This window comes from Megalops cyprinoides, chromosome 5 (assembly GCF_013368585.1).
Source record: "Megalops cyprinoides isolate fMegCyp1 chromosome 5, fMegCyp1.pri, whole genome shotgun sequence".
Classification (NCBI taxonomy): Eukaryota; Metazoa; Chordata; class Actinopteri; order Elopiformes; family Megalopidae; genus Megalops; species Megalops cyprinoides.
In genome coordinates this window covers 25,843,500-25,913,177 of record NC_050587.1, presented here as the reverse complement: position 1 = coordinate 25,913,177, position 69,678 = coordinate 25,843,500, and the positions used below count along the sequence as shown (strand labels likewise).

The 69,678-nt window shown below is 44.1% G+C and overlaps 7 protein-coding genes across 10 annotated transcripts; 5 read left to right on the top strand and 2 right to left on the bottom strand.

Moving 5' to 3' along the window:
* Positions 1-2,427: 2,427 nt before the first annotated feature.
* On the top strand, positions 2,428-3,387 carry LOC118777700 (homeobox protein goosecoid-2). The gene is made up of 2 exons (XM_036528812.1): positions 2,428-2,683; positions 3,122-3,387. The coding sequence occupies exons 1-2, from the start codon at positions 2,428-2,430 to the stop codon at positions 3,385-3,387; spliced, it is 522 nt and encodes a 173-aa protein (XP_036384705.1).
* An 864-nt stretch (positions 3,388-4,251) lies between these two features.
* ess2 (ess-2 splicing factor homolog) lies at positions 4,252-9,316 on the top strand. Its single transcript, XM_036529460.1, has 10 exons — positions 4,252-4,616; positions 5,054-5,222; positions 5,509-5,601; positions 6,153-6,325; positions 6,456-6,573; positions 6,874-7,007; positions 7,191-7,293; positions 7,581-7,690; positions 8,288-8,403; positions 8,531-9,316. Exons 1-10 carry the CDS (start codon positions 4,476-4,478, stop codon positions 8,808-8,810), a joined length of 1,437 nt encoding a protein of 478 aa, XP_036385353.1. The 5' UTR covers positions 4,252-4,475; the 3' UTR covers positions 8,811-9,316.
* A 2,135-nt stretch (positions 9,317-11,451) lies between these two features.
* Positions 11,452-12,384, bottom strand: tssk6 (testis-specific serine kinase 6). The gene has a single exon (XM_036528811.1). It carries the CDS (start codon positions 12,382-12,384, stop codon positions 11,452-11,454), a length of 933 nt encoding a protein of 310 aa, XP_036384704.1.
* A 914-nt stretch (positions 12,385-13,298) lies between these two features.
* LOC118777953 (integral membrane protein DGCR2/IDD-like) lies at positions 13,299-23,049 on the top strand. Its single transcript, XM_036529223.1, has 11 exons — positions 13,299-13,589; positions 16,203-16,235; positions 17,045-17,167; positions 17,566-17,652; positions 18,091-18,301; positions 18,548-18,624; positions 19,000-19,182; positions 19,988-20,191; positions 21,010-21,162; positions 21,417-21,632; positions 22,024-23,049. The coding sequence occupies exons 1-11, from the start codon at positions 13,505-13,507 to the stop codon at positions 22,260-22,262; spliced, it is 1,611 nt and encodes a 536-aa protein (XP_036385116.1). The 5' UTR covers positions 13,299-13,504; the 3' UTR covers positions 22,263-23,049.
* Positions 23,050-28,025: 4,976 nt separating this feature from the next.
* car15 (carbonic anhydrase 15) lies at positions 28,026-31,632 on the top strand. Its single transcript, XM_036529824.1, has 8 exons — positions 28,026-28,374; positions 28,707-28,736; positions 29,019-29,195; positions 29,605-29,750; positions 30,288-30,383; positions 30,498-30,564; positions 30,721-30,881; positions 31,231-31,632. The coding sequence occupies exons 1-8, from the start codon at positions 28,320-28,322 to the stop codon at positions 31,435-31,437; spliced, it is 939 nt and encodes a 312-aa protein (XP_036385717.1). The 5' UTR covers positions 28,026-28,319; the 3' UTR covers positions 31,438-31,632.
* A 4,025-nt stretch (positions 31,633-35,657) lies between these two features.
* On the bottom strand, positions 35,658-60,467 carry LOC118777445 (histone-lysine N-methyltransferase SETD1B-A-like). Of its 4 annotated transcripts, none has more exons than XM_036528342.1 (19): positions 58,248-60,467; positions 57,617-57,738; positions 55,249-55,403; positions 54,758-54,856; positions 54,025-54,295; positions 52,245-52,351; positions 48,533-49,687; positions 45,239-45,949; positions 44,832-45,011; positions 44,254-44,347; positions 43,658-43,767; positions 43,437-43,533; positions 42,950-43,330; positions 41,252-42,496; positions 40,842-41,008; positions 40,251-40,376; positions 39,383-39,502; positions 38,663-38,800; positions 35,658-38,307 (listed from the first exon to the last, which is right to left on the bottom strand). In XM_036528342.1, exons 3-19 carry the CDS (start codon positions 55,387-55,389, stop codon positions 38,134-38,136), a joined length of 5,316 nt encoding a protein of 1,771 aa, XP_036384235.1. In that variant the 5' UTR covers positions 55,390-55,403; positions 57,617-57,738; positions 58,248-60,467; the 3' UTR covers positions 35,658-38,133. The 4 variants fall into 4 exon arrangements, with proteins under 4 accessions (XP_036384235.1, XP_036384237.1, XP_036384236.1 ...); XM_036528344.1 differs by lacking the exon at positions 58,248-60,467 and adding an exon at positions 57,874-58,068; XM_036528343.1 differs by lacking the exon at positions 58,248-60,467 and having other exon boundaries at positions 57,617-57,853.
* Positions 60,468-63,093: 2,626 nt separating this feature from the next.
* Positions 63,094-69,375, top strand: rhof (ras homolog family member F). The gene is made up of 5 exons (XM_036529097.1): positions 63,094-63,349; positions 64,438-64,525; positions 67,249-67,358; positions 68,555-68,689; positions 69,208-69,375. Exons 1-5 carry the CDS (start codon positions 63,215-63,217, stop codon positions 69,373-69,375), a joined length of 636 nt encoding a protein of 211 aa, XP_036384990.1. The 5' UTR covers positions 63,094-63,214.
* Positions 69,376-69,678: the final 303 nt, after the last annotated feature.

Genomic DNA, 69,678 nt, shown 5'->3' with positions numbered 1-69,678 from the left:
TCACTGTGTACTGTACATACACTACCCACCGCTCCTCCAAACACTGTACTGTACATTCACATGAATACAATTTTTTTATTAATTTGCTTTCCCTCATGCTGACTCTTAATACCTACATAACAATTGGATGTTAAGGCATTTCTATTATCATGAATTACAGAGGAAAAAATGTTAATCAAAAAAGATAAATAACATGTTATATTTGTTCAAATTTGCTGTATGTATTGTAGATACAGGCATACAAGGCTGCTTGGAACCACCCAACCACCCATTCTGTCTCAGAATTCTGTTGTAAAGAAAGCGCTCAAAGTCCTTACTTTATCAAAGTCAGACGTGGTGACTTTATAGAGGATAGACAGATATGTGCCTTTCTTTACACCTCAAATATGCTTTTGAAAAAGAGAACCCTAAGAGGATTACTTCATACTAATCCCCTGTAATGGATTTAGCACCATTTGAACCCACATAGACAAGATAAGGCATGTGCCTTTGAAACTCACAAAGACTGGAGATACCATCTTCACAGCCTTAAAAACTATACGTCAACAATCTGTTGGCTATTAAATCTCAGTGAATGGGACAAGAAGATGTTTATTGTTATCTGTTTTTGAACCCCCTTATCTGTAGAGCTTAAGATAGATTTTGAAAATCCATTAATTCCTTGATAAAAAAGCGGTGTATTGCCTTATATGAAATAAAAGGATTTCACGAAGAATAAATACAATCTGTAACAGCTTTACCTTGGAGTAGCCATGCACAGAAGTCTGACAGAATGACTGCACTTCATTGATAAGGACCTCAAGGCTCACACTTCACAATAAAAACCAACCCCCCACCACCTGCAGGATTGTGTCAGACTCAACACACAGAAACCATCATGATCTTAAATGCCATCCAGGACCTTTTTTCTGAAAATGATTAAAAACTTACCTTACAATTAATACCTTGCACAACAAATTGGAGGCTGATATTTTCTATAAAAAAGCAAAAAGTATTTGAAAATGAAATACAGACACCAAGAACTGTTTGATACATTAGGCATACACCAAGTTGATGGTATTCTGATATAAATGACTGTAGTGTGGTGTGGTGAGTAGTAATCTGGTGGAACGGACTTAGAAATGGGCTTGCAACCAGGACGCTGCAGCTTTGATTCCTACGTAGGTTGTAGTACTGTTAATTTCTTTAACCTGAATTGTGTTGGTAAAATATCCATCTGTATAGATTAGCAAAGTTCGATAAGGATGCCAAGAAAATGAAAGATTTTCTGGAAAAGGTAATAGCTGTAACAACACAGCAGAATGATATGTTTTTTCATTAAGTCATTTGTTTTAGAAAACAGCACCTCTGTGTGCTTTTTAATCCTCAAAAGTTTTCCAAATATGGATGCAGATGTGTAACTTTACTGTGCACTTCACAGATACAGACGTGATGATGAGCAATATTCCAATCCCCTCTCCTTTAGGTTGGCTCTTTGTATTGTCTGTGCTGCTTCTCCAACCAGTCCACATTGGCATGTGTGTTGCAGTGTGTGTGCATGTGTGCTGTGTGTATCCTGCCTCACATTATTCCCTCAGTTACAGATACCACCATTGTGAGTCACCTGTGAGTAACATAATATATGGATATTTGTTACATCTGGGGGATTCTAAAGACAAATGTGTTTAAGTGCATCATTACTTTTAAAATGGGCTTTCACTTCATAGTAAGACATAAAGGTAATAATTTGGCAATCCATGTGAGCTACAGCTGCAAAATAAAAACAATATGCCTAAAACAGAAGACAGCAGGAAGAAAAGGTTCCCCTTGTTCTCCTACTGATTGTTTTCCAAATTGAGCCCCTAAAATGCCTGAGGACCTAATCCCTCCTGAACAAGCAACTGCCACACGCTGATAAACAGGCTACATAAACCGAGGGAGCTCCTGAAACACGACAGGGTTCATCCGTCCTCAAGTCCAACCTTCTAATACCACACAATCTTTCGTTTTTCTAAACCCACCACAATAAGGATCTTAGTAGTTCTCTACCCTCATTTAAGAGAGTGAGATCTGATTTACTTTTTGGAAAGCAATGAGGCAAGATTAGTCCAATCTCACATCCTTTCTAACCCCTTTACAAAACCTTCCAGATTAGCTGGAATTTAGTTTCAAATGCTTTATATTTTTCATTCTATAGGAGGATTATGTTTTTTTTTTTCTAGCATCACATATAAAGTAAGATGGGCTCCCGCTTTGTGTTAAACTGTGACGTGAAGCAGGCGAAGGATGGGCCCATCCCTTGTGCAGCAGCATGTGTGTGTGTGTTGCATCCCAACACTGCACCACATTTTGAAGTGACTTTACTCCCTGACAGCACTCCTCCAGACCAGAAGTGAGAGACAGTGGCTACTCTTGAAATCAGGAAGCCTTTTTTAAAGAGCTGAAGTCATGGAAGAAGCCCCTCAGACAGAGAGGAAGAAGTTCTCTTTCACCATCAAGGACATCTTGGAAGGCAGGGAGGAAAGAGGGGATGCTGGTGGGATGTCTCTGTCCGTGGTTCACAGGGAGCCATTAAAAGAGGAGATGACCTTTGACGTGATTCCAGCTGTGAACCCCGCAGATGCTCTGGACCAGGCCTGTCCCTGCTGCTGCTACTGCACACGTTGTGGGAACGCACTCAAGCCTGATCTCCGACCCCTGGCCGGTGAGCCCCCAACCTCCATTTTATGGTCACACATGACTTTATAAGTGTCTCTTGCATTCTACACATACTCCACAGTTCCAGAATTTGGGCTAAAATCAATTTTGTGAATATATTGCACTGATTTACATTTCGACTCAGTACATTTTTTATTGTTAAAGAGTATTCTAGTTATCTGAAATTAATTAACATTGTCCACAAATTACAGACTCTGCTATTGGACCCTGTTGATATTAACGCAGAAAATGTGTTCAGCTTTGTTGGCCATATTTCGTTTTATACCTGCTCGGTCTAACAGAGACAGCTAATATAGCAAAACCTGTATTTGCATTGTTCTAATTCAGGATTTCAAGGGATCCATCAAATAAATAACATTTTATAACCACTTAACATATCAAGAAAATATCTCTCCCTGAAAATGTATCTCCCTCTGATCCTTAGCTTGCCAGTATTTGTGGTGCAGAGGGATGTTCCCAGACTCACCCGGGGCAGAGGACTCTCACTGCAGCCAAGGGGAGGAATTCCTCTTCAATCAGATCCAGAGGCGCACACGGCGTCACCGCACCATCTTCACTGAGGAGCAGCTGCATGCGCTAGAGGAGCTCTTTCTCCAGAACCAATATCCCGATGTTACGGCGCGGGAGCAGCTGGCGCTCCGCACCCATCTACGCGAGGAGAGAGTGGAGGTAAACAGCGTCATTACATGACTTTACATCATATAGCAGCTTCACAGACTTGCTGGTAGGTAGATCATCCCTTGATGCGTAGAATGACAATTTTGGCAACTGATGTGACCGCTTTCGTCGTAGATATAGCCTAATAAAAGTATACAAAGAATGCTTTTTGAAACGCATTATTTCGCACTGTAGTCATAAGTACATATAATAAGTCTTTATTACGGGGGTACATATTCTTCGTGTGTCTTTTTACAATCAAGGAAGGTGAGTTGAAAATACTGTAAAATAGTCTTACAAACTTAATAGTATGACCGTGTGGATCTACTACCATTATTACTGTAGACGAAACAATTTCCTCGATGTTTATTATTCAAAAATTCTGGACATCCAGGTAAAATGTCTCGAAAGACATCATGCCTTTCAGCACAAGCATTAATGGTTTATTTTCCATCCTTTCTAGGTGTGGTTTAAGAACCGCAGAGCCAAGTGGCGACGGCAGAAGAGAATGACATTTGGTGCAAGTGATGTAGGCCTCTGGAAAGTTATAGAGAGTACCGACTAAACAAAAATATCAAAGCTAATGACAAATCCATGATGACGAAGTTAATACCAAAAAGATCATATTTTAAGTTTTTTTGTAGTTGTTAGTACTGTTTATAGTAACAGTATTTAACAGTATTTAGTATTTCTCATATCGTATAACATTATTCTGGCTAATCTTTTTTGAACTTCGACAAAGGTTTCTTTTTGTCTAAGACAATTTTAGAAATCATCTGCTATGATAGCAAGATTGCCGCATGTAACTTCAAATCCCGTCACCCTCTCCGCTTTTCCGCTTCCGTTCTTTACGTCAGAATTCGAATCATTTACGACACTCCGTCGCTTGTACGATCAAAACAGCCGTAGCCAGTTTGCTATCTTGCTGGATTAACTGTGGAGATTATATGGTACTGACCAAATTTCGAACACTTTAATGTAGAGCGAGTTTACTAAGTGGAGCTGAATTGGTATAACCATTTAGTGTAAGCAGATAATTTTTGAGCAGAATAAAGGCATCTTCTATATTTCTATAGCTAGCTAACAAGGCCTACCCTTGTACAGCGTAGCGAGCACCAACAATGCAGCGCATCACGGACACCTCGGTGTCGGGGCCGCTTGTCACAGCCAAGACCGATACTGCGCTCGCCCTAACGAAGCCGCCCGAAGATGTAACAACCAATGTAAAGAGAAAGGTCCTCGACGAAGACACTTACATTGAGGTAAGTTACATGTCTGTCTCCACAGTTTCCTTGGCAAGCTCAAATAACATTCTTACCAACTATCACTAGTTAGCTACGTTTCAGAAGCCTGCTAGCTAACATTGATTTTTTTGTCAAAGTTGCTTAAACTACTCTTGTTATGGAAGCCCTGATCACATTTGCTAGCTACGTTTCAAATGTCGCCTAAATGGCTGGTCAAAACGTTACAGGAACGTGAAAATCAAGTTACGCAATAGCTAGGTTTGCTAGGTGGTAAGTGAATGATGCCTCGCTAATAACGATTTCGTGCTATAGTGAAAAAAGTGCTATAGTTTGAAATTTATTTCAGTTGAATCTACAGGTAAAATTCCAGTTGACAGTACGCTTTGGTGACGTAATTGTGCGTGTGCGTTGTTTGTGCATGTGTGTATGACCTGTGCGTGTTGGTGTCTGAACAGAGTTTAGAGAAGATCATCCAGAGAGACTTCTTCCCGGATGTGACCAAACTACGGGCGCAGAAAGACTACCTGGAGGCGGAGGAGAACGGAGAGCTGGAAAGAATGAGGGAGATCGCTATAAAATACGGATCATCTCTGACCAAATCCACACCACGCTCTTCTGTGCCTTGTAAGGACTGTTTTTATTGTTATCATATTTATATTGTTAACGTTATGATCGAGACGATTCCTGTATTCCATCAAACAAATCTTTTTTTTTTTTTTTAATGTTTTCTAAATGTTGTCAGTTTCTAAACTGCTAATTTCCTCACTAACAAAATTTGTCTGAATAAATGGCATACAAACATTTGTTGTTTTCCACTGTCAGGCTAGCATCTCGGTTCTGTAAAGCCTGTTGTCTTTTCATCTGTATCTGTGGATTCACACTGATCATGTCCTATGTTTTTCTGCTTTAGATGTGACACCAGCTACATTTGAAACGCCCGAGGGACACCCGGGGTCTCCTACATCCTCTCATAGCAAACTGAGGCCAAGACCTGCTGAGGAAGGTCAGTGTCACTGGAGCGCAGAAACACTTAATTGTAGAAACAGTCACATGAGTGACACAGTGCACTCCATTGTGGTGTACTGAGTGATTTGTAGTGCAAAAAATACACTAGCATGTGGCCAGTCATCAGAGGATTGCATTCGTCTTGATTCAGCACTCCTGCACGAGCAATGTTGTCTTGGTCAGACTAGGGAGATTCCAGCTGGGGGTTCCACAAAAGAGCCTCTTAAGGGAAAAAACTTAAGGGAAAAAGCATAAAAAATGGAAATGCACATTCCTAAAATGATTAGTTGTGAAGCAGCAGGTTTTACATTCAAGATTGGTAAAATAGTACTGAACATTGTCTTTGGTTTGTGAATCTGTGTGTGATATCAAAGAAAAGACCTGTGTTTTTTTCTGTAAGTTTAAAAATTTAAAACTGTGATCAGGTGTTACGGTCTTTGTGAAAGATGTGTCTATAATGTATCAAATCCACAGAACGCCATCTTCACATTCCTTTAGGGACTGTATTAAACATTGTGCTGAAGTTGCAACATTTCCTGTCAATCACAGGAAACAAAGGAATGGAGGATGAAGAGGAGAAAGAGCTTCCGTCTCTGGATCGGTTCCTGGCGAAAACCACGAGTGAAGACAATGCCTCCTTCGAGCAGATTATGGAGCTCGCAGAGGACAAGGAGAAACTACGGCATGCATGGCTGTATGAGGCAGAGGCAGAGTTCAAACAGGTACCCCACGCCTGCCGTATACAGCTCTCCAAACCTGTGCGTTATCTCTGTTAGTCTTTTTCTCTAAAACAAGTGCAGCCCTGCTGCAGTTCCAGTTTGTTGAAACTGTTTCTCTCTCTCTGTTTTACAGCGTCATGAGGATAATCTGGCGTTGCCATCCTCAGAACAGCAGGCTATTGAGTCAGGGAAAGCTGGGGTGGAGACCTGGGAGTACAAAGCAAAGAATGCCCTCATGTACTACCCTGAGGGTGAGTATCATCCTGAATTGCCATCCTGAGGGTGCATATCACCTTGATGTACTACTCTAAGGGTGTTCATCAACCTTGTTTAACACCCTGAGCATGAATATTGTCCTGATGTAAGTAGAAGGCTGCTTGGTAAAATCAATGAGTTTATTACATTATGCAGAAGTTACAGTGTTTTGTTTTATTACATTATAAATACATAATTTAACGTGTAATATCTAAACTCCTTGATGTACGGTTTTTCTCTTTGAAAATTCCCTGAAAGAAAATACTCATTTAATCCTCATTGTTTTTCCCTCAAAGGTGTGAAAGATAATGATACCATCTTCAAGAAGCCACGTGAGGTTCTCCATAAGAACACGCGCTTTGTGGGCGACCCTTTCAGCAAAGCCCTCAGCAAGACGCAGCTGCAGCAGGCCGCTGCCCTCAATGCACAGGTATGCATGCATCCTTGCATTCTCCACAGAGCCTACCGTTGACTGCATCATAAAATCACCAAAATTGACATTTCCTTTGGTGAAAAACTAATAATAATGTTAAGGTCTCTCTTTCGGGTTTTGGAAAGGGAGCACCTCTGCTGAAAGGCCTGTTTTGTGCATGCCTCTATCTCTGTCTCTCAGTTCAAACAGGGAAGAGTCGGTCCAGATGGTAAAGAGCTGACGGCACATGATTCGCCCAAAGTCAATGGTTACGGGTTTGAGGGAACTCCTTCTCCTGCGCCTGGTAAGCACTTAACTGCTCTTTGTCATCATTGTTTACCTTCATATTTCTGCCTTCTGCAAAGCAGCTTGATACAGAGGTGCTCTACCTGGATTGACCTGCTGCATGTCGGAGGACTCCAGCCTTGTTTCCAAGTAGAGAAGCACCATAAACACTAATGTCTCAAAAGTGAATCAGCAGGGTTGTTGAACCAACAGCCACCTGAGCTCCCATCCTCTTTAAGCACAGTGAGAGGGGAGATACTAGTGGAAAGGAAGAGTGTTTTCTCTGAAAGGTGTCTGTTTCTGCAGGTGTGGCTGAGTCACCTCTGATGACATGGGGTGAGATCGAGAGCACCCCCTTCCGACTGGACGGGTCAGACACTCCCTACATAGAGAGGAACCATGGGCCCTCCTTCAAGGTATTCATTTATTCAGTTATTCATTCCTTTATTTAATGGCATAAAGACCAAACCTGAGACTTTGTGTCAGTGAAAGGATAGTCATTCAGCCGCATTCTGTCCTCAAGTGAAAACCATTAGCCAATGAAAAGAGGGGAAGAGGGCATAAGACCCTAGTTAAGACCCTCAGCTGGGAGGTTGAAACGGATGTCTGCCTAAAGAGTGCTGCTATGGATATGGGTGGTGAAGCAGTGAAGGAACAGGGCTTAAACCAGAAGGCTACATGGTCAGTTCTCATGTCCTCACCAAGTCAGATCCCATAGTAGGTTATTAAACTGAATCACTTCGGTGAATATTCAGCTGTGTAAAGGGATCATTACATCTATATATTAAATCTGTTCTGTGGAACATGCTCTAAATAGAGGCATCTTCTCAACATATGAACAATCCCTCTGCAGTATTCAGTATCCCTATCTGTGTTCAATCCCTATCTGAGCTTTCTACGATATCATTGTGCATTGACTTGTATTTGAGATGTCTTAGAGGAGAGTGGGGAGTTGAGATGCCAAGAAAACATGTGCATATCTTGGTGTATGAAGGAATGTCTCTCTGTGGCAGATCCCAGAGCCGGGACGCAGAGAAAGGCTGGGCTTGAAAATGGCCAATGAGGCTGCAGCCAAAAACCGAGCAAAGAAGCAAGAGGCATTAAGAAAGGTGACCGAAAACCTGGCTAGGTGAGTGCTTTTTAGGGAATGACAACACCCTTTGTGATTATGGGTGTTGGTAACAGATAAGTCACAGTACAGAGATGACCCCTGTGTTTGGTGGTGTGGGTAACGGGAGTCTCTTTCCTGCTTCCAGCTTGACGCCAAAAGGACTGAACCCTGCCCTAAGCCCTGCCCTGCAGAGACTCGTGAATCGGACGTCCAGCAAGTACACGGACAAAGCGCTGCGCGCCAGCTACACCCCGTCCCCCGCACACCGGGGCACAGCCTCCAAAACGCCACTCGGGGGCACTGCCACTCCAGGGGGTACCCCCACACCCCGTAATGTCAGGACCCCTGCACCCCAAGACCCTGCCTCCATCACTGACAACCTCCTGCAGCTCCCCAAGAGAAGGAAAGCCTCGGATTTCTTCTGACCCCCAAAAACTATGGCCCTTTCACCACCACTTTGTGCTCCCTGAGAAAGAGATCCCCATACCAGGGAGGAGTGTTCAGTCACATGCACTGAGCATTTATAAGACGTGTATGTGTGTATAAATGCACACGAATCCATACACCTATGTATATAACCATATGTACATATACAGAATGAAAAAGCATACATTTTGACAATATTTATATGGGCACTTCTAAGCGTTGTTCAATGAATGAGGTCTTTGGATTGCTGTGAACTGAAGAATAAAGAACGAACAGGCAAAGAATGAACTCCATGGACATATGGAAAGATGCTGTCAAGTCCTACTGAAGTGTAGCTCTGTTCAGAAGATCATCATGGAGCAGACACCCCCAGGGGACTAGTACATCCTTGTGTGTGGGTCTCTGGGGTCCTAGTTGTGAATGTCAAACTAATGCTCATTTCAAGAATTAAAATGTTTTGTACAGTACCTTTTCAACTGATTATCTGTTTGAACATGTCATTAAAATGCACCAAATTTGAACATTTGGAACATGTTTCTTAGAATTGTTTCTTTGTAATATTTCTTGTCATCCATTCAGTGCAGACACTGTGCTGATCCATCTTTTTGGATGGGTTGATAGTGGACGCTAGTGATTAGATTGATACATCCATATGATCTCAGTGGATGTGAACAGGTCACACTTTGAACTGGTGCTTGTAACAGTCTCTTCTGTGCTGGGACAGATCAAATAAAGCCTGTCATATCAATACCACCTGAAATCAAAATTGATAAAAGCCTGTATATTTTAGACATAGAACTAGTAGAAATATCCCATCAGAATTTGTTTTGATCGATGTGTTACAGCTCTAGTGCTGTGATCAAGGTCTGCTGTATTTTCCCATCTTTAGATTGTCCCAAATGGTTTGTAAAGGAAGACTGAGAGTGAAAGTGCAAAATTATTGCCAGTTAGTTTGGATAACCTTGGATTGCCAGTGTACTCAGGACAACCGTGAGCATGTTTAGAAGTGCTGTGTATCTGAGATTCAAAGTGCAGGAAAACTGATGGCAACAGCTACCTAAGAAACACTGCAGACAGCATGTGGGGTAGTGGTCTCTGGAACAGATACAACTCCCCATTTCAGAAAAATCTGGTGCAATGTCCTCAGAGGATAGGTTTTTAGTGTCTTAATTCAAATGCAGAGAGGTGGGGGGGATATGTGCTATGTAAATTATTAGAAATGTTAGTGTTATTAGGGACCCATCCTAAAATGAGTTCACAAAATGATGGCATTTTAGATATTAACATGTTGGTTGAAAATGTAGGCCAATTTAATAGACTGTGATTAACTGTATATAATGTTTACTTTCCTTTTATGGATTGGCATGGTGCAACAATTAAGGGGTGGGCTTGAATCCTGAGGCTGCAAGTAAAGATTATTTGAGAACTTAAAAGAATGTGCATCACCTAAATTGCTTAAGTAGAAATATCCATATGAGTAATGTATAAATTGTGAACTATCCTACTGTCTCTGGATAAGGGTTTCTGCCAGGTAAAGAAAAAGTTATTTTATTTTTATCACTGTACGATAATATCTCTAGGCCCTATGCACGAAGGTGTCTGCCTCTCCTCCAGTCTCCGGACTGTGTGAATCCTTACCCAGGAAAGCAGCCCAGAAGGTACCTGAACAGAATAAAAAGATCTGCTTTACTTTTCAACACGCCACACAAAATTTCTCACAACCACATTATAAGGGATGTTAGCCTATCGCTAGTGTATCTCAGCACGACTGATCCCTGTTTACTGTATCGCTGTGCATACGAACATAGTGATACTGCGAAATCAATTTCGCAAGTAGCCCCAGGCCATGAAAAGAGGAAATGGTGATTTTGCAACGGATGAAAAAGTTATAACTATTGTCCTCATTATGAATTGAGTTCAGTTTTGAATGTTGCACTGTGCTTCCCAATTTGCTTTGTGCAGAATGACAATGCTATTATATAGGGAAATGTAGGTACAATTCCCCAACTACATACTAATCACCATGTGATTCCCCCAGTGGTGGAATGAACTCCCCACCCCCCTGAGAACAACTTCAATTCCAACCCTTCAGATGTGGGCTGAAGACACACCTCTTCAGACTCTACCCAGACTGACACCCTTGCCATTTTGACCTTGTAAATCTAAGATTCTTGGCTTGTACAAGGTAAAAGCTCTATCTTTTACCTTGTATTTGTGGCACGTTTTTGCCTAGGTAGTATAGCGGTACTTTATTGTGCCAGTGATTGTATTCGATATATGTAACCTTGATCAGATTAGTTCTGGCTCGCTACACTGACCTTGTGCTCAGCTTCAGCACTATCTGCATGGTATGGCCTGTACACATCTTGCCCTTGTGCCTGTTTGCCCACTATATGCACTTTTGTACGTCGCTTTGGATAAAATTGTCTGCTAAATGAATAAATGTAAATAAACGGGTCTGTTAAATACACACTTGCTATTCACTCAAATTCTCCTCCCCTTGTCGCAATGCTACATTTAATCTTTGACAGTCTAACTCGGTTTCCACACCTTGCTTTACCTTGGAACGTGCTTGTTTGCTGGCGGCTTAGCCACTGCATTTCTTCCACTCGACCTGGGGTTTCATATATGTACGGCGGCCTATGCTTCGGCTTTTTGTGTATTTGCTTGGTGTGCAAGGCCTTCTTTGTTCGGGTGGGCCTCTGAAGTGGACGGTCCGTCACTCATGACACTCGCGTCGTGCTGTTTTCGTCTGTCCTGCAGCCAAGAGCTACCCAGTACGGCCTCAATATGAATCCGCCTCTGCACGTCCGGGTCAAGCATACGGTATATCAGGTTTTTGCAGTCAGAAGGCACGGCTTTGACGGGGAACTCATATCGGTGCTCCTTCTGAATCTCGAGCATTTTCATCAAATTGGATTCGTCAAACGGCATTTTCCCGTACGACATCGTGTACAGTATAACGCCCATGCTCCAGATGTCGTAAACTTTGGGGTTGTAGGGGACGTGCTGGAGAATCTCGGGAGGGGCGTAGGCCAGCGAGCCGCAGAAAGTCCGGCTTAGAATCATTTGTCCGCCTTCGTCGTACGTTACCCTCTTGCTGAATCCAAAATCCGAAATCTTCAGATTGAAGTCCCTGTCCAAAAGTAGGTTCTCGCACTTCAGGTCTCGATGAGCAATGTCCCGGTTGTGCGCAAATTGTATTGCGAGCGACAGCTGTCGAAAAAGTTTTCTGCTCAGGTTCTCCGCCAGAGCTCCCCTGGTCTTGATGAATTCCAAGAGGTTCCCTTGTACGCCAAGCTCCATGATGACGTACACTTTGCCCTCGAGAGTTTCGAAGATCTCGAAGGTCTTCACGATGTGAGGATGGTTGAGTGATGGAAGGATCTCAAGTTCTCGTGGCAAGAATTTTTCCAAGAAATTTGCAGATGCCCTTTTCCTGTTGATTATTTTGATCGCAACGTGGCATTTGTGGCGCTCGGAATAGGCCGACTTTACTTTCGAGAACGAGCCTTCCCCAATGCCTTTGAGTACGTTGTAGCCACGTTTTCTGAGCAAAAGAAACTCGTCCATAGTCTCAGGTGCAGGCTGTGGTCTTACATCTTCAGCTGGTTCCACATTATTCGAGGCAGAACCCTGGTCACAGCCTGATTTGATGCTTTTTGCACCCATTTCAACGAATGCTCATTTTCACATTTTTGTAACGTTGTCTACTGTGTCGTTATGCTACGCTCGGCCAAAGGAATATTTTCATTAAATACACAGTTTTGTATTAGGGTTAGGTATGTGACATCACAGCACTGTGATGTAGATTCCCCCTTGCGTGTGCTTGGACGTCAGTGTAGAACTCTCGTTTGAGCCGCCGTAAGCTTAGGATCAAAGTAATAGTAACGTTCAATCAACAATTTTTCATAGGTGCAGTCCAAGTCATTAATATCAAGCACCCTTAAGTTCAAAACAATTTCTTGTATTAATGAATGTCATGTCTCTGTCATGGTTTTCACCTAGGCACCTTCTTGTATAACTTCAGAGCTTTAAATCACAGCGTCTAACCTTTCTAATGAAAATGTGCATTTTTATTACTCAAATATACTTAAGCTTGGCCTGATATATTTGATTTATGTCATTCTAGATAGTATAATGAATATACATATAGATTATGTGTAATGTACGGATAGATTAAGTGTAATGTACAGATTTTGTTTAAATTTGCCTCTGGGTGTGTGCTGCATCACAGTAAATTGAGCTCAGATCTTGTTGAAACGTTAGTTTTTGAATGACTCATATTACAGATGCTACCACAGCCTAAACTGTACGTTTGTCTACTGTAACTGTTACCTTTTTCACTATGCAGCCAGCTATCCATGTAATGCAATAACTTGAGTAAACCCCGCCTCTCGCCTGGAAGATGATTGGCTGAGTGGCGTGTTTGGAATTGTTGTGATGGGAGGAGGGAGCCATCTTGTTTTATTTGCAATTCTGGAATACAGACTACCGAGAGGGGCGTCTGGGATGGTAAATTATGTTCCTAGCTAGCTAGTTTGGTAAGGAAGTATTTATTTCCATGTTATACTTAATAACCCCCTCTCTTCGGGAAGTGAGCTCCATAGTTCCCCGTGTTGAGTTCAGACCTGGAAGAAAGGGCTGGCTGATTTGATTTCTGTGTAGAGCAGCTATGATGAATGGAGGATAAATGTTGCCGAAGGCGGACAGTAGCAGTTTCGCCCTTCTCCTGTCTCTCCTATTCGTCTTGACACTAACAGACCCGCCGCGAACAGGTAAGATTGGTAAAATGCTGTTCTTTGTCGCATTGAAGTGGGTAGCTGCCTAATTATGTAGCTGCCCAGCCTCACGAATGTAGCTAGAATATTGTCTAATGTATGCTGTGAGCCACGGATTTGAGACCCGCTAGCTAGCTAGTATGTTGCTTGCTCGGTGGCCGGTGGGGGCTTCGTGTAGCGTAACCACAAGCATTGGGCCACGACTGTCTGCAGACGGGATTTAGGCAAGATAATAGTATGCATCCAGTGGGTAGCTAGCTGTGCTACCTGTCCAGCTATACTCTCTCTCTCTGGGATCAAAATTCACTGCAGCTTTATCTGTTGCATTTTAATAAACATCAGCCGCTGTGCAAGTTGATGATCTTTAGCTTACGCTACTATCTTTAGCTAGCTAACATCATCTAAATAAGATGTAACAGGCTAGCTAGCTAACCAACGTCAGATTACCTCTAATCGTTTGCTCGGGCCCCCTAGTACCCTAGTAGGTTATAGCTCAATATCTAGGTTATCTTGTGTAAAGCGTTTTCTAACTAGATTAACACTAGCTGTATATTTTTACTTTTGAGCATTTACCTAGTTAGCTTTCGGGTGAATAAAAAACTAGAACTGGTGAGAGCTAGTTATATATTAGCTATAGTTCAGTCGTCTTACAACATAGGTTACAGTTATTTAGCTGGGGTCTGTTCTTTCAAAACCAAGCATGTGATAATAACCAGATCACCCCAGGTCAATTGCAACTTTAACGACGTCCGGTTTAGACCACCAGAGCACTGAACTCTTTTAGCTAGAAATGGAACCGTTGTCCGTCTCCGAACCAATAACAGGAGTAATGAGAGCCCCGTGATTCCCTTAGTGAGGCTGAATTGAGATCAGCGGTTTGTAACAGAAAGGGCCTTTATTTGAGAGTAGGTCGGGGTCGCAGCTTTGATCTAGAGAAAACAACAAGAAACAGTTCATGATTTGAAAACCGGACTCTCATCCACGTCCATTCTGTCGAAGCGCTTATTCTGTTTAAATACCCAGTCTTTAAGCAGCGTGCAACTTCAATGATCTCTGCGGTGTCCTTTGATATGTCAGTCTTCTTTGCTCTCTGGGAAAAGGAGGCGGGGTTGCAAAGTTAAAAACCTTGTAGCAGAGCGATTAACAAACAGAATGATTCCAAACTCCTGCTGTATTATATATTTACTCGACAGACGCATTAAGTGTAGCCCACATCCAATTAGCGTACAGAACGGCCAGTAACACATTATTAGCATCAAGCTAAATAAAGTTTTTCGGGTCTAATGGGGGTCTGCCCTGCTGAATGAAAAGGATTGTAGAGGAGATGTTTGTTTATTCAGGAGGTATCCCCACACTAGATGTGGATTAGCTGTAACTACAACAGGTGTTCACGTGCCAAAGGCCTCCGCTTACGCAGGGTTTCATGCCTGCAGCCAGTAGGATAGTATGTAAGAACCGCGATGTCATGGAGGAGCGGCCTTTGGCAATTTTGAGAAATAATTTATGACTAAAGAAGAACGACACGTTTCCAGTTCTGTATCGTCTTGCACGGTACGAGATGATTCTGTTATATTAACAATAATAAATATAAAATTTTCCACCGGTGGCAGCAAGGAACAACAATGCACAGTAACAACATTTTAAAAGACCTGGGTGGTCTTCCTGGCCATATTTACTGCTTGAACAGGTGGCAGTACAATCCCAAGATTTTCTCTGGAGCAATGTCTCCCTCAAGCAAACAAGCAGGAATGATGTTATTAAAATGTCAGTTGGGAAAATAGATTTGTAACCAGGAGGTTGCAGGATCTGGTCCTAGGTGTGGCCCTGCTGTTTTTCCCTCGAGCAAGGACTAAATCTGAATGGCGTCAGTAAGTATTCAGCTGTACAAATGGATAATATTAGGAATGCAAGTTATGTAAGACTCCTGCTATTGAGGTCTCAGCCAAGTAAATAAAAAAGTAATGTCCTGAGGCAAGGTAGAAATTGAGCTTGATCCCTTGTCAATTTCAGACGGACAGAAGACAAGCGTTAATGTTCTATCCCAATGAGTAGAGTTGGAAAATGCTCTTTTATGGTTTTAGCATGTCTAATAGGTGCAAAACTTGCTTCACTGCATTTTGCTGTGTTGCATAATGGCTTAACATTGGAACTTGCAGCAAACCACATTTGGCTTTATTTTACATGAGAATGTCACATTTTTCCTTTCCAGTGTCTGCATTACATTATCGTCAGCAGCTGGCCTACTCTTTGGCCTGGTCTTGCTTCATTGAGAGTTAGATTTGTGAGCACACCTATAGCTAGTTCTACAAACAAAGACTGACGTTAGTACAGCATTACAGGGAAATTGTATGGGTGAAGTTTTTTTTTTTTTGATTGGTCAGTTGAACATTTATGAGAACACGTTAAGACAGAGCCAATGAGGAGGTTTGGCGGAATTAATGTATTCATTAGAAAACTTTGGAATAGCCAACCATTGCACACAAGTACCTGGATTTTGTATGGAATGGCTTGTTTAAGAAGATGTCTTCACACTGGATTGAGGGTACAGACTGGATGTTTGTCAGTAATACTGTCGACTGGACTGTAGAGAGTAACGTTTCTATGTTCCAGGTTCGCGGCTTGCTCTGGCACGATTACTGTCAGGTAAGGAGATCCACCCTCCCTTTCAGGCTGAAGCCTCTCTAAAGCAAATTAGGGCTATTTGTGTGAAGGGGCTTAAATATGATGTCATTATTATGTTTCAGTCATTCCTATATCAAAAGTCTCAAGTCACAACAAATTCAGTTAATCACATCTTAGAAGGGATTTATGGTACAAGTGTGACACTGGACAGTGATGGTTACCTGAGCAGGAGAAATGTTTGCACCAACAGTATGCCACCAACTGAGAGCATGCTGGGAAACATGTGAATTCCCACAGGCCCTCTGCTGTGCCTTTACAGGAGTCTCCATCAGGGGGAATATTGTACAAGGCAGCCATCATACTCAGCACTGTTTTAACAGCAGGGGGTATTGGGGGCCAATTTAACTAACCCTCTTTAAAGAATTTATGTTTTGTACAATCTTAAATGGTAGATGCAAATAAAAGTATGTGTCAAGTATGTCAAATATGATTTGAAAGTTAAATCTTTTCTGGGATTAACTGCACGGAACACCGGCTGAACACTGATCACAGATCTTCTCTGTAAGAGGGCTGAAAACCCACCAGAGTGGAGTAGGCCTGGGCTGAATTCAGTCTACACAACAGCTGATGAGAGTTGGAGTCCAGATCTTGCCAGTCACAGTCCAACAAATTGACACTTTGGACTTTACCATGCTCTCTGTGAGATGCTTTTGTCAATTGGATACTGTCCTGCTGCTCAGTTATTCTGTTATTTATTACTATATATGTACAATATATGGCATTTCCGCTGCATGGTGACATGACCCCTCCCTGACCCCGCTGTGTTGCAGAGCTGCGCTGCAGCCCGGGGCAGTTTGCCTGCCGCAGCGGGAAGATGCAGTGCATCCCGCTGTCCTGGCAGTGCGACGGCTGGACGGCCTGCGATGACCACAGCGATGAGATGGACTGCCCCCGTGAGTACCTAATAATGCCTAATGACCTGCCTAAGAAAGCTTAATGACATGCCTAATAAAGCTTAGTTACGGGCCCAGTAAAGCTTAATTTACCCTACTGATAAATCTTAATGATCAGCCTCATGAAGCTTAATTACCTGCCTAGTAAGGCTTACTTGTCTGTTTATCAAAGCTGAATTTGAAAGCTCACTTACCTTCCTAATAAGGCTTACTTACCTGTCTGTAAGTCCCAATGACCCGCCTAAAAAAGCATACTTACTGGCCTGATAAAGCTTGTTACCTTACTAATAAAGCTTAATGACCTGCCTCATAAAGCTTAATAAGCTGCCTTATAAAGTCTGCACACACAGACACGTACACGCAGTTAATGCCCAGCTCTCTCTGGTCCTTGTGCGCAGCCCTGAAGGAAGACAGATTTCGCTATGGCAATGGATTTGACCCAGTGGAGGAGGTTATGGGTGTGGCCCAGCCCGTGCGCTTCAACAGTAAGATCCTCTGCCTCCCCTTTTCTCTCTGTCTTCAGTTAAACTAAAGTGGTTAAAGAGTTATAGGAAAATAACTACAGTCTACACACAATAATTATTGAAGTGCCTCAGTTTTCAGTGTGTACCATACCATGAGTAATAAAAGGGAAACGCAAAATGTGGCCACATTGTACAGCATTAATTTGAAAAGCCACTTTAGATCTAAAAAATGTCTGTTTTTAATGCTTCTGGCAGTAATATTTTTGAAAGCTGTATGACAAGCAAACAGACAATGAGCAACTTAAGGCAAAAAAGTACATAGGGAAGCTAATTTGTCCAGACAGGATGATCAGCTGAGTTCTGTGGTTGGAGCCTGCAGGCTGTGTGGCTGTCCAGCAGTGTATAATCCTGTGTTAAAGGATGTGAGGCTTAAGCTCCACCCTCTCTTCCTGTGTCCAGAAAAATGCCCCACCGGTTGGCATCACTATGAGAAGACGGCCAGCTGCTACAAGGTGTACTTGCGGAATGAGAACTACTGGCAGGCAGTGGAGACGTGTCAGAAGGTGAACGGCTCGCTGGCTACATTCGTCACCAACGAGGAGCTGCAGTTCATCCTAAAGATCGAGGTGGATTTCGACGAAAAAGTGTGCGAGCGAAAGGACCAGTGCAAGTGAGTGTGTGACTCTGTGCTTGTGGTAGTAGGTGTAAGTGCATTTGTCCTGTCACCTGTGATTTCTAATGCATGCAACTGCACACCTCTGTGGTTGCAAAAGCAGGTGACAGTACACTTGTTTGATTGCTAATGTATTTAACTGGATCTAGTGACAGCTACATGTCAAGAACATCTTGGTTTCTCAAATAGGTACCTACACACTTGTGTGGTGTTTAAAGTAGGTGCTGTTGTTTTTCACTCCAGGTTCTGGGTGGGCTATCAGTACGTGATCACCAATCAGAACCACTCTCTGCAGGGCCGCTGGGAAGTGGCCTATAAAGGTGAGATCCCGTCCCCGCCACCCACTGATCCACAGGACCACCCAGGGAGTGAAATACAGGGAGGTTAACGCTGGACGCAGGCTGAAACCTCTGAACGACTCTCAAACTGGTGTATGCCTGTGCTTTTTTGTGCATTTCAAATTTCATATTCTCACTGACTTTTTAAAAGATTTCTTGCGTAAATGGTCGCCTTGATTTGTTTGTGCAAAACAGCGCACTGTCAGCATTAAACATGTGTCAGACATTGATGAAATGTTAGCCTTAATGTCATATGAAATATGGGGAGTGGGGCCAGGGCGGTGGAAAGAGTCTGTTGGGTCTGTCCCAGCAGTTGCTTTTCCTGGGTTTGACGTGTCCCTGGTGTGTGTCTTGTAGGCTCCATGCAGGTGTTCCTGCCACCAGAGGGCCTGACGCGCTTCGGGGAGGCGGTGCCAAGCCAGGACAATGTGCTGTGCGCACAGCTACAGCGCTTCCATATGCGTAGCATGAGTGACCGTGGTCTGCACAGCTGGCACGCTGACAGCTGCTACAAGAAGTTCCCCTTCCTGTGCAAGCGCAGTACGTCCCGTCTTACCCAATGCCCAAGGCTGCTCCCAGGAGCACAAGAGCCTGTTGTTATATGCATATACACTATATGGACAAAGGTATTTGGCCACACCTGTTTTTCAGGGTTTGGGCTAGGCCCCTTATCTCCAGTGAAGGGCAATCTTAATGCTTCAGCATACCAAGACATTTTGGACAATGCTGTGCTTCCAACTTTGTGGCAATAGTTTGGGGACGGCCCTTTTCTATTCCAGCATGACTGTGCCCCAGTGCACAAAGCAAGGACTATAAAGACATGGTTTGATGAGTTCGGTGTGGAAGAACTTGACTGGCCCGCACAGAGCCCTGATCTGAACCCCATCAGCACCTTTGAGATGAACTGGAACGGAGATTGCGAGCCAGGCCTTGTCGTCCAACATCAGTGCCTGACCTCATAAATGCTCTACAGAATGAATGGGCACAAATTCCCACAGAAACACTCCAAAATCTTGTGGAAAGCCTTCCAAGAAGAGTGGAAGCTGTTGTAACTGCAAAAGGGGGACCAACTCCATATTAAAGTATATGTATTTGAATACAATGTCATTACAATGTAATGGTCAGGCGTCCAAATACTTTTGTCCATATAGTGTATGTTACGCATATTGTAAGGCTGCTGCAATGGTGTTGTGATGTGTTGTCAGGTCATTATGATGTTGCAACGGTGGCAGTTTAACTGTCGCTTTGCTGCCATTCAAATCTGGAGTAAGTCCACAGGGTAGATGTATCAGAAGCATGTTGCTGCTCTGTGGTTTATTGTGTTACTCTTTGGTTGGTGTTTCAGGGCAGACATGCGTGGACATTAAGGATAACGTGGTGAACGAGGGGTACTACTTCACCCCTAAAGGTGACGACCCCTGCCTGAGTTGCACGTGTCATAACGGAGAGCCGGAGATGTGTGTGGCGGCGCTGTGTGAGCGACCCCAGGGTTGCCAGCACTTCCGCAAGGACCCAAAAGAGTGCTGCAAGTTCACCTGCCTCGACCCAGGTGCGACCTCCGCCACACAGTTCACCGCGATAAGCTGTGATGAAGTTATTCTACCTGATACCACACTAGCTTCATCACTTTCTCTCTGGAAAAGAAGCATCTTTCAAATCAGTAAATTAAAAGCAATACTCACCCATATGGTGCTAACACTGTTTACTCAAATCTTTTGCTGTTCTTATAGTTGTTTATTTCAGTGACTGCCAAATGTAATTTACGAAATGTAAAACCACAACTTCCCATAAATTCATTATTCGAAGTTTCATAGCGGGTTCATTTAATGCCTCTATTAAGAGTGTTCTTTCTCTTTACTCAGTGATAATTGGATTGGTTTGGATAATGTAGAGGTGTGATAAGTTAAGATGTATATTATTGTATAGAGGTGAAGTGGTGGGGGTTGTATGGAATGAAAGGAATGTGCCTGTTTGTGAGTGTGCCACTAGGTGGTGCTGGTCCTTACAGTGTACAATATCTCAGCCTGCAGTGGCAGTTTTCATGAAAAACATTGTCCACATGATCAGATTTTACCTGGTGCATTTTGAACTGAATCTGATTAGTGATGACAGACTGTTCATGTCAGTTCTAGCTCTTGCCAAGGTCTAGCACAACACAGTTTTTATTTTGCATTTTTCTGGTCTCTGCGGTAGTCTCTATAGCTCTGATATTGTATTACTGTCTTTCAGTGTTTATATCTGTGGTGCTTTCTTTGGGTCGATATTTCTGGCGCTTCCACTTAATGCTGATACCTGTGGTAGTTTGTCTCAGAACTCGTATCTGCGGTACCTCCTGTCAGTGCTGATACCTGTGACTCTTGTTCTCAGATGGGAGCAGTCTGTTTGACTCCATGGCCAGCGGCATGCGTCTGATCGTCAGCTGCATCTCCTCCTTCCTCATCCTCTCCCTCCTGCTCTTCATGGTGCATCGGCTGCGGCAGAGGCGTCGCGAACGCATCGAAACGCTCATCGGAGGCAACCGTAAGCACCGCGCCTCCGTCTCTGGCCTCACCCCCTCTGATGTGGCTTTGTTTGTTGCCCCTTTGTGTGGTAGTTGGGTTTAGTTTGTTTCGCTTTTATTGGTGCTTGTGCGTCCAGTTATCAGTTTGATCTGAGGGCTTAGTCAGAGTCCATTGAGATGAATGATGTGGTGTTGTAACATGTAAGAGCATCTGCTGAATGATGGTAATGAAATGTAATGTAATTCCTTCCTCCTCCCTCTCTCCGTTCTGCAGTGCATCATTTTAACCTGGGACGCAGGGTCCCCGGGTTTGACTACGGCCCGGATGTGTTTGGGACGGGCTTGACTCCTTTGCACCTCTCGGATGATGGGGAAGGGGGCGCCTTCCACTTCCAGGAGCCCCCCCCTCCCTATTACAAATACCCCGATGTGCCCCCTCCACCCTATGAAGCTTCCATTGATCCCAACAGCGCCCTTTACCTGGACTTAGGTACAGTGCACTTCTGTCTACTTCCATGTACCACATGCCTATGTGTTATAGACCGAGCGCAGTGCTATTTCATCGTCGTTTCTTACCACAGTGCTATAGAATAGTTTTTATTTTATTTCTAGTTTGCCACTGTTTTACAGCGTCTCAGATTCCAGTCTCAGATAAACTGGAGCTGAAAATGTGGTGTGAATTCAGCAGGGTCTTAGTGTATCATTTGTGTTGTCTTGGTTGATGGAAACTGTCATTAGAAACCAGTCCTCAGCACATGCTGGAATGTGTGCAGCCATTGGTGGAAGTGAAGCAGCCAATCATAGCCTTTGTGTGTAGAAATGTTGATGTCTCAAACAGGAACAGGAATAAGGGCTTTGATTCTCTCTCTGCTGTCCCACAGCGAGAGATGTGTCTCAGACCGCCAATGGCAGCCAGCTGGAGGAGGTGCCCAGCGACCTCAGGAGGGATGCCCCGGAGACCGGCTCCACCCAGGGGGAGTCCCGTCCCCAGCAGGAACGGGAGGACTCCATCGACAGCAGCACCCTCCTGGTGGCACCGGACACGCCCACTGACAGCACCACCGTGGATGCCACAGCGTCGGACTGCACCGGTGACACCTCGATCAGCACAGCCGTGTAGGGGGTGGGAGACGGGGGGGGGTGAAGCTTCGCTCAGGACGGTTGTATCGGCGGTGTCCCGTGCCCAGCTTGGCCACGGGGTGGGTGAGGCTCAGTGTTCTTAGAGGAGCAGCCGATGGCACATCTCCAGCATGGACCGACCATGGCTCTAGTTTTTAGTTTTTTCAAAGAACAGAAAAGATGAACTTTGATTGCTCAGCATGTGGACGTAAGTGTCATCTACATGTTGTCTTCTTCCTGTAGTGCACCGTGTATCTGCAACTGACTCCAGATCAGTCAACAGCGCAGAGACTTATGGCGTGCCCTTCAAACCCCACCTTTTCGAATGTGACATGACGATGTTGAGCCTTTTAAAAGCAGTCAAAAGTGTTATTTTCTGTACCCTGCTCAGTTGCTTACAGCCAGGCATGACGAATCAAGCCACCAGGCATGATGAATCAAGCTGAATTTTGTCTTCCAGATGAATTGCACTGTCTTTACAGCATAACCGCACTGAACATTACGCTCCCCTTGGTACTAAACGCACGTCACAGAAACGTCAGTTGGCGCAGGTGGTGCAGATAGTCCCAGCTGACATGCAGTGCTCTCTCTCCGTTGAAACAGTGTCACAGTTCTCTCAGCGCAACAGCCTCTTCCAGGATATGGAAGCGATGCCACAGGAATGTGGAGGAACGTTTTGTGCAGGTGGACACTTGGAGGTCAGGAGGTCGATTTCTCTTGAGACTGCTGGAACATTTGTCCTGCCTGCTAACTGAGGGCCGTCCCACGTGTGTGTGTGTGTGTGTGTGTGTGTGTGTGTGTGTGTGTGTGTGTGTTTGTGTATGTGTGTGTGTGTTGGGGGATGGGGGTCAGGTATAGGGCTTTGGAGCTTTTAGAGGTGAAACTGTTCACTATTATTTCTCTTGAAATATCTGTACTCACAGAATTCCTGATTCTGTGTTTTACGGAGCTGGAGGACTATGTTACAGCAACTAAAAATAGCTCCGTCAGCTTGCTGTTCAATGGCTTTTTATATGGGGTTTATTAGACCGTAAAGGTAATCTCCTGGGACAGTCTGACGTTTCCACTTGGAAGAAACTTGAATGGCTGCCTTTTATCCCGTCTACTCTTGAGACCTTTACCGAAAATTAAGTGCTGTGTCCTGGGAAAAAAAAAAATTACTCATCTTTTTTTTTTTTTTTCTTCCTCTTCAAAAGTCCCTTTGGACAGGTGACAATCAGCTTCTCATTCCACTGCTGACAGGACTGCAAACATGATTCCCACTCTCCCTCTATATCAGCCATTTATGTATAGAAAAACATGGTGTGGGTCAAGGTGATACATCCAGCTGAGCTTTTCCATCTCCAAAGGTTACAAGGGGCATAAATAGACAGGTATCTTGGGCCTCGGTGGCTAAAGGAAATGGGAGCATGACTTATTATCACTGTCCAAAATCATGAGAAATGTCCCCAAAGACAGTAACCGTTTCCATTTCCTTCTCTGCAACAAGTGCAAAGACAGATCTGCAGCTGCAGAGGGTGCTGTCTCCGGTCAGCACAGCATGCAGGATTCAACATAACAAATATGTTCTTTTGCTCATTTTCTCATTTAGTTTTATCTTACTTGTTCTTGATGTTTTTTATTTTTTTATTTTTATGTCGCCATTGACAATCTTGTGTAGAACATCCAGAAGGATCCACGCGCTCATGAATTAAGTTACAAAATTAAAACCCTTTGCACACTGCGTCCAAAATGTTGCATTTATCTGTCAGCAGAAAATCTTGCCAGGAGGGCGTGCAACACAATGAAGCACAGTAGGAAAAATGAGTAATCACAACAGCTGATTTTAATTCAAAATTTGTCATGAATCTACATGGGAGAGGCTGATTTTATTTGACATACAACTGCTGATGGAATCCTACATCCTGTGTCTCAGAGTATTGTGTGTGTGTGCTATATGTGCGCATGTGTGTGCACATTAACATGCGCGTGTATGGGAAGTGTGTGTGTGTTTTTGGTTTGAGTGTCTCCAGATTGCTAGGTGCATGCTTTTATCATTCATGCATGTGGAGAGAGCATTTTTTCCCTCAGTAGTTTTAAAGACTGTCACCCACTCCAGCTTGCTACCAGTCTCCATTATTTTAAATGCCTCGACTGCAGCATTTTAAAAACATTTATAGTTTTGTGATTAAAGGACATTGTGGTGTTAAAAAGGACATTAGAGTAAGGGTTGTGTAGATTGCAACATTGAATCATTTTTTTTTACCTTGTGAATGAATTTGTTTTTTTTTTTTTTTCCTTTTTTTTTGTACTTTTTTTCTGGGGACATTTAGGTTTCCTTTTAGGGGAGTCTGTATGTGTAATTAAATGATTAAATGCCAAATAAACTACTATGAAGGATGGGTTGGTCGTCACTTTGGTTTTCATTGACGGGGGTATAAATCTGAATTTACTGTTAATGGAGACTGGTGTATATTATCTGTGTTTGTGTCATATTTTAGGGCAAGCAAAAGTGCCCTAAAATATGACGGTAGTGCGGTAGTGTACCATAGTGGTAAGATGCGGGTAACGGACATGGCTCGTAAACTGCTGGCACACTACTGCTGTACTCTTAAGCAAGGTACTTGCATTAATGGATAACATGTAAAAACTATAACCTATGTAAGTTTCTCTGGGTAACAGCATCTGCTAAATGAAAATAATGTAAGCTAATGCAAAATGGTCTGGAGGTCTGTTAATTAGTGGATGCTTTGGTTTCATGACTCGGAATAGCTTAGGTCAGACGCTGGGAATGCTTTGTACCTGACTGGCCAGCAAATTGCAGCATGTGGCTGTAGTAGTTTATGGCAATAGTAAGTATCCTTCAGCTTACTTTAGTTAATATGTACAGCTGTAACAAATCTGATCCCTTTCTTATCTAAATTGGCTGTTCAATTAGTTGTTTCAGGTTTGCGTAATTACCAAAAGACATCAAATCCAGATTTGTATTTAATTAACAGTTCAGTCAAGTGTAATTATTGATGATAGTGCAGTTGGAGAGAACTTAATATGGAATCATTGATTTAAGGAAATCTCATATACGGCATGTTTTGGAAGGGATATGAATCATTTAACTCAATGTTTTTGTGGTAATCTGGACGTTGCAAGACAATTGAAGACTGTCGTGCAGAGAGGGAAGGCTTCTTGGTCAGCCTCCTTAGAGAAACGTTACAGGGAGGCCTGAGCAAAATGTGCCTCCTCCAGAATTTTTGTCTTCATTTTTATTTTTGCAAAATAATACTTTGCTAATTGTGGATTTAGAAAATTTGTTGCTGATCCTCATTTCAGAGGAAGACAGCAGGCATGCATTCATGCCCCCCTCCGTGGTGAACATTACCCCATGGCATCCTGCCAGTACTTTGGATTTTTTTTTAGCATTCGGAACTCCCTTTGTAACCAACTCCAAATGTTAAAGTGGTATTTTAGGAAGTTGTGGGGAAACCCCATGCGCTAGAGAGAGCGGCTTCAGTGACTTGCTGCAGTGACGTAGGGGTAGTAACTAGAGCACCTAAATCCAACAAACAGGGAATCTCCTTTTTTTGGCGGAAAAGATTAAGTCAAAGACAGATGGAAATCTACAGTACAAACAAGGCTTTCCCTTTAAAACGAAGAAAAAGTGAGACTAATCCCAAAGTCGAGACCGCCTACAGACCAACGAGTGACGAACACCATATACAACTCTATCTACATCTACCCTGAAAATAAAGATTTGATTCAGGTTCTCAAATTAGGTAAATTCCCCCGGCTGCCTCTGCTCTGGCGGCTCCTTCTGATCCGACAAACGAGCAAGGAGAACTTTTTGCCCCCAGCTGTTTGTCATAATCCATTGTTTTTCAGACCTGGTCTTGAGGAACCACTGTTCATGCTGGCTTTCAGTCCTGCTATGTACATTAGGTTTTTATTAGGCTTTAAACTAAATAATGATATTTATTGGTCTAATCTTGTATTCGTAGAAGAAACATGAAATATGAATTGTCAGGAGAGGGGGGCTTCATCAACCCCACAATGGATGGAGCTGTCATGTATTACCAGTGATTCACTGATACTGATTTGAACAAAATTGTACTGTTGTGCTGTAGACAGCCAAGTATTTCGATTAGATTGAAGCAAGTCAGTGACTGATGGCACATAATGGCTCCACTTTTTAAGGGGGTTACTGCACTCTCAGCATTTTACAAGGGTAAAATTACCACACCTCCCCTAACTTGGAACCAGGGTTTAAACTTTACAGTAGCAATTCCCCAGGAGAAAAATGTATATCTCACATTTCACATGTCCATTTATATAGCTGGATGTTTGCTTGAGGATGAGTACACATCAAAGGTGTACTGGCATCGCCTTGCCTGGGAAGCATTCCTACAACCTATAACATTTTTGCTGCAACAGCTTCTTAACTACCTCCCCAGTCAGGTGTTCAATAATTTGGGCAGACCTCCTTCCATATTACAGCATCCTAGCATCATTCTTTCCCTCTCTTTCTAAATATCTGGGATTCTCGCTATCCCCACCTAATATTCTCTCATATTGCCCACCTGCCTGCTCCCCCAGTAAGATCAACTGGGCATGTTTCCTACAATAGCAAGATATATGATGTGGCTTTGAGCTCAGAGAACTGGAATTATAGTCAGTAGGTTGTAGGTCTGAATACCAGTTTGGACATGAATAAACTTTAAACTGAACTGCTTAGTATATTTCCAGCTCTCATTTTACGACTTAATCCTCTCAAGAAAAGGGTAGCTTAGATACCTCAGTATATCTTTAGATACCTTTTAAAGTTTTCTATTTGGATTATAGATGGAATCAAAATGACTGTATTTGATAAATGTGGCAGAAAATACTCTATATATAAACACTCTGTATATCTTCAACATAAACACGGACTAAGTCCTAATTTCTCCATTCCTCTATGTCAGTCGTTCTTCTCCCTATATTCTGAAATAGTGTACTGCCTAGCAGCACTAGAACTGCACCATCTTCCTCCATGTCACCATCACCTAAAATGAACTCACCTCTTTAAACGGCAGTAAGCTATTCCCAATTCTTTGATTTTATATTGAGCCCACAGTCCCCTAATGCCTTCAGTTTAGCTGACTATTGTCTCTGTGACCTCTCTTTAAGATAGTACCTGTGAACTTTATTGAACCGCCTATGAACCTAAACCGTTTTAGAATACAGGCTATTCTTATTCATTATTTTAACTATGATCCCGTTCCAGAAGGTGTTATGTGCTTACTATTGAAAATGTTATTGGAATGTGTTTGGGGTTATAATTGTAAGAGGTAGTTACTGAGTGAATTATCGGTGAATTAATAGTAGGATAATTATGTATACATGTCGGTGTGAATAGAACATCTATCAATTCATTGCACAATTTATTCTTTTAAAGTTGGAAAGTATTATCTTTGTCCTGTTTAATTTAATGACCACTGCTAGAACTAACAATGTTTTGACTCAATAAAAATGACTTTCATAGGATCATTTCTATTAGGATATAGTGGAAAAAAGAAGTGCTTTCTGGAAAGATTCAAGATTGACGATGTTCAGTAAGATCTAAGATGAAACGTATCCTATTTGTAATTCTGATGTCGCACTCAGAGTATCCCCGTTGGCACTTCGCGCTATGCCGTCAAACTTCTTCAAATGTTTCGTCTGAAGCGAACACTCCGTTCTTGAGAACTTGGAGAGCTTGACGGATTGAATACGAATGAACGTGTGAACGTAACCTGTTGAATATGCAATTGGGTAAGGTTACAAAGTCTCATTAATGAAATACGACGAATATTTAAAGCTCTGACAGCGTTCCCTCTGCTGCCAGAGAAGAGATGTTGGTTGCTCTCATAGTGACTATTATTTGAGTCACAGAATACTTGACAGAGAACCCATCGGTTGTGGGACTCCTGATCGCGATCAGCTGGACGCCTAGAAAGAGAGCAGCATCCCTCGATTTCAGAGAGAACACGGGTCAGAGGCTCCTTGCGACTGACATCGTCGTATTCGTTCAGAGAGTGAGAGAACACCGTTCATCTGTTTAGAGTGGAAAATGAAGATTCTGGGCACTGTTATTCTCTTCATTGTGTTCACTTCAAATTCTGCGCGTGAGTAATAGAATTTGTTTTACCAGTTCTGATGCAGAATTATTTAATTTTCTGATTCCATTTCAATGCCACTATGTGTATGTATATGCCACTAAAATGAACCTAAATATCTATATCATATGTATGAATTTCATGATAAAATATAAGTAGCTCAAAACTTTTGCAGACATTTAACACATGGTTCCAACTATTTTAACACGACTTGCACATGCTTCCTGCATTTATGTAGTGTTTATACTGATATTCATTTATTGAATGAGAAGTAGTTATTCTTTCGAGGTATAACCAAATGTTTTTGCCATGAATAATCTCTCATTGTTTTCTCTTTTCAGTTGACTTCTGTTACGATGAAGAATCTTGCGGTAAGTTATCATTCGTTTATTTTTACCTCACTCTTTTTCCGATGGCTTGTTTTTGGAATGTGAACATACAGAACTGTGATGTTTTTCTTGCATATTGTACGTAGAATGTAATGTTCTAAATTGTTCAGTTTACTGATGCAACATCGTTAGCTTCCCCTTGTGAATTCTTCAAAAGCAAATTTGGTAATGCACAGTAATACAGTAATACATTTCTCCTCATTAATATGCTTTCCCTTCATTATACATTCCCATTCATTAATATATTTTTCTCATGATTGTCAGACCCATATGCCTGGGGAGACATGTTTCCTTCCTGCCACCCAATCATTGATGAGCATCATTCTCCAATCAACCTGGACCAGCACATGACCAGAAACCACACCCTTGAAGCATTGAATCTAGTGGGGTTTGACACTGCCCAATCAGGAGAGTGGACATTAAAAAACAATGGCCATTCAGGTAAGGGTATTAAGATTTTATCAACTAAGAGGTGATATATTTAAACAAAGAGGACGGTGAGCAGCAGGAAGTGAGACCCATGTAGAGTTTGCCCAGTTTCTGGGCATCGGTGATGAATTTACCATCCCAGAGATTACTTCCACTCAGTGAAAATAAAATCTTTAAAATTACTGTGTGATGCACATACAGTTCTTTCAATGAAATTATCCACCTTTTCTGGAAGTTGCTGCTGAATCATGGAATCAAATAAGTAATTAGTTTTCAGATAAGAGCAGGTGAAGTTACATTTGAAAAAATGTACTTGAAAATAGAGACAGGCATATGCACACACACACACACACACGCTCTTCCTCTGTGTGACCTCTCTATTGCGATTGATGTTGTCACTGCTGGTGTTTTCATGGTGTAGTGGTGCTGGAGGTAGAGGAAGGGATGAAGGTTGGTGGCGGAGGGCTGCCTGCAGAATACACCACCCTGCAGCTGCATTTCCACTGGGGTAGCAACTTTACGAACGGATCAGAGCACACCATCAACGGGCGGAGATATCCCATGGAGGTACCGCTCACATGCCATTATCACCAACCCGTGTCTGATGCAAGGTCAAGTCTAGACTGCGTCATTAACTGACAATGAAAAGGACTCCGCAGCGGTGGAACATAATTGGAATGATTCTGTCAGGTGTGGGGTGGGTTACATTGGCCAAGGTCTTCTTGTTGCATTGCTGGTTAGTGTCCTCAAGTGACTCCTTATGTGCCCATTAGATGCACAGACGACATAAATCAGTGCTGTGCCTATACCTTTGTTCAACACTTGCTGACGTGTGGCGCACTTCTGGACTTTTATTGTGAAAATTAGCCCTCAGCTGCATGCAAGTGAGAAGTGCTTTCTTTTGCGCTTCAGCACTCATGCATGAGTGGAGGAGATTCTGACAGTGAGGTAATATTCACCTGGCAATTCCAATATCAGGGAAGAGAAAAGGGGGGGGGGGGGGTTAATGATGTGTCATTGACCTTTTGTCGTTTTTCAGTGCATGCCTGCTCTCTTGCTCTATTTCCATATCACTTGCCGCACACTGTCTGTCTCTGTTTGCAGATGCACATTGTCAGTATGAAATCCACATACTATCCCAACCTGACCGCTGCACTGGATGACCCAACAGGCATAGCTGTGCTGGGAGTCTTCATTGATGTAAATTTAAGTTATTGGTATATCTATATGCAGTACATATATGCACATAGTGTCTATGTATAATTTATACTACCCATGTACCTGTCACACATAAGCATAATTAACTCTCTGCAGGTGGCTAATGTCAGCAATGACAGTTTTGATCGCCTCTTCAGTTTAGTTCCTGCTGTGGCCTTCAAAGGTGAGCACAAACCATGGCGGCTGTGATTCCAGTGTGGAACTGTGTTACTGCTGTCTCTTACACATTCATCATGTGTACTCTTGATTGTCCGCAGAGCTGATTTGCAGTTGCAGTGTTGACATGCTGAGCCTTGTTCCCCTCTCTCGCCCCCTGCAGGGAGAACCGTGCCGGTCACGCCCTTTCCTCTAACTAACCTCCTGCCCTTGAACAACCTGTCCCAGTATTACCGTTACCATGGCAGCCTCACCACTCCTCCGTGCTCCAAAGCTGTGGTGTGGACCGTGTATGAAGTGCCTGTGTACATCTCCGAGGAACAGGTGTAGACATACGCAAACACACTCTGGAGATACATACACGCACTCACGCGCAAATATACACCCTCATGCAGAAAGCTGCAGATACACACATACATGCTGCACTGCATTTACGCAGACACACACTCACACACTTATTGCAGATGCACACACTCACACACATAGTGCAGATAAACACATACACATGCTCACACACACGCTGCACAAATCCAGCAATCCTCACAGGCAAACAGAACGACTCTTCCAAAAATCAGGTCTCTTCCAAACATGATGACTCTTTCAAACTGCATTTCTCCTCCATCCAAAGAATTGTAACAGAGACCCTGATTACTTGTTTCTTCTGTTTCATCAGCTGAGCGAGGTTACCTCTGGCGTTTTCCACTCAGAGGAGGGTGATGACCGCGTGGCCCCGCTGCACAATAACTTCAGACACATCCATGACACCTTCGGCCGTCAGGTCTATGCGTCAAAGGAAGCCACTCTGCTCTCCACTGCTGCCCTACCTGTCTGCAATCTGCTGCTCTGTCTCATTCCCCTCCTAGGGATGGGCATGTCCTGAGAGCTTGATTGTCCCCGACAAGGTCCCAGCAATGTCCCTACAAAGTCACCTCAGAGAGGTTTCCATGAGTGGGCTTTTAACTTGTACTGTACAAAACTAGAGTGAGAGGCTGGAGAAATCTGTGAAGCTATTGAGGCCTTTACAATATATTTATGTATTATCTGATTTACTTGAAAAGTCATTGCAGTATCTGTAACTGCACTGAGTGATGGTCTTTATTTATGCAAATGTTATCCAATTATTTTGTTTGCCCTTGATTTAATCAATTGTCCTCTTCTTACATGTGCTTTTTTGACGTATTAAAATTTACATGATTTTGTCATTTTTGTCATTTCTGTCTTTGCAAAAGCAGCAATAAAGGACAGGTTGATGTGATGTGGAATGCAACACAATGACATTAAATTACTTACATACAACATAATGTCCATTTATATGTAGCAATTAAAATTAAAATGGTGCTCAAGGCTACAACAGCAGCGCTCCATTCATGATTGCAGTTCCCTAAACGCTACACAGTGATGCCAAATCTGTAAAGCATCTCTGCACCTATATTACAGGTGTTTACAGTGTGCCCGGTCTCTGAGAAGGGGTCATCACTGGTCCCTGGCTGGGAGAATGTTTAGCACCAGACAGTCCGAGGGACATCTAGATCACCTAAAAGCCCGACTGCCCCCTTGTCCCCGTGACACACCCCTGCTGCCCAACCCCATTTCCCCATCTTGCTGCCGCACCTCACAGCCCTGTCATCCATTGCCATCCAATGTAGTATATGTGAAGTTCAAGTATGTGCATGTGCGTTTATGTGTGTGCATGTCTGTGTTGTTGCGAGCATGTATCCGCATGCATGTGTGTTTGTGTGTTAGATCCATGCATCAGACTGCACACGCACCCTGCAAAGACATCTCTGTACTCAGATGAGAGCATAAAGAGAACAGGCAGGCCGTGGAGTGAGTGTTGCCGTGTTGGATTCCTATCAAAATGGCAAAGAGATCTCTGTCTGGAGATGACAGATACCTGGGGCCTCTCCTGCATTCTGTGGCCTGAAGGGGTACTGACCTGAGCCCAGTTCCACTGACTGGTTGGGAATTCCCCAGTCTTAATCTGCCCTGGAGAAGCAGTGTGCTGTGTAGAAGTCCTGGAACAGCTGAGAGGCCCTGGAGCAGGTAAGAGGCCCAGGAGGGGCGAGAATTCATGGTTATGAACTCGGAGTGGGGGAGGGAGAAACATTTGATAAATTGTGGAGGTTTTGTTTTATCATGTTGTACTGATACTATATTTCACTATTATAGTTTAGAATTATGTGCAGTTTGACATTTACAGCATTATTTATCTTCTGATAGTAGACACAGCATTACAAACAAACCTCCACACTATACAAAATCTTAAACATAACCAAACTGTGAATCCCACCTCTACTCTGTACCCAGCACCAGGTGGTTCTGTTGTTACTGTCTCTCTCTTTTGCTCCTTTTCCCCTCCGTCTCCATCTCTCCTCCTCCCCTGGCTGCTGTTCCTCTGTCTCGTTCCTGTGGTCTCTGTCCGGGGTGTGAGATTTTTCACGTTTCTTCCCGCCTTCATCACTTGGGTAAGTCTCTCATCCCTGGCCAGACCAGGGCGAAGCTGTGTGATCTGTTTGAACCAGAGCAGTCTCTCTCTGGCCTGTTTCACCAAAGACCCATCTAAGAAGAATCTGTTTCCAAAATTTTGCCATTGCTCAAAAATGTACTATCCCACCGATTAAGGAAGTATTTAGCATAGCTGGGGGGAGTATTCAACAAGCCAGGGCAGTATTTGGCAGCCTCGAACAGTATCCAGCAAGCCATGGCAGTAAAAGACAGAATGGCGCAGCATTTGGCAAGTCGAGACAGAATTTGGCAGGACTGCGGGAAGTACTCAGCAGGCTGGGGCAGTATCTGGTAGGTTAGGGCAATATTTGGCAGGCTGAGGGGATTATTTGTTAGGCTGGAACAGTATTTGGCAGGGCTGGGAGTTTAATATAGGATTCTGCTCTGTGGGACAGTGCTGTTGGGGACATCTGGCCAGACCGGGGGACCAGCTGCCAGCACGCTCGTGCCCCGACCCGCAACCCCCCTACTCCCAGAGGTCACACCACACACATCCTGACACTGATCCAGGAAACAGCACAGTAGCTCACAGAGGCACCACTGTCTTTCCCCTAGTAGATATCCCCAGGGGCACAGCACAGAGACAACAGAGCATTATTGTGGGGGTGAGATCACCACCTGGGCCTCGTGCAGAGAGTGTGAGACAGACTGAGCTCTACTGCACCCCAGCCCCCCCCCCCCACAACCCACACACACACACACACACACACACACACAAATGAAGCCGCATTTCCCTTCTACCCAGCCACCGAGATAGGTCTTTCCAGATCCCTCCAGAGCTCAGACACAACCTAAGAAACCAGCCACTTCAACATCATGAAAACAGAGCCATTTCTGAGCCTCTCCTAAAGTGTGGGAGTTGGCTAAATATACCAGAGGCGAAAGGCCAAGGCCATAAACCCAGGAAGTGGACAACCTCCTGTTCAGCCCTCTGCCAGTCTGCTATGCCATGACTTGAAATCCCTCATGAAATGTTTATGCAAATATAGCTAATTGGACAGTATTGCTATTCATACATTCAATATCATGTTCGCCTTCATGGACACAATAGGTGTCACCTATTATCATTGTGCATATATCATGTTTCCTCAGATGAAAAATTTCTTATATTTAAGTGCCCCACCAGAGTCCTTTCCAATGCGAATGTTTTTTAGCTGGCTTATGGTAGTGCCACTATATGCTGGCGAGGATGAGATTTTTACAACAGAACTTAACCTCCACTCTCACAATCACTAACTGTTGCAGAGAGAAGTTTATCAGAACTTTACCACAGGAGGATGCCAATACTAGTGTTTTGAGCTTGGAAGACCCAACTAAGGCAGGTTTGATGAATATCTGTATTTTACATAAAATAAAAAAAATCTATGTCTAGGATTTACAGAAATACTTTCTTTTTAAGTCATTCAAACTGCATCCTGACATCATTAAAGTATGGTATCGGATAACAGCGGAATCAACATGACCAAGTTGCAGTTTGCCAATACTTCCACAGGGGGGCGAAAATGTGCACGTCGCCCACAGTGCAAATGGTCCAGATGATATTGAAGAGTGCACATGGCAACAAAAATATTTGTTTGTTGTGTCCTGTAAATCAGTGAAATGACAACTGAATGCGTCAGAGGCTAGCCTGCTTGGTGATTAGATTTAAACCCAAATTAGTGAACTCCCCCAAAAGAAAACCACCATCTGTCATCTGCATTATAATGTACATGGACTCCTCTGATTTACTTTCTTCATATTTCCTGTTCTGATCATTTACTGGCAAATTATCAGACAAGAGATCTCTCTATAGACACCTGTAGAGAGAAGACAGAAGATTTCTATATTGACAAAGATAGACAGGATCTTTGTCTAGATGGAAGGATACACAGAACCAAATGTTACAAGGAATACTTGTATGACATTGTAACCCTGAGTAAATGTGATTAATCAGATTAATTTTACTTCTTTTTTGTTATTTGTTGGTGGTATATACATAAGCAAACACCCTTATATTGAACTTAAACCATCTTCTCATACACAGAAAAAACTAATATGTACTGACTTTAAGAACATAAACCCATTGTGGGGCTTGCTGACATCCAGGGTTACGAGGATCACATCAAATACAGTCTTTCTTCTCTCACCAATGGTTTGTGGGTTTAAGAGTGGCACAGAAAAAAATGGTTGTGACTAGTCAACCATTTAAAGTGGAGTATTTATGATCAACAAGAACAAAACAAGTCCAGTTTAAGCTGCAGACACCTTTTAAAATGCCTTTATTATTAATTCTTCTCATTTTCTTTTTCATACATTTTTGCATGTTATAATAAATAGACCTGAGCAATGGGGCATGACCCCCGTCCTCACGGCCATCTCTGCGTTGGAAACATTCCATCCTCTCTCCTCACAGCAAACGGGTTTCACAGAATTTACAAGGAAACTAAAGCTTGACACAAGCTGAAAATATTGCTACCAGCTCTGTCTATGCTAACATCTGATAGACTTCTCTGAGCTGCACTTCTGTAGCAAATCTCTGGAACAAGAAACGAAGAGAGAGATATTCACAGTTATATAAACTATTTACAAACTTTGGATTACAAAGAAAAGCTGCTGGAAAAAAGGAAGACGTTTCTACAAGAAACAATCTTTTGAAGGGAATCATGGGCTTGTTTTATGTACAAGATGCACCTTGACTTCAAACAAAGTTATTAACACTTATTTTACATATTTTCATATGTTCCCTGACAAAAAAAATCCACATTTCTTAATAATGATTCTTTCTTAAAAGGAAAGAAATGTATCATTTTAATTTTTCAGGATTTTCCCCATTTCAAGATAAAAAAGTCATGTCTTCAATACAAATGAACCTACACAATACAAACACTGTGTTTAAAAAGCCCGACCCACCCTATGATTGGCCCTCCTGCGGGGAGGGTGTTATGAATGGCCTGGCTGTGAGGGTTCCGATTGGCTAGCAGGGAGTTAGCATGACGCCTAAGCCCCTAGTGCATTTGCAATTCAAGAAATCAAAACAATAAAAACTAGGAAAATGCACAAAGCATTAGTTAGCATGATTGTATTCGTCTGTGAGATATGCGAGATGTACCTGCTTAAATGAGAGGAGAAAGCACCACAGTGGACTGTGAACGTTTTCCATTAGGAGAGTAAATGTACTGCTACGTCACCATTTCTATGGGTTCTATGAGGCTGGAGGATGGGACTGATGTAGCCACATCATCTGTCATATTTTGGTTTTCCACACTATTCAATGCAATTTACAAACACTGAACATCTTTCCATTTACCATTTCACTGCTAGCACCAGAGCACGGAATACCATGAAAAGTGTTGAACAGATTGCTGAAGACATTGGCTGAAGGGCATGCACAGTGTTTTAAGCCACTTGGGTCTACTGCACTTAAAGAGGAAAGTAAAAACTGAGTCAAAGCTGTGAATCACCCGTAAGAACAACTCTTGGGTACCTGCACCCACAGCAGGCAGGAAACGTCTGGGATGGGGCAACGACTCCAGAAGAGAATGCAAACAGCAGCAGTGACTGAACAGTAGCTCCAGGGGGCCAGGCTGTGGGTCCCTCATTAATGTAACTAAGCCTTGCATTTCTTTATCTTTCACAGACATGACTGGCAAAGGCTTTTTAATGCTTAAATAGGCAAATTCAACAAACTGTCACAAAACCACACTTGCCCAATTAGATGCCTACTAAATCTGTTCCTTCAGAGGATGACAGGGATCATCACTTATTTTTGTTTGGTTTTTTTTTTTTCATTCACCAAATTTTAAGGTGGCAGAGCTGAACTGATGATTGGCCTTGGTTCATTACTGTTGCTGACAGTGCAGGTCTTACAGGGCAATTTAGCCATACCATCTGCAGTGGGCTCAACATGGTAATACTGGGCTTGAAAGATAGGTATCTACCCCTTGCTTTGACAGTCAGCTGTGTGACAGCCAATTACAAGTCATAATACTGGGAAACGATGGACAAGAATGATGAATTAGTTTCCATTCAACTGTGAAAACTTATATAAGCTGCTGGCACTCACTTTAAAAGAGTCCAACTACTGGTTCTGTGATGTGTTTTGTTTTGGGAATACTGTAGTGTGCGTGAAGAAGCCATCTCTTCTCTCTCTCTCCCATAATGCTAAAATTCATGGGTTGACCACCTGAAGCTATGACTCGGGAAACTGATCTTCCCCATAAATACCAGCCTGCAAGCCAATATTTGTGTGTCCTCTACTGTGGGCAGAGATGATTACTGCAGGACAAGTTTTACTGATTGTCAGGGGAACAGCATGGCTGCACTCATCTCTCCCATCTGCTTTTTGACAACAGAGTGGAAAAGGGTAAATGATCATTTTTGACAACACAGGTTACTCTTCGCAGAATCAGAAGATCTAGAGTCACCATCTCCACTGAAAACAGCCAGCCAATTAGCAGCAGTGACACAGACAGCCAATTAGCAGCAGTGACACAGCATCACCATGGGGAATCCACTCTAAACTACATACACCTTCATGCCCAGAGCTCCTTCTCTAAATGCTGAAGAATGTAATAAAATGAGAATCTTTCTAAAGTGAGCCAATACTGCTATAAAGTAGCCAGCCAGGGAGCCCAATTACCTTAAGCAGACAGTCTAGGACTATAAATCTGAACTGAGGGCAACAGAAAATATTACTGGCGTGGAAAAGCTGGGAGGTAAGGTATGGTGTGCTGGACTGGTAAAATTGGAGGCAGAAGGGATAGTGTCTCAGACCCAGTGAGCTTGAAGGAGATGGTAAAGTGTGAGGAACCAGGTGAGCTAGAGGTAGGAAATGGAGAAAAATCTAGTGTTGTGGTAAAGTGGTAAATGTTTGTAGAGAGAGCACCTGATATTGTAAACAGCAAGAATAAATTACGGTCCTGAACACTTAGCTGCGCAGCGTTCAGCAGAAGTGCGAATCGCTGTTTTTCACATTCTTCTCTTTTTTTTGGTTCTTCTTTTTAGGCACAGTGAGAACACAATGGCATCCGGCATAGGGCCAAAACGCTCAAGGGTCTCAGGGCATCTCATTCAGGATGCCTTTTGGGGACGACTAGTTCAGGGTGCCCCGGCAGTTCTCCGCCCCACAGAGACAAGGGATCTTCTCATCCTCTATGGGGAACTTATAGTCGTAGGTGATCTCCTCGTTGACATTGATTGGCTGCCGGGAGTAGATCACAATCTTCTTCTGAGACTCCACTGTGATGACCTTTGCGTAGCAGTTCGGCTGAAGAGACATAAAAGCACATCAACTCCATCATTCAACATGGCCACATCTCACATCTCCATCGGAAGCATTTTTTCACCCACTCTAGCTGTTAGCTAACTTGAACACACCATAGCTGTTATGAGTGATGTTTCAAACTATACACGGTCCCTGGCAAATAGGATCAGATTAAATTCATGTGCTGTAAGTTACAGCAGTCTAAGAGCATCTAACACACACACACACACACACACACACACACACACACACATATAACACACTGTCACATGACTGCAGTACACATAAGCATGCACACAGACACATATACACAGACGCACTGCCAGTAGATAGTAGGAGATGGAAGTATACTACTCACATTGCAGCTGTGGTTGATGAACCTGGCGAAGTTGCCACACTTGGTGGCATCGATGATGGTATCGTGATCCACACGGAACATGTAGCTGCTCCCAATGCCCTCGTCTCCGTAGCGCTTCTCACGCATGTCTGCGATCACCTACAAGGGGTGGCAGGCACACATTACTGCTTACAGGTTTCAACACCAGGGGGCAGCACTAGCAAAACATGCAGAGGTCTAACCACGCTAACATTCTGCACTTGATAGAAACAAAACTTCAGTGGGCTGATGATTTGTGGGTGGTTTGAAGTACAGGCAAACATTGTGAACACAGTAAAAAAAGCAGCAGGTGGCAAAACGCTGAAAGTCATAGGCTCATAAGAAGTACTTGTGAAGCAATGATTCTAGAAGTTAAAAATTGTCCCTCAGCCTTTGGAATTTACAGGAGGAATGCTCCCTTTCTCAGTCCCTCGGAAACATGTGTAATGTCAAGCAATGGTTGAAGGAAAGGATGAATTGCTTAAGTTCTTATTTATACATGTTTTCTGTGAGAGGATGAAATCTTAGATTTCTTACATCGCCAGAATAGCTCGCTCAGTGATTGTTTAAAGGTAACACAGTTCACTTCAGCCTATTAGGTGAACACAACATCAAGTGCCATGTTTCTGTGCAAAATATATCAGAGAAGAAGACCACCCTGATCAGAAGGCGTGGTGCCCTCTCTTTCCCCCCCTTGCTCACCTGTCTGATGTTCTGGCCCACGTATTCGATGACCATCTCATCTGCAGCGATGGGCTCCAGGGCGAACAGGCCCCAGTCATGGATGTGGCTTTTGCAGAACCGGATCTTCTTCTTACGGAACTGGAACACAAAAACACGCAACTCTGAAGTCAAGCCTGCGAGGGTTCCACTGCGCGGACAGGAAACGACCTGGAGAAAGGCTCTCTCGCATTGCGGCAGGGGGGAGCTGCGCTCCAAAGACATTCAGGCCCACTCCTTCACGACGGCAGATCAGAGGTGAGGGGCATCATGGGAAAACTTGATAATCCACACAGGGTTGATTTATTTTGGGAATCAGCTGGGTGAATGGAAAGCTCGCGGTGTGGGTCAGAGTATTTTTAGCTCCCTCCACCAAGTAATGGAATGAAAACTATCCAAAGATAGCTGACATCTGTCCCAAAGTGTCAAAATGAGGTTAAGGGACAGAAGCTGAAAATACAGGGCAGTGTGTTCTTCCAGAATGCAGGTATTACAGTGCTGCCACAACAGAGTAGACCAAACCACGAAACCCAAGGGAAATGTGAAGCTGAAAGCCTGACAAATTAAAATGGAAATCAAATCAGCTTTCTACTGGAACATCTTTACAGAGAGCTTGAGAGGTTTGTTCAGCCAAATCATTGTTTCCATCCTATTCTAATTTGCTATGCAGGTTCATGACCTAGGTTCATTATGCTGCTAGCAGAGCCAAAGGCGAACTGAACTGACTGACCTCTATGTAGTCATGTGACAGCGTGTTATGAGTGTGTGTGTGTGTGTGTGTGTGTGTGTGTGTGTGTGTGTGTGTGTGTGTGTGTGTGTGTGTGTGTGCGTGCGCGCGTGCACCACCTACCTTGAGCTGGTTGAATTTGAGCAGGTCGCTGTCGCAGCTGAAGGAGGAGAGCAGGCGGCGCTGTTCTGACCGGCGCTCTGACCCCGCCCGGGTAGAGGCGTGAGGCTGAGCTGGGATGCTCTTGCCCTGCAGATAAGCACACAAAATGAATAATGCATAAATACATATATCTGCATTACATCCACATAGATTCATCTACACTACATTTGCATACATGTAAACAAGTATCTACACTGTGTTTACATTACATTATTGGCATTTAGCAGACGCTCTTATCCAGAGCGACTTACATTGCTTACAATTTGTTTATCTACTTATTTATTTTTTTACATGTTACTCATTTATACGGCTGGGTATTTACTGGGGCAATTCTGTGTCGGGTACCTTGCCCAAGGATACAGCAGCAGTGCCCCCGCGGGGAATTTAACCGGCAACCTTTTGATTACGAGTCCTGCTCCGTACCACTATGCCACACTGCCACATATAAATGCATATATGCACCGCTATGCATATATGTACATATATTCACGCTATTTACTACACATATTATCTACATAACACAAAAACAGGCTGCGTCTGTCTCTGGCTCACCTGTGTGTCTGCAGGTGGCTCCTCCGTCAGCTGCCGGGCACTGTTCAGGTATTTGATCTTGTCCTTCTTGTCAATCTTGTAGTAGCCTTCGCTACGGGCGCAGCCAGTCGTGTGATCTCGAATGCCGTCCTCATACCGCCTCCTCTTCAGACGCGGAATGCTGGTCGGTGCCAGGTAGTCAAGGGAAAGAGGGGTGGCTTGTGATGGCAAAACTATTTTATCTTCGTCTCTGAAAACCAGGTCACTGTGCAAATACAAATTCACACCTCTGTTGTGCTCTAATCTCCCTCTACACAAGCACACAAATGACAGTGCATTTCATGACACTGAAGTACCTGACCAATCCTATGCTACCACATTAGTTAGCTGAGCCCCTGTGTATCTCCCAGCATCTGGCAACAGAAGGATATGAGGATGTGGAACCCAGAGGGTGTCGTTCAGCCAGTCGTGGCCGTTCTCCTGCTGCAGCATCTTGTCGTAGGTGACCTGCAGGAAGCGCATGTCCTCCTCGTCAATGCCCTCGTTCCAGATGTCGTACAGGATGGTCATCTCCTCGAACTCGGAGCGCGGGAGGAAGCTGGGGCGGGGCGGGGAAGTCGCAGGGGAGTGCATGGCCAGGAGCAGCTCCTCCCACCCCCGCCGCTGCCGGCGCTGCGGCTTCAGCGCCCGCTCCGGCTCCGCCCCCGGCTCCTCCTTTGGCAGCACGTTATCCAGCTCCCGCAGCGGAGCGGCCCCCCGTTTCCCTGACTCCGCCCATTCTTCCCTGAAGTCCAGGGACACCGCCGATGGGTCGGAGGCGGGGACAGTGACGGGTGCGGCCTCTGCGAGCACGTCTGTGATTGGATGGTCCCCTGCGGGCGGCTGAGCAAACACTGACGCCCTTTTGGTCTTGGGCCGCCCTGGCTTCCTCTTTGCGGGCGCGGCCTCCACAGGCGGCGTGAGGGGCGGGATGCTGGTGAAGGTGGCCTGTGGTGTGGGGGCGCAGGCGGCGGCTGAGGGCAGGCCAGCGGGATGGGGGGTCAGGGGAGAGCCGGTGGGCAGGGGTTCTCTGAAGAGCAAGCCTTCGGCCGAGCCCTTCCTGTACGACGCGAGCTGGGCGGGAACGGGGTCGGGGAAGGTGGGTGTGAAGGTGAAGTCACGTCCAGGAGTCAGCGGGACCCCACTGTTCAGCCCGGGGGACTGGGTAGGGTACGCGAAAGGGCTGCCGGGGACGTGGGGGGAGCTGAGGGTCAGGCTGTTCCCTGTGAGGGGCGTGTCCCTGCCTGGAGTGATGGGGACCCTCTCCATGCTCTGAGTCTTCCCCAGACTCGGGGCCCCCCTGCCCGGGGTTGGGGGGACATCCTCCTCTGTGGGCCGTCTGGATGAGACTGGCGCCCCCAGTGGAAAATGCAAGGACTGCAACTCAACAACTGGGCTGGGAAGAAGGGGAAGAGGCATAGAGGAGGGGGGGACAGGCCTGGAAGCAGCGTGCAACTCTCGCCCAGGGGTGCGGGGACGCCCCTCCTCCTCCTCAGTGCCGCTCTTGAGCCGAAGGTCCGAGTCGCTGTCAGCCAGCGAGCCAGTTGGTGTTGCTGGCCGGAGGTTTGCCACATCTTCCAGGGGTTCTGGCTTACAAGCCAGGATTCCCGCCTCCAGCTCCACTTCGAGGTCGTCCTCTGATCAAAACAACAGCAGGCCTCCACTCAGAAAAACTAGTAAAGCACCAATTTCTTATTAACTGTTAACACTGTATTAACACTGCAGGTATCTTTCTGGTTATCTGAATGGCATACTAAAAAGACATGGTCTTCTAAAAAGACACAGCTAAACTACTATTAAAGATTCTGTAGCCTACAGGTAAGTATAAGGTGTCCAATACCATATGATGTGGGTCCATTAGTACATCTCCCTGCCTACATTCATCTCATTGCTTTTACTAGTGGCACTCAAGGTGACAGGTAATCATTATGCCTCATGCCCTGTCAAATTGGTTGTAGCACGCACTCGACACCGTTTCAAAATACCCTGTAAAGTGCTTTCCTTTGTGAAGAGCACAACATCAATTAAAGTCTGACTGCTGGACTGATTGATGAGTTGTAAAATTCTTCACAGTAATGAGAGGCTCAGACCTGGGATTCCTTTAGGCGAGGGGGGTCGAAGGTCGTGTTCTGAGTGGATGGATCCGTGAAGCTTGGCTCCACGACGAGGCTCCTCCCTCTGGGCTGCTCCCTCCAGCAGAGCCAGCGCCGATGGGTCCTCAAGGGTGTGTTTCAGCTCCGCCTCCTCCTCCTCAGAAGATGACGATGAAGACGACGATGACGAGGAAGATGACGACGACGAAGAGGAAGATGTGCGAGGCCCTTCCCCTTCCTTTTCCACGCCTAGGGCCTCTTCCTCCTCCTCCTCTTCCTCCTCCTCCTCCTCCTCAGAGCTTGAGTCGTAGTCAAAGGAGTCTTCACTCTCTCCTGAGGAGTCAGAGTCGGACTTGAATGAGGCCACACTAGAATCTTCTGCGAAAACAGAATTTTAAAATGTAAATGAACGTTAGATAGCACATTCAATCAGTGGGTCTGTCCAGGTTTTGTGCGGAACTAAAATCTTTTCCTCGATGATTACCCTCATCTGAGGACTCTGACTCCTCCCTCTCGCTGTCATCAGAGTCCACTTCATCCTTCTCGTCTTCCTCATCCTCGTCTTCATCATCCTCCGCCTCCTAAAGGAACCAGAGTTTCACCTCTTAGCTCCAGGGCATCCCACCAGACCCAGGGTTACGTTAGCCTGTCCTAATTACAGTAGCCTGCAGTTTTGTGTATTTGGCTGCTCGTTTGTCAGCTTACCTTTCCACAGGACAACCTATCAGAGCCCTCCGTCCCCTCTGGCTCTTCCTCCTTCTCGGATGTCTCCTCCTCCTCATCGCCCTCGCCTTCGCCGTCCTTCCTGGATGCATCTGAAAGGAAGAAAAATGACAGGTTTACTGACTCACCTGAGGATGAATATTCCCACCTGTGCACACACTTAAATATGCAGCACTAGATTTAGAGTGCATAGATCTGCCCCAGCCATCATATGTTAGATCCAGTAATAGCCATAGCAGTTACTGCTGAACCAGAATCTTTATCTGAATCCTGTCTGTGTGACTGGAAAGTGCCAACTCTACTTAAAGCACTGATCCCAGGTCAATTCTATTAAAAACCATTAGATAAACAACAGAACTGATTCGGTAGTTGTATCTGGGGCACTCTGCTATCACCTGTATTTTTCTTTATTTAAGGACCATTTCTGATGGGCTGTCCACAGAACAAATCCCAACTGAATACCATTCCTTAACATGATGACGTTACATTTACTGTCCATACAGTAAAAGATCAGTGCAAAGCACGTCAAATAGGGCACTGAAGCCAGTACAAACAAATCTGTGTTCTATCAATCTCACCTTCATCCTCCAACTCATCATCAACAGGTATGGAGGGCCGCGCTCTCTTGGAGTCACCCGTGGAGGCGGGGTCAGGTGGCTCTTTCCTCTTCACCTACACAAGTATACAGATCACTGTCATAACCCCAGCCCACCGCCAATGATCCCACCCACATTTAACAGCCTCCTGCCAGCCGACAAGCCTTCTGACAGGGAGGGTTTGCCAGGAACATGAAGGAATATTGGACACGTTTCACCAGGGACACATTTCAGAGCAGGCACATGTATCAGCAGGAACTAGTTAGAGCAAGGACATGCTGAAGTAGGACCGTGTTTTGGAAGGGAACATGTTTTGGCAGTGATATGCTTCAGTAGGGATACATTTCTACAGGGACTTGTTTCAGGAGGGGACAAATTTCAGTAGGGACATATTTTGGTGGGGAAACATTTCAGCACATGTATGTTTTGGCAGGGAAACATTTCAAAAGGGATACGTTTCATCAGGAATCATTCCAGCAGAGGAAACCTTTTAACAGGAGACATGCTTTGGTCAGGACACGTTTCAGTAAGGGACATGACTAACATAGGCAGAACAGTACCTTGAAGGACGGTAGCCGGATGGCCCCACGAAGGCCGATGCTCAGCCCCATGCTCTCGAATCCCAGACCTTCTCCCTGCTTCCAGCTCTCTAGCAAGCTGGATCCCAGCGTCTCCTTTGGTCGAACCTTCTCCTTATCCTCCTCCTTCCCCTCTCCAGACTTCACTGGGGTCAGGGATGCCTGTGGGGACACACACCAACTCTGCCATAAACCAAACTTACAGACCTGGTCCAGACAGAGAAATAGACTCAAACTTCCTTAAACCATATCCACAGCACACTTTCTTAACTTTGTATCATGTCTTGCATCTCTTATATTACATAATTCACCATAATGTTACCATTCCTGACACGATAAAATGGCAAAAAAAAGTCCATCACCACAGTGGAGGTCTGGAGAAGCCTCACCTTGGCTGAGCGCTCCTTCTTGTCCCACCACTCATCGAAGGCCCGGAAGGCCACCACCTCCACCATTTTGCGGTTGAGATCCCTCTTCATGATGGCTTTCAGCTCCTTGACTATGACCATCAGCACCCCGTCCACCGTCACCTTGTGGGGGTCCTCCTTCTGTGGCTCGTAGCCTGGAGGGGGGACCGCTGGGTTGAATTTGGGCATGGCGGGCAGGTGCCAGGGCTGCCCGTTTCCCATCCCAGGTGCAGGCACACCCCCCATTGGCAGGGGGCGGTAGGGTGCCCCGAAGGGCATGGCCCCGCCTGCACCCATGAAGGGGGGGTAGGGGTAGGGGTGCTGGCTCTGTGCCAGGCGGCTCAGCATCTGGGTCTGCATCTGGAAGGACATGTGCATGCCCCCCCACTGCGGCAGGCCGCCCACCATGTCCATGGGCATCATGGGCACCATGCTGGGGGGGTACGGGGGCAGCGGGGGCAGCATGGGGGGTATGGGCACCCCCGGCAGGGGAGGAGGGGGCAGAGGGAAGGTAGTCTGGGGAGGAGGGGGCAGGGGTGGGAAACCTGGGGGTGGGATAGGAATGGCCGGTGGAGGCATAGGAGAGGGGGCGGAATTCACCACAATGCCCTTGGCACAGTCACCACCCACAATGGGTGTGCCGGGCATCTCATCGTCCGAAATCTCCATGTCCTCACCAGATGACTGAAGACTCTACGGGGGGCAAGAGAGGGAAGAAGAAAGAGAAAGAAAGAAAGAAAGAGGAAGAGAAGGAACCATCAGACTCATGTGACAGAATAACACCATCCATTTCATACTCTCCTGCCCCCAAGACACACGCTGAATAAAGAACCGTAAAGAAAAACTTAAAAACACAGACAAAAGTTGTAGGTGCCCCCTTTGTGCAAATGCAGACTCTTTCACAGACTATTTAGCAGAGAGCACTCTGCACTGGAGCAGTCTGCACTTCTCAGCACTGAGGCTTTAGCCCATCCAGCTGTAGCCATGCCTGCCTGCATCTTTAATATTTTAGCTTCTTTATTTGACTTCCAATTAATTTGAGAAATACATTACTTCGAGGGGCCGACCTATTCCTTTCAGACAGGCGAGAGTTTTTTTTCATATACTACAAATGTACAGTACACTCTGGACCAATAGATGGCAGCACTTTTGGCAGATGTTGCTCCATAGCAGCATACACCTTCTGAAGTCCAGGAGACATACTATAATTTCACCTGTCCCTTGACCAGAGGTTAAAATGCTCTAGTTAGTGGACAATGTTGTCAAATTACAAAAAGGTGTGGTCTCAACTTTCAGTGACAACATGAAAAGGCACTTTCATGCATAAGAGCATTTAAATATTAAGTATTGAAACAGTATTGAAATATACTTTCATTTTGTTTGAGGCTGAAATAACTACCAAGTACTGTGTGCAAACACAGAAGTAACACACCCTAACTGAAAAAGTATTTTAATTAGGACAACACCACTATTTCCCCTACTTCTCTAAAACAAGCAGCTTGCCGAAAAGCCAGCAGTAGCCCCACTGTTCCAGAAAACAGTAATTTAGGCTGAAATGGAGAAAAGACTCTACATCTACAGAAAGAAGTGCAACAGGCCTTCTGTGCTGAAAGCAAACAGGTTCTTAAGGCAAGACATCAGTTTTTCAAGCATTAAGTCATGCTGCAGTGTTTAACTATATTTGGGAGAAGAGGGCCTATGCTCCAACATATTTCAAATGATGTAAAATTGTTTCTCAGAGTCACAAAAAAACCTTGTGCATCTCCTCCTAGGTGTGGAAATGTGGCCCTCTTCAACCAGGCTCTTAGGCCTTTTCAAAAATACAGACACAAAGAAAGAGAGCCAGATACCCCTGATGGCCTCTTTCAACAGAACCAGGAACCACAAAGACAAAGAGCTCAACCGCCAGGCCCTGTGATCTCTTGATGGCATAATGATCTCAGAACAGTGAGAAAGAGGAAGTGAAAGTGTTCTCTGTAGTGGATAGGCTCAGATATCCTGTTTCCTGTAGAAGCGTTTATAACGGACTCCAGCGCAGAAACCCCCTGACACAATGAGCTTGTCTGAGAGGAGGCCATGATGTTGTAAGGCACCAAATCAGTCTGTTATACCCTCCAATAACTCATTAAAATGACAGGATGAACGATAATGATCTGCACAAATGCAAGATCTGGAAACTACCGTGAACCCCCCGTCAAGTGTCAGGCGTGCAGACAGAAACCCGAGCTCTGACCCCTCCCCTTTCTGTGCAGGGCACAGAATCCCCATTTGCCGCTCTGACCTAAAGAGCACACTGCCACAGCTTGGCAGGGTGTGTGCAGGGTGAGACAGGATGAGGCAGGGTGTGTGCAGGGTGTGTGCAGGGTGTGTGCAGGGTGTGTGCAGGGTGTGTGCAGGGTGGTGTGGGTGGGGCGATGCTTAGGCATGGGACATAGCCTAACCCCACGCTCAGTCACTCACTCACACAAATTGTTGTACAGATAAAATCAGAGGCGAGAGAGGGATGCGAGTTCATAATGACATTTTGACATATTTCAATGCATGTTAGACATGGGGCCCCATGTATTCGATATGCTGTACATCTACATTACAGCTCTGAATTCAGAGGTGTTATCTTAAAACAAATTCAGTGCTCAAGCCACAAAGCCCCCCCACCCCCCACCCCAAGAAAAAAAGCCTTGTGGTGACACTAAACCGTTGAAACTAAAAAGCTAAAAATGTCAACAATGCTCTGCTGAGAGTGTGAGAATGTGCGACCGTGTGTGCTTGTGTGCAAGAATTAGTGTGCGTGTGTGTGTGTATGTGAGCAGGTTAGTGCTGGTGTGTATACTCCATAGATTAGTGTGTGCACACACCTGATGGTGCATTTATTGGATCCTTAGGGAATGTCAGATTGACATCATTATAGCATAACTGCAGGTACCAGAGTGGTCTAATGTCCTCCTAAATGAGCAAGTTAGACATCACCTTCGACACATAATTAAGACAAAAATGCTACCCACAATGCTTTGCCATATTTGTTTTCAGCAGGTGAGGGACCTGTCATTGGGTCTCAGATGATAACTGTAATTACACCTTAACACAGGTTACAGGTAGTACAGTAATAACACGTCTAACACAAGTCTTAGACTTTCTGCTCCAAGAGGTCTCATGCCCCCTGTCTCTTTCTGTGCCAAACAAATCACGTGCTATGCATTAAAGGTGCGTTAAAGATGATGCAGGGACATACACACTCAGCCCAGCTTCAAGAGCAGCGAAATTAGGCATGGTTCTTACCTCCTCCATTTTCTCTGCAGGTGTGTGGTTCCCCGAACCTGTGTCGTTAACATCACCTGTGTCCGCCTTCCCCTGGGCGTGTGGGTCAGCGGGCGAGGTCGCCCCAGAGGAAGATAGGAGGGCAGCCGGCCCCAGGATGTGCTCATCGGAGTCGGAGTCAGAGTCTGGCAGCGGGGTAGGGCTGATGTCCTCCAGGCCGCTGCTGGGGGGGCGCGAGCGGGCAGAGCTGGGCAGGACAGAGCAGGGGCCGACGGGGGAAAGCTGGGAAGAGGAGGAGGAAATGGGGCTACACTCCATGCGCACCTCGCTGTCCGAGTCCCTCTCGCTCAGAAACGGCAGCTTGCTCCTCTTCCCCTTCAGCAGCATCTCGATACGCGTGTCCAGGCTGTGCCGGTCCCCCTCCGGGGTGGGCGTGGCTGGGGAGGGGCAGTGCTCTGGGGAGCCAATGGGGGGCGTGGTTGGGGGGCGAGGCTCAGGGGCTGGAGGGGGCTCAGGGAGGGGCGGGGTGCCTGGCTTCTGTTTGAGAGGCTCAAAGTCAGCAGCAGGGGGTGCAGCACCTGGAGGAGGGGGAGGTCTCCTGTACTCCAGCTGCAGCTGGGCGAAGGGGGGCTCCGCTGGGGGGTATGGGGGAGGGGGGGCCTGGTACGGGGAGAATGTCTGCTTGTAGTTGGTGCTGACTGGTGGGGGAGGGGTGTGGGTGAAGGGTGGGGGTGTTGGTGTGGGCATGGGCGTGGGAGCGGGTGTGGACGTGGGTGTGGGTGCGGGTGTGGGCTCAGGCGGGGGCTGATGGGGTTTGAAAGGGGCCTGCTCCGCCCCTCGGTGGACGTAGTGGCGCTCAGGCCGCCGATTGTAAGCGTCCTGGAACTTAGTCTCATGCCGCCGGGGCTTGTAACCCCCCGAGCCCTCCCCGCGCCCAGGCAAGTATGCTGGGGTGCTCTGCCGGCTGGAGTAGGAGGAGTCCTGAGAGAAGGGCGTGCCCGCTGGCCGAGGTGTGCCCTGCGACTGGGGCGTGTGGCCAAAGCTGCTGGGCGTGTCCTGTCGCAGGCTGGAGTATGCGGTGTCGAATGACAGAGGAGTGCCAGCGCTGCCTGGTGTGGTCACGCCCCCCAGCGCCGCTAAGGTGCCCTCTGACAGCTTCTTCACTGACTCGCACACCTGCAGAAATACAGACGCACACACACATACACAGTTCAGACCCCAACAACCAGAAACCAACTCCAGCTCCTGCCATCCAATCAACTTCAAATAACCTGGCTGCTCCCCTCTGCACCTTACGGAAACACAGATGGAATCTCTGCCCAATGCCTCTGCCTTCCTGTTGGACGGGTGGGGCCCTGCCATTGTGTTTTTAATAAAAATTATTATAATTATGTCTGTTGTTTAACCTGTTTACTGTCAGTCAACCAATGAACACCTTTACTGCTCATTCAATCAGTAGCAGTATCAATCCTGAAATAGTATCAATCAGAATCTTATCAATGAGAATGAACATCGGCATTCCAGATGCACTCCCACCATCTCAGCCTTCGCTAAATCTCTTCTTCATCCCTGTCCCTTTGGTTGACCTTTGCATATGAAGTCTATCGCTCTCTGTCCTCTTCTCCTTCTGCTGACAGCCTAGGCACACACTCTTTATGCTTCTCTGGCAGACTGCTGCTGCTCTTAAGCAATAGGCACAGGATGGATTCCTCGGTGTTCTACACTTCCTTTAATCACTGGACTCACTGCTGGACTTCCTCCGTAAGCTGTGTACCCTCTTCACTAAACGCAGAATTCTACTGCTTGACTTGTCCTTTTGTGCACGTTGCTGTTGCTTAATTCCCTGCGCTGGCTCCTTATTGCTGCTAGCATTCACTTTAATGTCATGCTCTTGCTTACTGTAGTGTCAACCATTCTGCTCCTCTTTATCTTTAATCTAGAATTTCTTCCTGCACTCACCCTCAGACTCCAAGATCATCTTAACTATCCATCTGTAAATCTCTCCTATAGCTCCACTATGTGGCCAGACCTGGGGTTCAGACCGATGTTGTGACAATGTTGTGTCAGAGTTGCGTCAGTGCAGGCTGTTAAGAGAGATGTATCTGATGGCCAGCTGGAAGCACTAGTCATCAGTAATCTTTCAAAGCAAAAATTAAACTAAAGTTTTGGTTGATTAAAACCAGCTGCTGCTTTAAATATACAAAGTGTTTTGTGAAATTGATTTTGCCACAGCTTAAAATTTAATAGCAACTAAGCAATGTAATGTGGAGACTTCAATACAACCTTATCAACCACAATATCTTTGATCACTGTCAACACATAGTGAAGCAGTGTTATAATATTCATACAATTTGAAACTGGAGCAAAATGGCCCCAGCGGGGGGATGTTATGCATTTGACATATTTGTGATATGTATCAAGTACTACTATGCACAGTATTCTACATCCTGTGAGCCCAGAACCCAATGTTCTCCTGCAGCTGATGACTTGAGCTGGCCTTCATGCTATCCGGAGCTTTTAATTAGAGAGAAGAGAGAAATAAAACATACTGTGGCAAAATGGGAAAACCCTCAAATCACTTAAAGACACTAGGAATCTTGCATACATTTTGAGTATGTTGAAGTGCAATTTCTGTATGGTAGCAATTCCACTGTGTTGAAATGAAATAAAAAGGGTAACAGTCTTTCCTATACTTTCCTAGACTATTAAATACTCAAAAAACTTGCGCTGATAGAATTTGGTCTGATGCAACATTTGGTTACTGAAGTGTGTTATCCTGGACATTCCTTAGATACACACTTAAATGAAACATGACTGAAAATGACTTCCATTCACCAAATTAATGCATCTATCCAACGATTGGCTTGGCTCAATGTTCCCCATATTTGGTTTTAACAGAAGCTGATTTAGGTTTGGCATTTTATATGATTAGTGATTCAGCTTTTGTAAACATGTTACTGTTTAATTTAACTGCTACAGCTTTGATGACATATATTTAAACAAACACTTTTACTCCGCATTTGGATTAATACTGTATGTGTGTTGTTGCCACTGGACTTTTTATAAGCAGCTCAGAGAGAGCCTTTGAGTGAAAATGATGATAATGTTATCAAGTATGATACAATCATTAACAACATCATAGAACAGGTATATGAATTCAATAAATAATATTATAACCTATTTGAGGTATGCCAACATGGTGAAATTCTCTCAGACACAAACACTGATCTGTAGACCACTACTTGCAATGGACATATACACTCAATAGTGCATCCTTACCTTTCAATACAGAGATTAAACAAATATTTACAAGTAATGAAAATTGTAACATGATTTAAGTTGTCGCTGACATGAACAGAAAAATATTTTCTAAGCAGTGAAAAATGTTACATTAAAATACTTCACCCATATACATGGACAGAGTCCACCAGTTAAATCTGAGCCTTGGTCAAATAGCACACAAAAAGAGTGATCTGATTCTCAGAGATTTTTTAACACAGTTCATTACTGCTCTTTGCCATTTATCATTTCTCACAGAATAATTCTGACCTTTTAAAGACACTCATTTTTGGACTGAAACTTCTTCTCAGGAAACATTCATTGGCCACGCTAAGCACAAGCCAAGATGGCTTTTGCAAAGCTAGTTGACAAATGCCTGGTTCGTCCAATAAAACACCTCTGCTAGGTTTGTGGAGAATGGCCCTGGATGGCCATCAGAGGGACTGGGTCTTACCAGCAGGGCATCGGCCAGACTGTGGGGCGACACGTCCCCCACTGGCAGCGTCTGAGGGGTGTATGCCCCACTGATGAGAAGCTGGAAGTACTGCATCCGGTTCTCACCTGGAGAAAGAGGGGAGAGAGGAGTTTACAGCCACAGCAGTAAGAGACATTTACAGGTGAAACAGTGAGAGGAGTTAAAAGGTAGAGCTCAGAGGTTTACACGCGGAGCAGTAAGTTCAAGTAGTTAGAAGAGATGGTGGAGCCACGAGAATGGCTTAAAGGAGTGGGTATCTGAGGGCAGAAAATTTTGTTGTCATCCAGGTTTGAACCAAATTATTGGAATTCTCATATCCATGATATATTCAAGGACTTATATGTCACATAGACTGCACTCTAATTAGCACTTATGTGCTTGTTTTTAATAATGTGAACAGCTTTATCCCTAAGCAAATCAAATCAGACCACATGTTGAAAACTATGCATTCACACTGAAGCTATCCAGGTTGGGCACCTCACCCAATCCTACTATAAATGTAGCCTCCCTGGAAGACTAACCGCTACCCAGAACAATACTGTCTGAGAATGGTTATGTATGAACAGACTTACACACAACATATTCCTACCATAAAACTGTAAACAGCACTGGGACACCGATTTTATACATCAAACATCAGTACATCACATTATATAAAATGCACATAGTAAAAAGACCACTTTTTCATAATCCTTAAATGATAGTTTTATTAGCTGAACTGGTTCATATGCAAGGTGAGAGAGAGTGTTAGTACTAGACTGTGCAATGAATCGTAAAACAAAAATTTAAAGCGTGTGTGAAACTGTATTCCATGTGACCGCAAACGACGGTAATAATGTTAAATATTTTACTGACAACTGACCATATTCGACGAAATATTTTAGCTGGGTGTAAAAAACAACTAAATGACAAAATACTTCCCCCCATCGTAATGTATCAGTCTTGCTGCAGGATACACAGAAGCCTTTCCTTAAACTTACTGCATAACGACTTCTAAGTACAAGGCGTTCGATAACGAGGAATACATCCACGTGAGGGGGGAAAAGGCAGTCTGCCTCTTTAAGGGAACAGAAAGCTGTGGTCAGATTGTGAAATAATACATTCAAATGAGTCTGATGAAACGAAGCTCTTTGTTTTGCGCGGCATCGACAAACACACATAGAGAATTATTCATACACATCGAACTTAAACTGACAAAAAGGGGCTATATACCACTCTAAAAGCGAAAGCAAACGCCGCGTTTGGTAGAGACTTCCGTTTATTATTTAATTTCTACCCGTGTAACAAGTTTATCCGGTTTATTTCCGTTTAATCCTTGCTGTTTTTTACGAACACAGTAAAGCAACAGTAGCGTTAGGCCTTAGGTCAGTTTCCCTACAAGACTTACAAAAGCATCTCCTACATTTCCTTAACTGCTGTTATCTATCTAAAGTAAACTAGTCTAGGCCTACGTGTCAAACGTACTACATGCCATCCACATTAATAAGTACTGTATAATTTTGTTATATTTGTAAGGTCCCTGTCACACACTCCGCTCCACAAAACTAGCTGAGCATTTTGACATGAAGCTGAAATTACTCCGGTTACCAAGCAACCGACAACGTAAATTCCTACACGTGACTTTAAAAGAGGAAAATCATGATACGGTTAAAATATAACAAAGTAATATTGGTACACATAATTGCATGCATAAGACATGACTATACACTCTTTAAAATACTAGTGTGGGGGGGAAATGAGTGAAAACGCGGCTGCTTACCTTTAGGGTCGAGTTCCACGTGGATAATATTTCCCATGACAGAAGTGTTGTGAAGATTTTGCACGGCATCCTTTGCTGCCTTCACAGAACCAAACACAACTTTGGCGATTCCCAAATGCTTCTTATTCTTGGGGTTGTACAAAATCTCCGCCTCCTCGATATCCCCATACTTCTTGCACATGTCCGTCAGAAATCCCTCCCTGATGTTGTCGTTCAACTTCGCGAATGTCACCTCCTTTGGAGGGACAGGTCCCACGTAACATTCGTCCACCTCAAAATGGAAAAATATCAATAAGGCTATAGATGTCGGTTAAATAATTTAGCTAATATAAAACTAGGCCTACATCAATACATGCTTTACTCTACAATTTATGGAGTTGCCTCGTACAGCGAACAACATTACATTGGCAGACTACAAACTGCATATCTGTACTTAAAAGTAATCACGTGCAAAGCATATATTAGGCTGTACACTTATTTCTTTGCACGTCACACCTCTGTACAGAGGCATTAGTGGACGTAACCTATAGGCTACAGACCGTAACTCGAAATGGGCAAAAGCTTAATTTCTGCACTTCACAAAGTGATTGGTTCTTATTATGGATCAATTAAAACAATACCGTGCAGTACTGACAGACAAAACCTAAACGTGCACGAAAATGAAGCATGCCCGGAAAAAACAAACCCCACATGCCAAGTTTGACAAGCTCGGCAAGGGGGTGTGACAGACTACCTTAAACTTTGGCACCGGGAGATCGGTCTCCTTGTATTTGGTCCAGAGACGACCGATTCGCGGGTCTCTGGGGTGATCCACCGGTGCCATTCCCGGATTCTAAAGGAAGAAGAACATACGAAAACATAAAAAGTTTCAAAAAATAAAAAACCCAACTCTATGTTGCCCTCCTTATGAGGAAATACGAATTCGTGTTTCTGTCAAAGTACTCGAATAAAACACGGTAAATTAAAACGTAAATAAAAATAGTGGTACAAGTGTCTAGATATGAATGCATACTTTTTTAAATGTTAGTGAGCAACGCTTTTGTAACAACATTAGTTGCTGTGACACTTCGATGTGCCGTGTCAGGTGCTGTACCGAGCTACTTCAGCGCGTTTAACATTGTATCTGTTGCTCACTGTAGCGACCGACTCGGCAGCAAAATTTAACAAAACTCTGTCCGTTTCAACCATTTTATGTACGCTTGGGCTTTGATATCAGGCACTTACTGGCATGCTATAATGTTGTCCATCGTAGCGATAGAGTTTATGCTGTCCCTTTTTCAGTGCTGGGTCAATAATCAACTTGTAACTTCTCCAATGGTGATTTCGTTTCTCCCCCGAACCGCAAACTGGATGAATGTTTTCCATTCCGTTCGCCAAACCTGTGAAAGAATACGCAGAGACAGAACATACGTTGTGTTACCATGCCAAAAAAAGTAATGTTCATGGTCTTACAAGCAGAAATACTAAGAAAACAAGGGTTAGAAGAGGACCCCTGTTACCAAAACAGACAGAAGAGGAAAAAAGGAGTAAGCTCACTGCAACTCTGTTTTCTGTCGTGATAGTCATTTAGCCTTCTTTCGCCGGACTTGGACATGATGCAAGATATTCCGATCGACACTTTTTATTCTACCAAACGACGAGATCGTTTTACCTTTTCCTGACTACATTACATGGTTTAAAAGATCCTGCCTCCTTTCAGCGAGCCAACACATATTGTGTGCCTCTGATCTGGGTTTTCTGTCTCTCCCACAATACACCACTATAGAGCTACACTAGCACCTACCCTGGCACTCCACTCGCACATTCGATACAATCTTTCACATAAATTATAACTGGAACGCACTCATTACAAGCGTGAACTAATATTCCTTATATCTGTTTTTCCTAAAATACAGGTCTACGTGCGGTTTGTGCGCGACAGCACATTTCTGCAGAAACTGAGGTCTCGTTGAAAACGTTGAATCTACCGCCTAAATTTACGCAAAGGACACACACAAGATGGACTTCGGAGGCTCAGCTAGTTTTGGACGACTAGGACAGAGTTGTAATCCGCCCAGGTCATTTAACAGCGCAGTTTATTGGTACAGTTGTGTTGTTTTGGTTTTTACGTGTTTGGACTAAACTTATTCGTTCGAATATGAACACTTTTAGGGCAGGGGAGGAAAAACAAGAACATATTTGACTTTTTAAACTCAAAGGGTACTGACGCCACTCAGGAGGAAGCGTCATTTTCCCTCCTTTCTCTGTACGTCCCAGGAAATTCTTCCAATTATTAATCTTTTTAATGATGGTTCTATGTTTTGGATACGCTGTACGAGCATACCAACTCAGAACAGCGTCTGACATTTTGCGGTGCTTGGGCAATTGGCTGGTTAACTGAAGTGGCTCCACCGGCCAATCAGATCGAAGCACCATTTCCACTTCTGCTATTAGAAGCTAAACCGAGGCGCTTCTCAACAGAACGCAGAGAGGAGGCCGAGAGACCAGGCAGCCATCTTTCTGCAAAGGATCGAAATGGCCAGTATGGGTTTCCTTTGTCCTAAAAGGGATCGTTTACTTGATTTCATCGTCTCTCCGTGGACTATATACAAATATTACAATATTTACTTAATTTAAAGGATCTGAGAAGAAGGAAGCCAAATGCTGGATGCAATCCCTTTGATATTTTATTTTTTTGCTCTTCCTGGACTCCATCTTTGTCCTAACTAGGTCATGACACACACACACGCGCGTCAGCATTTTGTGACTGAAGTCAAACTGTAGTGAATAAACAACTCACTGTATGAGTTTATGAAAAGTAAAAAAAAAATACAATAAATGTTTCATGCTGTTTTGGCACATCATTGACCCAGAACGGTTAAGTGGCCAAGTTATCATTATAGGTATATGTAAGTCTTTCTTGTTTATCTCTTTATGAATGCATTTAACTTTAGAAAAAAAATAGACTTAACAGTATTTTATGTAATCTGAACTCCTTAAAAGAACGGATCATTTAAATGTAACTCCATCAGTCATATCTTGACAACTTTTTTTTTAAACACTTCCATTTGCATGCCGTTTGTGTCTCCATCTCAGCTTTACTGAGTTGTTTGCTTCTCACGTTTCAGCAAACAGAACAGGCCAGAACGAAAAATTCAACTGGCCTTTAAAAAAATGCTGATTCACGGGTATGGCTGGTCTATGTAGCTGTTCACTCTACCCATCCCCTTAAATACCATCATGCTGATTTCAAAAGTAAGGACTGCAGCTGGTTGTACATACTGTACTGAGTACAGCCTAATAACACAAAGGGGACTTCCAAACTATAATGGAATGCTATTTTAAAACTGTAGCACCACAAATGCATGTCCAGTAGCTTTTGCGTAGCTTTACCATACATACATATACACTACCGTGACATTTGCTTTAAGACGAATGCTACGAAGGTAAGTCCATTTATATGACCTTGCACCAAGGGCATATTTTAATATCTGTAGAAATCAGCAAGTGTTTCCCTCTTATCAGTACATTCAGGATGATAATGCGTCACCAAACACTGAAAGAAAGAAAAAAAACAGGCAGGTGTAATAAAATGCTCATTAAGAATATTTACCTTAACATTTTGATGGCATTTATTTATCAGGCCTATACGCAGAAGAAAAAGGAACTGTTTTTCTCTCATCTTCGGATCCATTAACACAGGCGTGCTTTAAAGGAGGGGCGGGTATGGCACTCCTAAAAAGAAAAGGAAATCATGAAAAGATTTCTTTTTAAATCATTTAGACACACGTAATAAGAAACTTCCCAGTGGCCATCCAAAAAATGCTGAAAGTCTTCTAGCAGCATCTGTGAGAGCAGTAATATGCAAACCTGCGCTTCTCCCCTTCGCTTCCTGGAGGCAGGATTGGACTCAAACGCATAACGCTCATCAATTCGAAGATAACAAGCGAAAAAAAATTATGCGACTTTTAAGATCTGACACGGACACCTTATTCCATTTAAGGTAATGGACTGTGTGTTGACTAAATGCTTTAGATGTTAATAAATGATAGTGTGCAAATCTACCAGGACAATAATTCTCAAATTAAAGTGTGCTGCCTTAAAATTTAATCTTTGTCATATACATATATATTTTAGTAATGCAAGGTTTGTTATTCTTAAACGTAAACACAAATTCATACACGTGTTCAAAAATGTAAAATAGGATGTTAATTTAAAAATATGACCAGATATTAAAAACTTACACTTAATATTAAGCAAATGCAATCCGTGTTTCAGTAGATGCCTTAATAAGGATAATAAAAGCAAGACAGTTTTAGGGGTAAAATTAGGCTTGCAGACAGCTCTCTCTGCTCCTCTTTTCCCAAAAGCGACCTTTCTTATGAACTGTGTTAATGGCTTCTGTGCTGTTCTCAATTTCAAAATGGCTTCTTCACACAAAGCAGATCATTAAGAGCTGGAAATGTTGCTGCGCCATTGCTGGGCGAGGTTTCTCGAAAGAAGAGATCAGAATTCCCCACATCATTACATGTCCCTCTCTCTCTCTCTCTCTCTCTCTCTCTTTTCACATTCACAAGGAATGTAACCGTGGTGAGCAGGATGAGTTCTACTGATACGTGTAATGTCGGGAGTGATGCAGCAACCGACATTGCAGTGAGCCATTTCGTGGCGCGCTCAGACGGTCCCTCTCGCAGAATTGCGGGTGCTGCAGATGACAGTTTTGAAACCAGTTTGGCATACAACGGTAATCTGAGAATCTGGCAGCTCGCCAGCCGTCGAGAGCAGTGAGAGCTGACTGCACCCACAGCCATATAAGGGCGGAAAAACAATTTCGAGCGCACAGGGGAGTATCTGCGCGTAGTCTACACAAAGGGAGATCTGCAGATTGTTGTCGTGTTTTCCCAGTCTGGCAGAATAATGGATGCTCAGAATCTACGTATTTTTCAGATCCAAAGTAGATTTCATGTATACTATATGTGTATTTTTAAATGTGCACAATGTTTTGATTTTTTGCCAGACAAAGGTTGTGCATCTGTTTGCGCAGAAATGGCCTCGGGTGGTTTCCACTGCTTACTACTGGTTTTACTTTGTACTTTGGTCAGTAGTTATTGTAATGCGTGCTTGTTGTGTTTTATACTTTCGAGTATATTGTTTTACTGTTACTTAAGTTATGCGTTTGGATGATTAACGATATTTTAAATGTACCTTTTTAAATACACCGTGCGTTTCAATCCAAGGGCTACTCTGAAATACGCCTATGTCTTTCAGTGTCCCCCACATAATGCTGGATTGGCTTGTTTTCTGAGGCAGGGGCGGTACAGCGCGAACTGCGGTTCTGGAACAACAGCGATTTAGTCAGCGCAGCGGAAGGCCACACTGCTCAGCAGAGCTCTGTCCGGGGAATTCTCGTTTGCCTTTTACGCGTTTTCATCTCAGAGGAGACATGCTATTCTCTGTGCTGGTGGCCGATCTACGCACACACCACCATGGACACGTTACGAAATTTCAGCGAATGACCTTGAAACATGTTTTCCACCACTTAAGTAGCCTTGCGTAATTTACAACAGCGGGTCAGAAGGTCAGCAATGTTTACCATTTCATTATTTATTCCAGCCGAACATTTTTAATGTGCGTTGCAGTAGGTACATTAGTCTTTCAGGTTGGGGGATTTTGGTCACTAAATCGTACAAATGTGTATTTGTTACATAGGGCGCCATTTTCTGCAGTCTCTGAAGGGAAACACTGAACCTTGTCATAGAATTTCTGCAGCTCATTCAGTTTTTTTTGTGTGTTCGTGAATAATCATATCAGAGGAAATATTAAGTATTCGATCAGGCCCAGTTTGTCTGGAATTATCTGAATGGTTGTTACGTTGCCTTTTGTAACTTATTGAGTGCACAGGTTCTCACATAAATTTGTGATTTGTATGAATTTTTTTACACTTGAATTTTTTTTAGGACTGCAGGTACATGCTTGTGTATTTTTCATTCTAGCACCTTCATTATGTGCACACACACGAAAGAATGTGCCGAATTACAACCTAATAATAAGACATACTTGAGGCTATTGACTATGGAGGTGATGACATGTATGGCATTTCCTATGACTTCGTGTCGTCGGTAACACCGTTGTAGAAAATCACCGTGCTTAGCCATTAGAGGATCTGAGCAGAAAAAGCTTTGTGAGGATCCAATGAACGGTCCATTACTTGATTACCTGGATGGACTGATAGTCCATCCAGACAATGAACCCATAGTGGACACCTGTGATTATCAATATGATTCCATACGGCCCCATACGGTTTGAAGACTAGCTCATCTTCACAACGGCTGCTTTAAATTGATGGGTGGGAATTAGATATTCCTTATGGGCTGCGCTTGGTCACATGGTTTCCAGCAATTGGGTATTGCAGTTGCCATGGGTACTATGGTCATAAATTACATCGAGACTGGCTGCTACCTACTTCAGCCCACGATCAACGCTGGCTTATTGAATATCTTTAACTTTATTTTAAAACATTCTTGATCAGCTCTGTAAATAATACAGTATGACCTGGCCCAGGAAACCAGGTAGGCTATCACTGAAAGCCAAAGAAACTTGAGTTGTTTTGACTTAATCTTTCTGCCGACATTCCTCTAGGTGGCACAGATGTACCAACTGGCATATTCTGCAGATCACTGTTTTTGTTTCTGACCGCCTCTGTAAAGACAGTGTGAAATATTATTACTCCGTGAACGACGGAGCTAAATGAGTCGATTACTGATTTTTCAACGTGAAAACAAAGGATACGTTGAGGTGACTAATGGTTAGATAAAAACCTTGTTTACAGAGTACAATTACTGATGAGAAGTGACTTTTGGAAAAAAAAAAATTCCCACACCTTAATTTGTGTTTTGTACCCTTTTTTTACTTTTGTGGTCATTTCTGTTGTCAAATTGTTTGTGAGATATCAATACTCCCTGATTATTCAAAGAGATACTCTACTACAAAATGGCTTGGCTGGATTGGCTTAGTTTAAAAAAATGTTCTGTTTTAATTTTTTGGCCAAAAATGTATTCAAATAAAATGATTAATAAAAATGTTGCTTTTCCAGGCCTTCTAGAGATGGTTGAGTGTGAGATTAAGGTCTGTTGATGTTACAGGTGTCTGTTTTTCTGACAAATGAATTAAATTTGAATGGGTTTCGGGCGTATATAGGATATATTGTGGATATATTCAGTGTCATAATTGTATTCTTAGCATGTTAGAAAGAGATAGACACCAGACAACGAGCACTGTTAAACAACTACATGTTGTTTTCTGTTATCATTTTTCTTGGTGTATATAATAAAGAGTTCATTGAATTTTGTTTCCTGGTCTTTAATTCAAACCTGGGTTTTCACCCTGATCTCTGATTTTCCTCCCTCCTTGCCTCGTTATTTGTTCTGTTTGATATTAGTTTATGGTGGTCTCATTACCTACGATTTAATGTCATTTTACTTACTCTGGTGGAGGGAGGAGGTAAGTGTTATCATCATCACTATGATTATTGTCATCATTATACTCATAAAAAATCCATCACTAGGGATAAACTGTGTAATATGTGTCACTTATTTGAACCACCACTGACATGTGGCCGCCACTTGGATGATGCATGTCAACCTTTCTGTAGCTCACATATCAGCTGAGGTGAAGGGTTGACTTATTTTTAACAATTAAACTTGGGGATTATTAGATGGCTAGATACTGAAAATTGATGCTCTGTAAATTAGTAATTACAATATGGCAGTGTAATATTAGCAGCAATATTACAATATTCAAGTGTGTTTAGTGTGGCTGTGTTGTGTAACAGAGTGTGTTGTAAGTTTGAATATGTATGTATGAGTTTTAGTATAAGTGTGCGTATTTGTGTGAATGCCAGCCACACTACAGTACCAGCCAGTATGCGGGAGTGTTGTATGCAGGGAGCTACAGCTCCTCTGCTGGTGTAATTTATTACTACACCTAGAAGAACTGAGGGAGGGAGGGAGGGGGGAGAACATGTGCAGTCACCATTAATACTGGGTCTGGTTAGTTTGTTTCTTCAGGGAGGGGGAATGTCTTATTCTGTTATCTCCCAAGTATAAGTGCTTGAGGGGCGTAATATCTTCAATTCAATTTCAATTCAATTTTATTTGTATAGCGCTTTTCACAACACAAGTTGTCACAAAGCAGCTTTACATTGTTCCCAGGCCTGAGACCCCCTGATATCTCCTGTAATGCAAATAAATCGCACTTAAATTTCAGAGAGAGTCAGGGATAGAGGGTGGGAGGAGGAGGAGAGAGAGACTGACTTTTAAAAGTTCATTATGGAATGGTTGCTGAAAGGAGCATTAATAAATGGGTGGAAAACAAAAGAGAACTTAAGAGAGAACCAGAGAGAAATACACACACACAGCATAAGCTCTGCTTCAAAACCTTCAGACCTTCTGCCTCCGTTCCTCTTTCCAGCCCCCTCTACATCACCTGGAGCGTACGAGGGAGGAGCGAGGGCTTCAGTTCCAATGATTCAATATCCAATCAGAACAACATGTCATTGCCTGCACCAGCTCTTCAGCTGGCATGGGAATGCCACTGTCTGGCTGAAAGAGGAACTTTAGTTTAGTGCGAACTGCTTCACTGAATATGTGCAGCAGTAGTTCCCACAGGTGGTAAGCCGTCCACTGGAGAGTGAGGATTGAAAAAGAGGCGCTCCACTATAACTGTATCCTCTGCCAGGTGCAAGGTTACCTTCAGACACCGCCAAGCCCAGCGCACCTCTGCAATATATTGGGAGGAAGAGAAAGAGAAAAGAAGGAGGGAGAGAGAAAGGGTTTGGCAGGAAGCTAGATCTGCAGGCTGCCAGGTTCCTGTAAGTGAAAGAGATCGTGAGCTTGGTGTTACCACAGACAGCTTCCGGGCACGCTGTGAGTGAGCGAAAGAGACAGAGAGAGGGGGAGGGGGGAGTCTCACTTTTGAAAGACGGGAGTTCAGAGAAAGGAGTGACAGGATCAGTGATAATCTCACCTGGGCTAGCACTAGCAGTCTCTCTCTCTCTCTCCCCCTGGACTCAGCCCACAGCAAAACCAAACGCTGGCCTCTCGCTGCATGTGGAACCCTCCCTTATACCGCAGGGTTTCCTGAAGGGGGATTCTGAGTGCACCTGCACCTGTGCCCTGCTGCCTGGCTTCCAGCTGAGCCCAACACGAGAGAGATGACGGAGAACGGTTCAGCGGTGGCCAACGGCACGCAGCCACGGCGAGAGGAGCTGAAGGTGGTGGTCGTGGGAGACGGAGGCTGTGGAAAGACCTCGCTGCTCATGGTGTATGCCAAAGGAAACTTTCCAGAGGTAAGGACCCAGGATGCCCCCCCCCCCCCCTCCCACACACACACACACACACACACACACACACACACACACACATCAGTGACATGACACCCTTTTAAACCTCGAGCTTTCTGAAGGGGCATCTGTGAATTGTGCCTGCTGTCATGCATTGGAAGACTTAATCATTTGATTTGACTTGATCATTTGAGTCTTTTGGGTGAAAAGGTCCTTACCACTGCACAATCTGTGCTCCTTTAGAAAGAAGATGTTAAGGAAGTTTTTAGACAAACTTCTTGTGTCAGTGGTCCAGACCTAATGGGTGAGACCCAGGATTATATTATCACTGCCTCTTTGACTGCTTTGTCTAATGCAGACTGCTCTGTCTGACTGGTGGTGTACCTTCTCTTTGAAGCAACTTTACATATTTCTCCCTGTGAAACATACCATCAAGCCTCTTAAATATTGCTGATGTCCTCGGGAGTGAGCACATTCAGGTTTTCTCACATATGGGCTTGTCATGCTTACAGGAAACCAGGGGTGGAAATGATACTGCAAAACAAATTTGTTTGCTTGTCTGGTCACAAACACATGTTTCATACACGAAAAAGGGGAAATGATACACTAAGCTGCCCATACCTGTGTTTCAACATGAACACATTTTACACTGAGTAGAGGAACATCTCAAGAATGAGAACATTTGATTGACCTTGATGTGCTATGTTGTCAAGGCAACTGTGTTTTTAGTGGCATTATTAGGCATTATTCTTACTAAGGCTACCAATGAACTGTATATTTGAAGGCTGTCATCTGTGAAAGAATGTACCCAGCTACAGCGGTTTGTAGCTATACACCTTGAATAACCCAGTTGCTTCAGGTGTGTTCACCTGTTTGCAGACAGCTAACTGGGGTTCATATGGACCACAGCTCTCCCTCTGCTGCATACACCATTTAACTGTTTGCCAGAGTGTGCCAGGTGTTTTGACACAAACCTTTCAAATTATTTGAATTAGCAAGTCTCACCCTGCCATTCTTCAATATAACTCAATCATAAGTCTTCTGAAAAGTAAAACTCTTAAGGTTTTTTTTAAAATGATGTTCTTGTTTTACAGAAATATGCCCCATCTGTGTTTGAAAAGTATGTGACCACCGTGTCCCATGGAAGGCGGGAGATCCAGTTGAACCTCTATGACACTGCAGGTAAGGATTAGTTTTCTCTAGTTTGATGAAAATGATTCAGGTTCCTGAATTCCAAGCCAGAGTTTGTTAGAAAGGCATTTGGAGGTGGGTGTGGCAGGGCTGTTAGAAGTGCCCACACCCTGGACAAGCATGAACCGAAACATTTGGATTTGTTTTACGGCCTTGACCATGTGACTTAGACTCTACTTGGAGCAGGATGGTGCTTTGAACAAAGGAACTTTAACAGATCCATCAAAATAGCTGAGGTGTTTCTCAGCAGCATATTTATTCCGTGAAAGATAAAGCACTATAAAATTGCAGTCAAAAGTTAGAGAGCTTATTAAATATAGCAAACTATCTCAGACATTATATATGCGCATATGTACACACTTCTCCAAAGTGCTACAAATACAGAGGATGTGTTGAAGATTGATGTCATTGATGAATAAAAACAATGTTTGACAGGCATTGTAACCAGAGATCAAGGCAGTAGATGGGACTATTTTTCGTGCACAAATGCATACACACACATGCACACCCAGAAACAAATACACGTGAACAATGTTAGCATTGATTACCGAATAACTATTGAACCACAGCTTTGACTGTTCACACATTTTTTTAAATAAGAATCATATTTCTGCGCTGTATGATCTGACACTTTCATTCTGATTTGTTTATTCTCTGTCTGTTAAAAAAAGTTAAAAAATATACAGGATTTACACCAGAGGGTTCACTTGAATGATAAAGCAGTTCAGTTTGATTCACACAAAATGTGTGTATGACTGCAAACATACAAAAAAAAACATGTGCACTCATACACACACACAGAAATCATGGCTGTTTTTACTGTAGATAAAGAGTTAGATTTGAACTTGGACTGAAAGCCTGTCCACTGGCCCGGCACAATGCAATATGGCCGCTGGGATTTGACAGTTGCTTCTAATGAGTGCAAACCTCTCTGAGACATTCTGTTTCTACAGCCATAACCGCTGCTCTGAAACGCTGTGTCAATCCTGCAGAATCTCCCAACAACACAAACTGAAATCTCCCACACTAACAAGCAGATAAATCATCAAGTAAAATTCGCATTTCAAAGACAGGAATATGTCACCATGAATACAAAGGTACTGTGGTGCTGTGGTGTCATGAAATAAGAAAGGCTTGCAGTGAGTGAGTCATTTCATCACCACATAGGAAACTGACTGCCTTGCAGTGTTAATGTGAGATATCATGCAGAGACGTCTAAGGTAAATGACTCCCTTAGAAGTACAAGTTTGGATGACAAGTTTATTTTTGAGTGTGTGAGAGAGAGTGTGTTTGTGTGTGCATGTGTGTGTTTGAATGTGCATGTGTGTGTATGTTTGATATGAACAGCCGGTGGTGTAATACTTTCAAAGGATTGCAGAGCTGTGATGTGGACACAAGCTCTAAAGCAGATCTCCACCGCACCCAATGGCCCCTGTACAGACCCCACAGGAACAGGAAGTCATGAATAGGAAGTCAGCGGCACGAAGTTTGCTTGTTGCAAACAGCACACCTCAGTATAAGTGCTAGCCAGTGGCAGATGAATGACCATAGTATGAAAATTCAATTCATGTTTACCCTTCCTTCACATTTGATTCCCTTTTTGGTTAGACATCTCTTCCCCATTGCTGTAGAAACACAAACAGGGGCTGTGCTCGGACTGTTCCATTTGGGGAGAGACTTAGGGAACTTAATCACTTTAGTCCCGGTTAAAAGGAAGCTCAACAGGGATTTCGCTGAAGTATTTAAAATCTTAAAAGGGATTAATAAGGTGATCTGCAGATGGTATTTCAGGCTTCACGAGGGAACAGGTGGATGTTAGATAAGAATGAATTTTACACTGACACGAGAGAGCTCTTCCTCAACACAGAGAATTAGCAGTGCATGGTCTGATATGCAAGAGTTATCCTGCAAGACCAAACTGGAGCCAATGATTCACTCTGGATTCCAAGTGAAAGATGAGCTAAGATTCCTCATTATAGTGACTGTATTTATGCTCTGTTGTCACTTAGCCATACACAAGGGATTGCGGTGTGAATTGCCAAATTTAACTGACTAATCCCATCTGTGGTTTAGACTCAAGGTTAGCCAGGGATGTCAGAGATACAGATGAATTCACTGTTTGATATCTGAATTCTGAATCACTTTTGAAATGTATTGTCAGTCTCCCTTTACCTTTGAACTTCTGTCCCTGTTGAATGTGATGAGCTCCTGTGGCTGTAGGTGCTCATGTTTATTCATTATCGCTGATAATGCATTGCTCACTTAGCTCCGATCATAATCACCATGGATACATGTAGCATTGCTTTTTCAGCCAACTATCATGAAGTCACAACCGTGTCTACTAAATGACTATTCCCAGACAACAGCAATCATGGCTGCACCATTAAATGAGAGCTAGAGCCAGAGGTGGTTTATTGCTGGGCCTGTTGCAGCTGAGGCGTTTTGCTCACAGTTTAAATAGTTGAATTAAGGAGTTCTGTTGCTCAGAACATGTGTTCTTCAGAACCTTATGATCAACCTTGGAAGGGACAGATTGTTTTCGGTAAAAAACAGGGAAATGGACATCTTGCTGCTAGTGATGGAGAACTTTTGATGGAACTCTTGCTTAGAGAGGAAACAGCACATGACATAAGGTCTTGCTGTTGATTGGCTGTCTGTCATCACACACCGCAACACAGGAACTAAACATGGGACTCATAGTGTCTGTGTTTCAGGTCAAGAGGACTACGATCGCTTGCGGCCACTGTCCTATCAAGACGCCAGCCTCGTGCTGGTCTGCTACGATGTGACCAACCCCATCAGCTTTGACAATGTCTTAATCAAGGTAGGGTTTTCCTCCCCTCTCTCATACAGGAACATACCTCTATCATGCTGCATGTGTACACTTCATCAGGGCTCAGCAGTGGGTAGGGCAGGAGCACTGTTTATTGACATACACAGGTGAGCACAAAGTGAATGGGTGACCTTTGACCCCAGACCCAGCGAATAAATGACAGAATTGTGAGTGCGAATGTGTGTGTGTGTTCATATAAAATTGATCCATCTTGGTGTCAGTTGAAGGGCGGACTCTCCCTCTCTCCCTGAAAGCAAACTAAGAAACAGTTTCTCCCTTTTAAAAAGCAGTCAGGGGTCAGTCCAGAGGAATGCGGGCAGGCTGACTAAGGCTTCTGGAATGTACTGAAACAGAGCTAACATGGTGAAGGGGGCGAGGGAGGTCTAGGTGGAGTGATATTGAGGGAATGGATAGGGGGGAAACAAGTGGAATGCAGTAGTATAAAAGAGCTTTATTGTTCCTCTATTGTGGCATTCATCAACTGATTGATGAATTGAACAATGAAGGCAAACAGAGAAACACTCTACAGCACACTCACAATGCTAACAGGCCATCTACATGCTTCTGACAGCTATGTATGCGGGTCTGAAGGGCAGTGGAGCAAAGGTTTTTCAAATTGAAAGTACAATTTACTTCCTCTCTCCTCTTCTTCAGTCTGTCCCTCTCTGACTACTTACATCTGTGTATCTCTCCTCTCTTCTGTCTCTACTGCCATCCCTCCCTCTCACTCAATCCCTTGCTACACACCCCTATGCCCCCCCCCCCCCCCCCCCCCCCCTCACTCCCCCTTCATTCCCATCTTGGTCAGTGCACAGTTAAGGCTTTAATGTACATTCCTATGGAGTGAAGTTTTTTGGATGTTTTTTTGGAAGTTTCCATGTTGAGGAGTGATTCCCCAGCCTTTTAGCTACAGAGAGCCAACCATGCAAGATGGACACTGATCTAATCTGTGCGGCTTTACTTGCATTTAGAGGCCTGATCAACAGTTCAGCCCTGTTCATCCAAAACATACGTTCATTCAGCCAGTGTACAGAGAATTAATAGTTGTTCAGCTTTGTGCTTTAGGGACTTCAAAAGCACTGTTGTCTGCTGTTGCCTCACTGTTGTACATAAAAAGTATGGTTTGCTGTCTGCAATCCAATGTTAGGGATGAAAATATGACCTTTGAACCCTTGTCTTTTCCTCAGTGGTACCCAGAGGTGAACCACTTCTGCCGTGGTGTCCCCATTATCCTGATCGGATGCAAAACAGACCTACGGAAGGATAAAGAGAAAACCAGGAAGCTCAAGGCCATGGACCAGGCCCCCATCACCTATATACAGGTAAACACACACCGACCACCTGCATACAGGTATACAAACCTGTCACCTGCATGCAGGTAAACATACGTTATCACATGCATACAGGTACACACATACCTGTCACCTACACACAGGTACACATACTCAGACACACATACCTGTCACCTACACACAGGTACACATACTCAGACACACACACCTATCACTTACACACAGGTATACACACCTGTTGCCTACACTACATGCAAATATTTATACACAGGTACACACACCCATCACCTACATACAGATACAACACCTACACACAAGTACACACGGGTACAGACATGTATCACTTAAGAACAGGGATGCACAACTTATCACCTATACAGCAACGTACAGTTTTAATATCATGGCTGAATTAACCTAAGCTGGACCTCTAATGTAGGGCCCCTGATCTGAGCTATTGCTCTGAGCCTCTGATTTAAGGCCCTGTTCAGGGCCTTTTTGGGACTCTGCCTTTGGTTGCCTGAGTATTGAGATTCTGTTGCTGTGGGCAGGGTGAGGAGGCAAGCCAGCAGATCAATGCGGAGGTGTACCTGGAGTGTTCAGCCAAATACAGTGAAAATGTGGAAGAAATCTTCAGGGAGGCCACCAAACGGGCCCTGGCAGCCAAACGTAGGGCGAGACACGCCCGCAAAAAGACGAGGGCGTGTTCCATCCTCTGACAGCAAGAACAGAACATGAGAGAGGGGGCGTGAGTGGCACGGACAGGAAATGCTCACTTTTACTGTCCCTGCCGAGGACATCCTCCGCGTTTATTTCATTTGTGATGACGATGCATATCGCCTGTTCCAGCAAAGACCCTCTTGTTCAGATCCACCTGCTCTCTTCCAGGTGAAGATTCGGACAGCAAAGCAATTTTCTGCACACCACTAGAGACCAGGGGACACCATTAAAGTGGTTTTATGGTGCTGCTGTTTTGTTTACTATGTATAAATTCATTCTCAAACCCACATCAACATCAATTC

Bases quoted from the DNA above. Each gene is read 5' to 3' on its own strand.
- LOC118777700 (XM_036528812.1), top strand. From the start codon at position 2,428: ATGGAAGAAGCCCCTCAGACAGAGAGGAAGAAGTTCTCTTTCACCATC. The intron at 2,684-3,121 runs GTGAGCCCCCAA...TCTGATCCTTAG, and splicing joins TGATCTCCGACCCCTGGCCG to CTTGCCAGTATTTGTGGTGC.
- tssk6 (XM_036528811.1), bottom strand. From the start codon at position 12,384: ATGGACGAGTTTCTTTTGCTCAGAAAACGTGGCTACAACGTACTCAAA.
- rhof (XM_036529097.1), top strand. From the start codon at position 63,215: ATGACGGAGAACGGTTCAGCGGTGGCCAACGGCACGCAGCCACGGCGA. The intron at 64,526-67,248 runs GTAAGGATTAGT...TCTGTGTTTCAG, and splicing joins GAACCTCTATGACACTGCAG to GTCAAGAGGACTACGATCGC. The intron at 67,359-68,554 runs GTAGGGTTTTCC...TCTTTTCCTCAG, and splicing joins TTGACAATGTCTTAATCAAG to TGGTACCCAGAGGTGAACCA.
- car15 (XM_036529824.1), top strand. From the start codon at position 28,320: ATGAAGATTCTGGGCACTGTTATTCTCTTCATTGTGTTCACTTCAAAT. The intron at 30,565-30,720 runs GTGAGCACAAAC...CGCCCCCTGCAG, and splicing joins TCCTGCTGTGGCCTTCAAAG to GGAGAACCGTGCCGGTCACG. The intron at 30,882-31,230 runs GTGTAGACATAC...CTGTTTCATCAG, and splicing joins TGTACATCTCCGAGGAACAG to CTGAGCGAGGTTACCTCTGG.
- ess2 (XM_036529460.1), top strand. From the start codon at position 4,476: ATGCAGCGCATCACGGACACCTCGGTGTCGGGGCCGCTTGTCACAGCC. The intron at 7,294-7,580 runs GTAAGCACTTAA...CTGTTTCTGCAG, and splicing joins AACTCCTTCTCCTGCGCCTG to GTGTGGCTGAGTCACCTCTG. The intron at 7,691-8,287 runs GTATTCATTTAT...TCTCTGTGGCAG, and splicing joins ACCATGGGCCCTCCTTCAAG to ATCCCAGAGCCGGGACGCAG.
- LOC118777445 (XM_036528341.1), bottom strand. From the start codon at position 55,618: ATGTCCAAGTCCGGCGAAAGAAGGCTAAATGACTATCACGACAGAAAA. The intron at 55,404-55,560 runs GTGAGCTTACTC...ATTCTTTCACAG, and splicing joins CGACAGAAAACAGAGTTGCA to GTTTGGCGAACGGAATGGAA. The intron at 52,352-54,024 runs GTAAGCAGCCGC...CTCTTTCTCCAG, and splicing joins CGTGGAACTCGACCCTAAAG to GTGAGAACCGGATGCAGTAC.
- LOC118777953 (XM_036529223.1), top strand. From the start codon at position 13,505: ATGTTGCCGAAGGCGGACAGTAGCAGTTTCGCCCTTCTCCTGTCTCTC. The intron at 17,168-17,565 runs GTGAGTACCTAA...CCTTGTGCGCAG, and splicing joins CGATGAGATGGACTGCCCCC to CCCTGAAGGAAGACAGATTT. The intron at 21,633-22,023 runs GTACAGTGCACT...GCTGTCCCACAG, and splicing joins CGCCCTTTACCTGGACTTAG to CGAGAGATGTGTCTCAGACC.